Source organism: Rattus norvegicus, chromosome 2, assembly GCF_021556685.1.
Source record: "Rattus norvegicus strain SHRSP/BbbUtx chromosome 2, alternate assembly SHRSP_T2T, whole genome shotgun sequence".
Taxonomy (NCBI): domain Eukaryota; kingdom Metazoa; phylum Chordata; class Mammalia; order Rodentia; family Muridae; genus Rattus; species Rattus norvegicus.
In genome coordinates this window covers 93,876,250-93,948,338 of record NC_141535.1, presented here as the reverse complement: position 1 = coordinate 93,948,338, position 72,089 = coordinate 93,876,250, and the positions used below count along the sequence as shown (strand labels likewise).

General features: G+C 46.1%; 1 protein-coding gene and 1 pseudogene across 7 annotated transcripts in view; one reads left to right on the top strand and one right to left on the bottom strand.

The window, feature by feature from the left end:
- Tpd52 (tumor protein D52) overlaps window positions 1-4,680 on the bottom strand; it is a gene marked incomplete at its 5' end in the record, with an annotated part of 81,286 nt that extends 76,606 nt beyond the window's left edge. For 6 of the 7 annotated variants that reach the window (NM_001429762.1, NM_001401807.2, NM_001429764.1 and 3 more), the window contains 1 exon segment: window positions 4,542-4,680. In NM_001429762.1, the coding sequence (NP_001416691.1) occupies window positions 4,542-4,560 (19 nt within the window). 7 annotated transcript variants of the gene reach the window in all.
- A 35,249-nt stretch (window positions 4,681-39,929) lies between these two features.
- On the top strand, window positions 39,930-60,891 carry LOC134485727 (high mobility group protein B1-like; annotated as a pseudogene).
- Window positions 60,892-72,089: the final 11,198 nt, after the last annotated feature.

Below are 72,089 nucleotides of genomic sequence, written 5' to 3'. Positions count from 1 at the left end.
AACCTGTTTCCTGTTGTGGTGTGATTCAGCCTTAGCACATACCTTAATACACATATATAATATATAATATAACATATATATGTATATATACGTATATATATGTGTATATATATGTATATATGTGTGTGTGTATATATATATATATATATATATATATATATATATATACTGTCACTCTCTTCAGACACACCAGAAGAGGGCATCAGATCCCATTACAGATGGTTGTGAGCCACCATGTGGTTGCTGGGCATTGAACTCAGGACCTTTGGAAGAGCAGTGAGTGCTCTTAACCACTGAGCTATCTCCCCGGCCCAGTACACATCTTTAATCCCAAAAATGAAGGTAAAGTTAGTTTGTAGAAGAAAGCACCCAGGTTTGAAAGTGATGTCTAATTGAATGGCAGACAAAGTAACAAATCGGAAAAAGATTTGACAGAATAGGATCTGCCCAAATCTCAGGAGAAGGAGAGAAAAGAGAGGCTGCTTAAGAGAGCACAGCAGAGAGGGACGAGGAGAGAGGGCAGTTTTACCAGGACAGTGGTATAGAGACAGATTGCGGGGGGGGGGGGGGGGGGGGGGAGAACAAGCTAGACACAGGTGAAGAAAGAACGAGAGAGAATGAAAAGGGCCAGAAGATCAGATCAGATTGCCAGAGTCAGTATGAGGCCAGGCAGAGTTATTTAATCAGAGGCCAAAAGGGAAGACAGATTAAATCAGCCATCGTGGAGAGGAGTTTGAGTCAGAACAGCTGAGTTGAATCAGACGTCAGAGTTCAGAAAGAATTAGGAAGGGTGAGTTTATTCAGCAGTAATTTTCAAAGGCTTGAAAGCATTCTAGGCCTAGATAAGATTGTATGGAGACCAGAAGCTTCCAGGACTAGGCCTAGGTTATCGACTGAGGTAGTGAGCCTCCGAGACAATTGCACAGGCGAGTAAAAGATACTTTACAGACGCTCAACGCTCCAGCTTTATGACTTGCCCATTTAAAAGGGTAGACACACAATCACACTATGAATTGTCAGAATGGTGTTAAAAGTGGTTTTATTTCCTTTCTCTTCATCCACATTTCCAATTCTTCTAAAATAAACAACTATTTTAGTACCAGAAAGTACTTTTAGATTGGAATATTCTTTTTCTCCCCGATTATCACTAACATCTTAAGTACCCCCAATTCAACAGGCATGGTGACCTACACCTATGACCCCAGAACACAGACTGCAAGTTCTAGGCCAGCCTGGGCTACAGAGCAAAACCCTGTCTAAATCAATCAAACAATCAATAAATCCTTTGATTTCTTTGTTTAATTAAAAAAACGTAAAAACTATGGTCTCTGCACAACTGGTACCCAGCCAATTTAAATAATGTTTGAGAGAGTCTCAAAAGAGATTTTTATAAGAGTCAACAATTAAAACAGTAAATTAACCTCAAGAGGGTAGAAAATGAGGTTAGCCTGCTAGGAAGGGCTCCATGGCACATCCCCATGGACTGGGCCTTCTCTGTTCTGCTCTGAACTGGGGGTGTCTAATGTGTTTTTATTACACACATAGATTATTCCATTTTAAGAGCCTGCTAAGAGAACACAGCTACTTTTACTGCTGGCTTTTCCCCCTGAGGACCAGGCAGGTTGCCACCAAAAACAAAAGCAGGAAGTGGAGGATAACTAAGATATCCATACCATGATGAAACGGGCAGTACTGAACAGATGAACAGAGAGGTTCCTAACGTGGGCAGGCCACTCCCAGGGTCTGGGGAGCACACCTTTTAGGATGTCCATCTTTCTCTGCTTTACACCTGCTTCCCTTTTAAATAAAGGGCATCCCAGATCTGTCCTAACTCTAAGGCTAAAGGGTCAAATATTAACAACACATCACTCTATTGTTCTTTGCCTACCCACTCGTTCTCTCCCAGGTTTGTGGCCCTGGCAGCCTTTCCTCTTTCCCCTTAAAACATTACTCTGTTTAAGCTAACAACATGCTGAGCGTGTGGGCAACTGCTGCTGACATACTACAATTCTTAATGGCATAAGGGAGTCCTTGCTTATAAATATGTATTCAGCCCTTAAAAGGAGGCAGGAGGGCTTTGTCTTCACACAGGCACGCTCCAGCTAGCAAGTGGCAGCATAGGAAACATTACACACATCGAGTTTCCTGTGCCCTCCCTGAAAAATGCCTTTCGGAGCTTTGCAGTTGAAGGTTGAGAGCCAGTACAACAGAAGGGCTGGATGGGACCCAGCGTCTAAACACAAAGTAGAAAAATAAAACAGTAAAATCTGGGCACAGATTACAAAGTATCAAAGAACCCAACACTGTTTTTAAGCTTAGAGGTCTGCTAAGAAAATCAGTAGCAAAAGGTAGATTAGCGGCACCAACAAACAAGAAAATTTAAGACCTTTTCAATGGAGTTCATGTAAGACAAGAAGGAGGACATTTATCGGCACAGCTAAACTTCTGTGATGTTATAAGGGACAAGGGTTAAGAAAACTCCAAGCATACAAAATATAAATCCAGACAGTTTCTGATATAGATTGAAATATTTCTGCAGATAGACAGACAGACAGACAGACAGACAGGACAACAACAAGCCCTCACAATTAAGGACACAACCAGTTTGCTGCACTCTATCCCAGCCAACACAGTATACCAGGTTTAAAATTGCACGTGTCACTGCCACCCAACAGGAAGCCTGGAGTCCCTCCCAGATGCACTTCATGCTGAAGCCCTTGCTCTACCAATCCAAAGGCCCATTACAGGTAAACTCACCTGTCCTGCCAGCACAGTCTGATCCCAGAAAAAAAGCAGAGGTCAGCAGCTGGCAGAAGCTCCACAAGCACTTTCAGCTTAGGCACTAACAAGCTTTGTGGGGTCCCTCCCTGTTCCCTGGGGGACTGGCTGACTAGAGACAGGTAGGCCACCTGTCACAAAGGTACTAGGAAATCTAGCAAGAATAAGGCAGTAGGCTTCCCTGAGGACCCAGCCTCCCAACCCTTCCGTGCTCTTCAAGGAGGCGACAGGGTGCACAGCTGACAGCTACAGTAGCAGCCTGCAAAGACTCACTTTACAAGTCCTAGAATAAGGAACTTAAAAAAAAAACAAGTCCCATAAAACCACACAGAGCACATCAGCCTGCTGGAATGCTACAGAGGCACCAAGGGCTGAGACAGCTGCTGGGCTAAAACATACAGTTCATTAAAACAATCACACAGACACGGAAACCAAACAGCCCTTCAGCACACTTGAAAGTAGCAGACTTTACTAAAACCATCAGTATATTAAACATGGCAAAAAAAAAAAAAAACAACAACAAAAAACAAAAAACAAAACAAAAAAAACAAAACAACAAAAAAAAAAAAACAGATTCATAGGCAAGCACACATAGAGCGCACTAACATATGCACCCTGACACAGTCTGCAGGCAAGGTCAAATGGAATATACAGGCGTCCCAGGTTTCCCAACTTTCCCAGTACAAACTTTCTAACTCACTGACATACAAAGAACAAGTTACCTAGTTAACTCAGGCTCAAAGAGGCAACACGGGTTGCAACCCCAAAAACCAAAAGTCTAGACAGCGTGTGTGCATTTGTATAGGTACATGAGTAGCAGGAAACTCATGGAGTGATCGTGAAATTATCGCGGGGTGGGGGGGGGGAAGAGAAAGGAGGGATTACTACGTTAAAAAAAAAACCTACCTTACAAATTAATCATAGGTAAAAGACACACAATACTTGTGAAATACAGTTTTATTTACATTTTCAAAGACTCATCCTTGATACTCATACCAGGGGCAAACACCAGGAATGATTCCTAAAACCACTTCCAAAACACTTGGCGTTTTCTTTAGCACTCCTATACCCTTTTCAGGAGTGCCCAACCAGGCCAGTTTCACAGCAGAGCTCTCCAATGTAGGCAATATTTCCATTAAAAATCATAATCTGCTTCTGGCCACATCTCCGTTGATTCTATTCCGGGCAATTTCACTTGACTAGCTATCTTAGGAAGTAAAAGGAACACCTTGGTGCGGGAAACCAAAGGTTCCCTACTGTGCGATTCACCTGGCTGGTAACTAAGACTCAGGTCGTGAAAGCTCCCTTCCCCCAACCAAACCCACAGACTGCACTCTACAGTTTGGGGACTCCTCTTATGGCAAATATCTACATCCAAACACTGTGGCTCACGGGCTCAAAGGCCACCAACAATCCCAACTGGCGAGCAGGAAGTCTTCACAAGTCTTGGTCCCATCAAAACGCCATCACTTCCAGGATCTGCTGGTGACACCAAAGCCAGCGCGGTGGCCCTCCCTGCGCGCATCCTAGCACCTCCGTGGCCTCTCGCCACCCTTCTCCTCCCCGCACACTCGCACGCGACCGCGCACAGTCGCTCGGGCACGCCGGAGCACACTCACTCTCCCGCTCCCGCGGCGCGGGCCCTCCTCCCGCTCCGCGCTGGTAAGAGACTCCCCGGCTCCGCCACGAAGCGGACCGGGTTGGGGTCTCCCAGGCGCGGCTCCGGGGCTCCGCTCGGCAGCCAGGAGCCAGCAGCCGCCTACCTTGCTCGCCACGGTCCATGTCTGAGCCACCTCGCTCCCGGCGCTCCGCCCGCCGCGCTCCTCCGCGCCGCTCCGCGCTCCGCCCGCGGCCGCCCGCGCAGTCCCCACCCCGGGCGTCGGCGCCGCCCTCCCGGGAGCCGGTCCCGGGCGTCACCGACCACCTGACCGCGACCTGTGCGCTCCGCCACGTCGGCTCGGGCGGCGGCGCTGGGCAGGGGTGCGGAAGGTCGGCAAAGACCAGGGGAGGAGCTGGCAGGGAAGGGGACCCCGAGGCTGCGCAGGCAGCCGCGAGCCCGTGGCGTTTGCTCTTCCACCTTAAGTTTGCAACCGGGAAAGTTTCCTCCCAGGATTCTGATTTAGCGACTGCCCCTTTCTCCACCCACTGTGCACCTGCTTGAACGGAAAACGCTGTTTGCAAGGAGGAACAAGTCATTGGGGTGGCTTAAATCAGTGTTTTTGAGCCACAGGCAATCATATTTGGCTCAAAATAAACTCTTACTCTTCTTGAAGTGTTGTTTATGTGTAGATGTCGTAAAACTATATATCTAGAGTACTCTCTCTCTCTCTCTCTCTCTCTCTCTCTCTCTCTGTGTGTGTGTGTGTGTGTGTGTGTTCAATATGATGGTAAATTTGGCTTAGAAGGAAACTCTGTTATACAAAAAAGAACTTGAACTCCATGTGTCTGGGAGTGCAGCTAAGTAGTAAATGTGTAGGCCTAGCCTGTGCAAAGATGCTACTTTTGAGACCAGCATGGACTACATAACCAGATGCAAGACCCTGTCTCAAATAAAGAAAAAATTAAATTTAAATATTAAAGAAACACCCCTTATCCCTTATCTCTTGAAGAGTTTACATACTCGTTCACATGTGTAAATTTTCTCATCTTCCTTCCTGTTCAGGAACTCCGTGTTGTACAACTGAAACACTGCCCCAGCAAATCCCCATAGCTCCCCAGGCATGAGCAAAATTTGCTAGCTGGGCCTCAAAGAAACTATTTAGGGAAGAAGGAGAAGGAGGGTGGGGGGAGCACAAGTTCGGGGATAGCCTGGGCTACATGGTGCTACCAGTAGGGGAAGGGAGGGAGGGAGGGAGGGAGGGAGGGAGGGAGAGAGAGAGGGAGGTGGGGGAGAGAGACCACTCGTTTCTCCTTTGCCTTTATACGTACAGGAGCAATGGAAATAGTGCAAATATGAGGAGGAAAGCCAAGAATGGCTGACACAGACAAAAAAGCAGAATCTGGTCACACAGACCTGCCTTTTACTGGAGAAGAATTATGCCAGCTTTTTAAAGCAGCTATAATTTGAACTCCTGTCACGTGGCTCATATGCAGCCCCGATACAGGGATATTTTGTGTTGGTGCACAGCTACAGTCTCAGTGCTTGGGAGGCGGCTGTCACATTTGGATACAAAGTTAGAAGCGGGACACTGCTGTGTTCCCGCCTTGATGATAATGGACTGAACCTCTGAACCTGTAAGCCAGCCCCAATTAAATGTTGTCCTTATAAGAGTTCTCAGTCACATTGTCTCCTCACAGCAAGGAAAACCTCAGGACACTAGGCTGGCCTCATAATCTTCTGTTAGCAGCCTCACAAGTAGCTGGGACTACAGACATGAACCACAGCATCCAGTTAGGTAGGTACTTCTACAAGCTAAACCATTAGTTAATTTACAAGAAGCGGTAGATTATTTTCCCAAAACACTGACTAAAACAAGCACAAGTGTTGAAGAGAAGAGGAAAGAAGGTATAGATAGATGTCTGGCTCACTTGTATAGGGTAACTTTAGCCTGCAGAAGACACTAGGCTTATTTTCTGGACCCTGTCACTAAACAAATAAAAGAAGGAAGGAAGGAAGGAAGGAAGGAAGGAAGGAAGGGGAAAGAAAGAAAGAAAGGAAGGAAGAAAGAAAGAAAGAAAGAAAGAAAGAAAGAAAGAAAGAAAGAAAGGGGAAATGTGGTACTCTGCCCATACCCTCCAAGCTGAAAACCAGCAAAAATCACACAAAATAGAAAAGGCTCTGGAAGCTTTCTGAAGCAGGAGCCCTGAAGTTTGGGGCACAAATGGGTACCAACACAGGCACTGGCTTTCTCTGGTTCTCTCCTTAGGCCTGCATTACACCATCAGCTACTCCTTGACCACGCTTCCAACCAAGCCATTGAAAAGTTTATCTTGGGGAGGAGGCCAAAAGCCCTGACAATGTTTGTAGGCCTGGCAAGGCAGGGAATTTCAAAGAGGCATGCCTATAGAGGGGTCACGGTCTATAGAAAGGGTACAGTATGAGCAGAGGCATTTGTTTGGTAGCGAGGCCTCCTTCCCCCCACAAAACTAGTATTCTCTAAAGCCAGGAGCCAGGACTGTAGCCTTTCAGTAGCCTAGACCTAGAGTTACCAGGTAAAATAGGACACCCACCTCAATTTAAATTTCAAATAAATAACAAGTACATTTGTTTGTTTTACTATTAGTTTATGCCCCCATAATATTTGCAATATATTTTACTGAAATTTTTTGTTCATTATCCATCCAAAATTCTTAGGCATCCTATCTTTTCATTTGCTTAGGGTGACGACCCCAGGGCAGTTCCAGCTTGCTGACGACTCAAGAGGCACCTCGGAGCACAGTTTGGAAGTCATCAGAATCCAGAAGAAAGACCAGCTTTCCCTGCATGGATCGTGAAAATTCAAGGGGCTAAAAGGCTAAGAGGCCCAAGAAATCAAGGATCGACTTTGGAAAGAAATCTGTTTGATGTCATGTATTAACACTGAATTGCTTAAGGCAATAAGCTATGATATAAGCTATCTCTTATAGCCTCACAGGGGTGTAAAAGACTTCGAAGATGAAATGAAGAAGTTAGAAATGCACAGAAACAGATATGGGGGATATGGCCGGAAAGAGTACAGAACACTAATGGAGGCTTGACGTGCAATCCCTAAGGAAAAACAGGAGATGCTTTCTTTCGAGGCATTGATCTGGGCTATGTTGATAAAAGCTACAGACCACTTAACTCCTCTTGTATGTTCTTAAGCTGCTCTGGATTCTGGGTATTCATCAAGCTACATTATGAGGGCTAGGAAGGAAAAAGCACAGGAGAAACACAGCCCCTCTTCTCCTGAGCATTCCCCGTTGCTGCTGTCAAGGGCTCTCATTTTTCCCGTCTATGCCAAAGACGACCCAGGGTATGACTATCATCGCTATTTTAGAATCATTGATAATATAATTGATATTTTTCTTCTTTTTGTTCAATGCTTGGGAATTAATCCAGGATGCTGCTGCTCATGCTAAATGAGGGGTATAGCATGCATTCTCTGCATGCCCAGAGCTGGATTTGAGTCAGTTTCTTTTTTTTTTTTTTTTTCTTTTTCTTTTTTTCGGAGCTGTTGAGTCAGTTTCTTAAAGAATGTTTCACTGTTTCGGAGATAAAGCTTAGCTTAAGTATCAGTGTTCCTAAGTGTCAGTACCAGTACCTGCAAGTAGGATAGGCTAGGACCACAAGAACAGTACTGAACAGTCCTGCCTATGCCTCTGCTCAAAGGCAGTGCTACAGTGCTGTTGCCGTGCACTGAATCAGCACTAAATGCCGCCTCTTAAACCATCACTGTCCTGGGACTCTCACTGAAATGTCTCTGGTTCAATCTCCTCATCTCTAAAATCTGCGCTCATGCTTTCTGATAAAGCCACCACATGCCAAAAGTATTTAAAATGTATTCTACTGACATAAAGTTTATATTCCATAAAATCCATTCTTTGGAGAGTTCAGTGGTTTTAAGTTATCTTCCCAACATATATCCATGCTTACTCCTCCCCAAGACTAGGAAAATTACAGTCAGGGGACAAACCCACAAGGACAAAGAGAGAACACAGAGCTCAGTGATGGCAATCGATCTCCCAGGGCTGAGCAAGGAGATGCTAAACCCGCAGAGGAGGGTGCCAGCCACATCCACACAGAACTTCACAAAAGACTCCAGCTTACCATCAGGAGTTTGTGTGCACAAAAGAGAGTTCCAAAGAGAAGGACAAACCCGGGCCTGCGGTGCACACCTGGGATCCCAGCACTCCTGGGATAGGAGCAGGAGAATTCAAGTTCAAGATTATCCTTGGCTATACAGTAAGTTCCAGGCCAGCCTAGGCTACATGAGGCTCTGTCTCAAGAACAGGGACGGGGGGCGGGGGAGGTAGAAGGATAAGTTAAAGGGCTAATTAGGAAGTAGGCAGTCTCTTCTTCCCCAAAATGAATTTAAGGAAGAGAGATGTGGAAGACACAGAGAAAAGTCACAATTTAAAAAAAAAAATAGGCTGGGGATTTAGCTCAGTGGTAGAGCGCTTACCTAGGAAGCGCAAGGCCCTGGGTTCGGTCCCCAGCTCCAAAAAAAAAAAAAAAAAAAAAAAAAAGCGTTAAAAAAAAATAGTTCACAGGGAAAAAACTATACAAATTGAAGAAATAAGTGGACTTTTAAATCAAGATAAAAACATCCCTTGGTTGGTTTGTGGCTCAGTGTGTGTGTGTCTGCCTGCATGTGTGTGTGTGTGTGTGTGTGTGTGTGTGCGCGCGCGCGCACGCCTGCGTGTGTGTGTCTGTCTGTGTGTGTGTGTGTGCCCATGCACAGCAAGGATGCACAAAAATGTATAACTCCTGTCAGGCAGTAGTAGTGAACACCTTAATCCTATCACTCAGGAGGCAGAAGCGAGGGGAATTCCTGAGTTCAAGGCCAGCCTTGTCTACAGAGTGAGTTCCAGGACAGCCAGAGCTACATAGAGTGACCCTGACTCAAAATACATACATTCATGTTTTCATATATATTGCATATATGTGTTCCATATAAATATGTTGCATTTCGAGTGAGTGTCTGTGTGCCTAGGCTTGCCTGGACGTGCCCAGGTCTCGGAAACAGAGATTTAGGCCTAATCTCCTGAATTGCCAATTTGAAACCTGTCATGGAGTCAGCTTGTCTTACTCCTGTGTGGAAGAGAGAGAGTCAGGGTGAGTGGGAGCATCATCGTGGGGAGCCGTTACATCAACAGCGAGTTGTCCTCACTCGCAGTGAGCCCGTGGGCAACTCCTGCGATGCTGGAGGGGGACCAGCAAGGCAGGCTTCTTGCCAGAAGCTGTACAAGGACATCAGAATAGAAGGAAAGAAGTGGACCGTGGGAAAGGGAGAGAGAGAAGGAAAGGACGTGACTGGCAATGAGTATGAGGGAGATTCATTACAGGGGTGGGTGAAAAGGTCACAATGTAGCCAGCACTCAGGAGGCAGAGGCAGGAAGAGCTCTGAGAGTTCAAGACCAGCCTGGCCTACATAGCAAATTCCAGGGCAGCCAGGGCTACACAGAGACACCCATGTCAGACAAACAAAACAGGAGATTTTTGCTTTAGTTAAGTTTAAAAAAACCTAAAGAAACAATGAGTGACATGCTCAGACTGGCTCACTTGATTACGCCGGGGTATTAGAACCATTCTCAGAAATACTAATTCCCCATCAATAGCATTGTGGCACCTCTCTATGTTCTTTGTCTTCATTTTTAGGGGTCATTCTTTTGAACACAGGTAAATCCTAGAGCCATCTGGGTTTCTGTCCACTCTCCTTGTCCACAACTCATTGTTTTGTATATCAAGAGTTATCCAAACTTGAACCATGAGCTAGAGAAGATATCCTGTCTAAAAATAAATAAACCAAGTATCTTTTTATATATGTATAAATTAAATATCTATTTATTATACATATTAAACATAAAAGTTTTATGTGTGAATTTTCTTTTTTTTATTTCTTTTCCATTTTTTATTAAATTGGTATTTCTTATTTACATTTCAAATGTTATTCCCTTTCCCAGTTTCTAGTCCATCAGCCCCCAAACTTCTCCCCCTCCCCTTCCCCCCCATTACTGCTCCCCCAACAATGCCATACACTGGGGGTCCAGCTTTGTCAGGACCAAGGGCTTCCCCTTCCACTGGTCCCACAACAAGGCTGTTCACTGCTACATAAACAGTTGCAGTCATATGTCAGTCCATGTATAGTCTTTGGGTAGTAGTTTAGTCCCTGGAAGCTCGGGTTTGTTGGCATTGTTGTTCATATGGGGTCTCAAGCCCCGTCAGCTCTTTCAGTCCTTTCTCTAATTCTTCCAACAGGGATCCCATTCTCAGTTCAGTGGTTTGCTGCTGGCATTCGCCTCTTTATTTGACGTGTTATGGCTGTGTCTCTCAGGAGAGATCTATATCCGGTTCCTGTCAGCCTGCACTTTTTAGCTTCATCCATCTTATCTAGTTTGGTGGCTGTATATGTATGGGCTACATGTGGGGCAGGCTCTGAATGGGTGTTCCTTCAGTCTCTGTTCTAAACTTTGCCTCCCTATCCCCTCCTATGGGTATTTTTGCTCCCCTTTTAAAGAAGGAGTGAAACATCCACATTTTGGTCATCCTTCTTGAGTTTCATGTGTTCTGTGCATCTTGGGTAATTCAAGCATTTGGGCTAATATCCACTTATCAATGAGTGCATACCATGTGTGTTTTTCTGTGATTGGGTTACCTCACTCAGGATGATATTTTCTAGTTCATTCCATTTGCCTATGAATTTCATAGTCATTGTTTTTGATAGCCGAGTAGTACTCCATTGTGTAGATATACCACACTTTCTGTATCCATTCTTCTATTGAAGGGCATCTGGGTTCTTTTCAGCTTCTGGCTATTATAAATAAGGTTGCTATGAACATAGTGGAGCATGTGTCTTTGTTGTATGTTGGAGCATCTTTTGGGTATATGCCCAAGAGAGGTATAGCTGGATCCTCAGGTAGTACAATGTCCAATTTTCTGAGGAACCTCCAGACTGATTTCCAGAATGGTTGTACCAGTCTGCAATCCCACCAACAATGGAGGAGTGTTCCTCTTTCTCCACATCCTCACCAGCATCTGCTGTCCCCTGAGTTTTTGATCTTAGCCATTCTGACTGGTGTGAGGTGAAATCTCAGGGTTGTTTTGATTTGCATTTCCCCGATGACTAAGGATGTGGAACATTTCTTTAGGTGTTTCTCAGCCATTCAATATTCCTCAGCTGTGAATTCTTTGTTTAGCTCTGTACCCCATTTTTAATAGGGTTATTTGTCTCCCTGCAGTCTAACTTCATGAGTTCTTTGTATATTTTGGATATTAGCCCTCTATCAGTTGTAGGATTGGTAAAGATCTTTTCCCAATCTGTTGGTTACTGTTTTGTCCTAATGACAGTGTCTTTTGCCTTTCAGAAGCTTTACAGTTCTATGAGGTCCCATTTGTCTATTCTTGATCTTAGAGCATAAACCATTGGTGTTCTGTTCAGGAAATTTTCTCCAGTGCCCATGTGTTTGACATTCTTCCCCACCTTTTCTTCTGTTAGTTTGAGTGTATCTGGTTTGATGTGGAAGTCCTTGATGCACTTGGGCTTAAGCTTTGTACAGGATGATAAGAATGGATCGATCTACATTCTTTACATGCTGACCTCCAGTTGAACCAGCACCATTTGCTGAAAATGCTATATTTTTTCCATTGGATGGTTTTGGTTCCTTTGTCAAAAATCAAGTGACCATAGGTGTGTGGATTAATTTCTGGGTCTTCAATTCTATTCCACTGGTCTATCTGTCTGTCTCTGTACCAATACCATGCAGTTTTTATCACTATTGCTCTGTAATACTGCTTGAGTTAAGGGATGGTGATTCCCCTGGAAGTCCTTTTATTGTTGAGAATAGTTTTAGCTATCCTGGGTTTTTTTGTTATTCCACATGAATTTGAAAATTGTTCTGTCTAACTCTATGAAGAATTGGATTGGAATTTTAGTGTGGGGTTGCATTGAATCTGTAGATCACTTTTGGTAAAATGGCCATCTTTGCTATGTTAATCCTGCCAATCCATGAGCATGGGAGATCTTTCCATCTTCTGAGATCTTCTTCAATTTCTTTTTTCAGAGACTTGAAGTTCTTATCATACAGATCTTTCACTTGCTTGGTTAAGGTCACACTGAGGTATTTTATATTATTTGGGAATATTATGAAGGGTGTCGTTTCCCTAATTTCTTTCTCGGTCTGTTTATCTTTTGTGTAGAGGAAGGCTACTGATTTGTTTGAGTTCTTTTTATACCCAGCCACTTTGGTGAAGTTGTTTATCAGGCTTAGTAGTTCTCTGGTGGAACTTTTGGGGTTACTTAAGTATACTATCATATCATCAGAAATAGTGATGTTTTTACTTCTTCCTTTCCAATTTGTATCCCTTTGCCCTCCTCTTGCTGTCTGATTGCTCTGGCTAGGACTTTGAGAACTATATTGAATAAGTAGGGAGAGAGTGGGCAGCCTTGTCTAATCCCTGATTTTAGTAGGATTGCTTCAAGTTTCTCTCCATTTATTTTGATGTTAGCAACTGGTTTGCTGTATATGGCTTTTACTATGTTTAGGTATGGGCCTTGAATTCCTGTTCTTTCCGGGACTTTTATCATGAAGGGGTATTGAATTTTGTCAAATGCTTTCTCAGCATCTAATGAAATGATCATGTGGTTTTTAATCTTTTTGATAAACTGAGTATCTTACATGTGTGCTACCATGATAAAGTGTTGTCTGATACTTGCCTTTGTTCCCTTTAGCTCACCATTATAACTCGTCCATGACTATTTCAAAGGGAGAGGAAAAAGGTTGGAAACCATTAGAGAGTTGTTAAATACTGTAGTCTCAGAGTAGTCCATGTTGTCTATAGGCAGCTTTTTGGCGTGAGTGTGGGGACTGCAAGGTGTGTGTGTGTGTGTGTGTGTGTGTGTGTGTGTGTGTATGTGTGTATGTCTATGTGGTGTGTGTGGTGTGTGTGTGTGTGTGGTATGTGTAGTGTGTGTGTGTTTATGTGGTGTGTGTGTGTGTGTGTATGTCTATGTGGTGTGTGTGGTATGTGTAGTGTGTGTGTGTTTATGTGGTGTGTGTGTGTGGTGTGTGTGTGTGTGTGTGGTGTGTGTGTGTGGTGTGTGTGTGTGTGTGTGTGTGTGTGTGTGTGTGTGTGTGTTGCGGCTGTTGTGGTGGTGGTAGCGGCTATTGTTTTCCATAAGAAAAAGAATGTGAGAACATATAAGAACTTTGACTTAGCAGGTGTGACGACAAAGCTACCATAATCGATTCCTGCATCAAAAATGTTTGGCCTCTGAAATGAGCAGTTTACCTAGGAATCACTTGTAAACTGCACATTTGTGTGTAGATGACTGGTGTGTGATAGAGGCCTAGCCTGGGAAGAGAAGCCAGAAGCCTCAGAAGGAAGAAAGCCTGTGATAGACTCAGGAGAGGCCTCATGCCTTCCCACCAGGAGCTGGGGAGCCAGGATGGTCTTCTGAGTTATTCCACACAGAAGCAAGAGTCCAGACTCACACCCGAAGGCTGACTCATCCTAGGGAGTAGGGTCCCCTCAGGAAGCGATCTTGGATAAGGTGGCTCTTTGTGGTTGAGAATAGATCTCAAAGCAGAACTTTGCTGAGAGCCATCAGCTGGTAGCCTTCTCAGGCCTGGAGGAGGAAGGCGGATCCTGTGACATGACTCTGCACACTCTGAGATCATAACATTCCATTTCTACCTAAGCCGTAAATTATTAATGTAAACCTGTAAGGACTAAGAAGTGCTGAGGGGAGGAATGGAACCTAAACCTATCTTACGAGGAAACTAGAGTTGAGAACATGAAAAAAGGCTAGAGGTATGGCTAAAGGTACACACAGCCTGTTCCTGGCCTGCATGCAATGAGGCCTTCTTTAGGAACGGGGAGGAGGGGAGGGGAGGAAAGGTAGGCTGCTCCCATAAGCAGATATTACAAAGTGGTCCCAGAACCTACTCAGAGGACATCTGATGACTTGGAAATAACATACTATACTATTGCTAAGACTTTTTCAGAGAAGCTTCGTGTGTGTGTGTGTGTGTGTGTGTGTGTGTGTGTGTGTGTGTGTGTGTGTGTGTTGAGACAGGGTCTCTCTATTTAGTCCTGGCTGTCCTGGAACTTGCTATGTAGACCAGGCTGCCTTCAACCTCACAGAAATCCACTTGCCTCTGCCTCCTTCTACATGCCGGGAATGATCAATTCTCATGCACCACTATGCCCGATACTCACATGCCCGACACTCACATTTTCAGTCCAGCTTTCCTTCTCAAGAAAAAAAGATAGCTAAGCCACTCCGTGGACTTTGTTCTAAAGCAGCAAATACACTCCACTCATGCATCAAACAAAGTAAGAGCGAAGGCTCTTTAAGGAGCATCTCTTCCTCTCACTTAGGTTTCCTCTTGCTTCCTCCCCGGGGAAACACCACCCCCATAAAAGCTTTCAAAGAAGTGAGCTGGCAGGAGCTACTCCAGAGGCAAGAAAAAATGTCTCAGGTTTCCCCCTTGCCAAGGAACTCAAGGTGTCCTATGTACTACCCTATAGACAGACATTCTGAAAATATTTCCTATGGTTTTCAGTGCTCTTACAATTCTGCGCCAAATAAACTGTGAATACACACATCATACTCACTATCAGAATGTTAACACTGTCAAAATCAATGTGAACATACACACTAACAACCGACACTCCCACAGCTCTGGGAGCCAGCCTGCTACCTTACAAAGGAGGGCACGGAAGCACTGATGCTTTGGTTTTTCCATTTGGCTTTCACATGTATGAGGCTTTGCCTGCAGGTATGTCTTTGTACCACAGATGCGCCTGAGGAGGTCAGAAGATGGCATGGGATCCCCTGGAACTGGAGTAAGGGACGGTTGTGAGCCGTTGTGCCAGTTGTTGTTCTGTTTTATAATTTACTTATGTGACTGGTTTCAAACATCTTCAGTAATGTGGTTAAAGGAGAAGTGCGTAAACACAGTGTGGTGCTTGGTGAGTCTCACCTATGGGCCGCTTCTCCTGTTGGAGCCTCTACCTGCTATCTTTGCTGACGTCACAGCCTCGGGCTCTGAACACTTCCTTGGCTGGGTCTTTATGATGAGCTAGCAGGTCCATGGCTTCCTGGGAATGCATGAACTCTGAGAGTTGGTTGACTCATCAGTGCTTGCAACCAGGGATCCCTTAGAGAAGCCACCGCTATCACTGTCTTGTGAAATCCTCTTGTGATCTGTTAGTATCCCCACCCAACCCTGAGGAGACTCGGGCCAACTGGACTGTAGAGAGCATGGCTCTGGTCAGCCTTGACCTTCTCCCTCTGCCTTACTAAAAACCATGAGATTCCTAAAGCTAGCCACCAAAGTCTACTCGGTTATCTGACCACTTCCTTCTCCTGAGTCAGACTACCAAGGTCCCACTATCAAAGTATTGAAGTCTAGCAACCAAACGGTCACCTAATTAACATGTCCAGTTAAAATTAAATACCTCATCTTAACACGGAGTTTCCCCTTTTACCTTTATAAGCCACCACTTTCCCATGGGCCATGTCTGTTTCCTCTCTATCCAGAGATAGTTCTCTGCCCTCCAGGACAAATACCACCCCTCTCCCCAGTTCCCTCCCCTTCACCTTTGACCTCTATCTCTTCCTTTCTCTCTTATGCCCTGCCCTCTGTCCTACCAGGGCAAATAAATGTTCCTTGTGCTGAGAACTTGGTCTTGTGTGTCCTGAGCCATACCAATCTCATACACCCCACCTCTCTGGTCAGTTTCACTGACTTGTGAGTTAGTGGTTCTCAGCAAACTCAGCCAGTTACCAATAAACCTGGCAAAGTTCTTTGATCTTCTCTGTCTTTTTTTCTTGGTTTTGTACTGGGATGTTGGATAGCTACTGCCTGGAGGAATTGAAACACTTCCTCCAAGGTGGCAGTGAAAGGCTCTTAAGACCCAGGACCCTGGCATGATGGTGTATGCCTTTAGTCTCAGCACTCAAAGGGCAGAGACAGGCAGATCACTGAGCTCAGGGATAGCCTGCTCTTACAGGTGAGTCCCAGGACAGCCAGTGCTACAAAAACAGATCGCCATGTCCCAAAACAACAACAAAAAGACTCAGGAACCCAGTTACCTGGTCCCCACTGCACCCCATGAAGAGTTACTCAAAGATAAATAGTCACAGGGACAGAGGCAGTCTTTAGTGGAGCTGATGACAAGCTGCAGTGATACCCAGGGATGCAGCTTCCGTAAGTCATCACCTACCCTGGAATGGGCTTCTTGGTGTAGTAGTTGACTGTGAAATACCAAAGAGTAACTCCAATAACCTCACTGGTGCACTGAACAAGACTCGAGTAGAACTGTTGATTTGGTCCGCACTGGTACCCTGTCTGATGTGAATAGATAGATATCTCTTTGAATTTCCTCCCATAAAGTCAAACAAATGGAAGGGTGGCTTTGATCCAGAGAGAATGTCCTCTCTTTCTTTAGTCTGTGGTCCAGGAATGTCAGTTAGTATGATGAGTCCTGGAAGACAGTGTCCGAGCGTCATTATGAACTTGTGTTGCCGACCCTCACTGGCTCGTCTAAGTGTAAATCCTCTCTCCACTGTTATTAGAGGAGAAACTCGTATGACCCCTTTCTGAATGCATTGTCACCAAAGATGACTTGGACCAGCAGTGGCTACCCTGGGGAAACACAGACCTTAAGCAGAAGTCACTGAGTGAGTTCCTAGAAAAGAAAACGTTGAACACTGGTCATTGCTTGGCTCCTAGGAAAATCAGTGCAGAAGCTTCCTGGTCAGGCCCAGGGAGCAGAACTAATTTTTATTCGTAGGCAGAGACTTACAAACAAAATTTAATTCAGTAATCACGTCACTGAAAAACTGCTTAGTCCAAGCAAATGTCCCACTTTACAAGCTTCAACAATAACAAACTAGCTTGCTTTCTCAGTCAGCCTCCTGTGTGTGGCTGCCAGCTGCTGTCTTTTCCTTATCCTTCTGGTATCTCTCTTCCTCTCATACAAAAACTCCCTTTTGTCTCACTGAGAGCCTTCTTTTCCCAGCAACTCTCCTAATGCACGAAGAAATTAATTACCTCGACTAACCCTGCCCTTGCCTCATCTCGGCCTGATTACAGAGTTTCTTCCCATGTACCCTAGAGCAGCAATAGGAGCCACTTCAAAGCTTGCCAGCGCTTCTGCTAAAGTAGGCCTAGAGCCCGTCGTTGGTCTCACAGACCTGTGGCGCGGCATCATTACGGACTAGGAACTTACAACACTTCCGCCCTGACGGTCAGCTTCCGAAGAGACTGTGTCCCACTCGCGTTGCGGTCCACCGTTGCAACACCCTGAACCCGGTCCAGAAGAAAAGAAGAGGAACTTCATGATTGCCTTATCTCGGGGAACGTCCCTCACCTCAGGAAAAGCATTAGAAACTCCCACAGAGACCCTTCACCCAAGCGTGGTGGTTATGAATTATCTCAAAGCTGGAGCTGGTAGTGGAAGAAAATGCTCTAAAGCCTTCACACGAAGTCTACTGTGAACCATTGCTCATGCCACTGCCTGGTGCTTCTAGAGGTCACAGAGCAAGGAGCACAACTTCCAGCCTTTGACAGACCAACTGAATCAAACTGTGGCTCCCTTCCGGCCTTATCTGGTACACTTTACCACACTGACTTTTTCTTTTTTTAAATCAAAAATCATTTTTATTCAGGAAGAATCTGTGGTAAGATATGGTTAACTACCTGCACACAAATGTCTTGACATTTTGGGACAGATCCAAATAGACCCTGGTTTCTCCACCCTGGGTAGACTCTGCTTCTCCAGCGTCATCTGCATCATAAATCCTCCCAGGACCAGTCATTCACCATCCTGGGCTTCCAGGACTCCTGGTGACATTGAATTTCATGTTAGTAACAACCAACTAGGAGTGAAGGATATTAACACTGCAGACTGTATTTCAGTTCAGCTTGGAATTTGTACAAATCCCATTTATTTTTCTATCTAGTGGAAAAGAGACTGAAACTAGGTAAGACACCAAGACACGGGCCTTGTACCAGATCTACTACAGAAATTCTGCCAACTTATGGCTGACTGCCTGGCCCCGAATTTCTGCACTACTCCCTCTTCTGGGGCACCTGGATCCTGACATACTGGATGGCCGGACCTGGAGACATATTTTTTGTTAGAATGTGGCTGATCAACCCCCTCACTGACTCCATGAACACCAATCCTTTTGGCTTCCTAGACTACTTGTAGCTGTACAATGCTGCTCTTTACAACAAAGGCCATTCTACAGGAAGCCAGCAGGAGTTAATGAATCTCCCCCACTTATCTCCTACCCACAGCCACCTAGAATTCTTAAACACAGAAACGGCCTCTTTCTTTTTTCTGGATCAGAAACCTCAGTAATGTTTGGCCAATAAATGTGGCTATATCTCAAAAGAGATCATCTTCTCTCAGCATTTTTCAATAATTATTATGACTAATTGGGCAGGGAATTACTTAGATCTATGAGGAAGACTCAGGGTTCTTCAGTACCGTCCTGGGCAGGATGCTTCTATTTTGTCCTAAGTGAGGACCTGTACTGGTTTGTTGTTGTTTTTAACCAAACTCTAAAAGACAGATTCAACTAAAGGAAATCTAGAGTACTTACAGTAAAGTGTGATTTGGCACCTGGGTTCTCTTATTGTATTAAAAATCGTCCCAGACAGCAAGGGAAGTGACTCCTAGTTTGAATATACATCTTACATTTTCCTTTATAAGAACAGGCCAAAATACAGGACATAATTGGTCTCTTTTGTAAAGATCAGGTTGTCTCTTTTGTACTTGCTCCCGTGTGTACAGGTAGATGACTGGAAACAAGGTAAACTCAGAGCTAGCAGAATGGGACACCCTGACTTTCTGGCAAGAGAATGTGCTTCTCTTGTAGAATCACATCTGACCTCTCCTCATAAAAGCTCTCTTGGACAACTGCAAGTGCCTTCAGTTTGAATATTGAGCCTAACATCCTCTGTGAGACATCTCTGCTCCTGGTTCACCTTGGGCCCACCACATGTCTATTGGAACTACCAAGGAATGGCTTCTGGGTCCATGACTCCCAGCCAACACCTCTGGATGACTTTTCTACTTCTAAGGCTATAGGATCAGATAAAGCGGTCATGGTGGAACACACTTGCAACCCCAGCACACAGGAGGCTGAGGCAGGAGAATCATGAATTTGAGACCATCCTGTACTACATAGACCTCCTAAAAACAAATGAATACCTGATTGGTTGGAAGGACAAACAAGGCATGTCAGGTTTACTACCTAATGCAGTCCTTTGGAAACTAAGATATGGTCTTAGCCAAACGGAACTGGGGACCCTAAGGCCCACCAACTCATTGAGAGACCACAGTGGATTGATTTTCAACCTGTGCTCCTTGGTTGATAGTGATTCCACTTGGGGACATCAAATATCATAAACTGCACAGTATTTCCTGTGTGGAAGTATATCCTATATGGTTGTAGACATGTCGGCCTATTCCTTCAGAGGACATCGTGTCATCCAAGAATGTTCATAATACAATCATCCCAGAAAAGACAGTCTAGAGCAGAGATGACCTGGAATGACCCTAACTTGCCTCCCTCACCTAGACTTGTGTATGGGGGTGGCTGCCATAAGAGACCTCCAAGTATTTAAGGTGGGAGTCTTGCAGCCTTCAGCAAGATCAAACTTTCTCCAAAACAAGATTTTAGGGCGTCACTCAGAGGATTTATTCATGTATTATCAAAATGTGCCTCAAAGAGAGTTCTCCTTATGATGCAATTTACAATGTAATTCAAAGGGTTGTGGGGGAGGGTGGATTGGTTGACAAAGCACTCTTTGCACAAGCATGAGGACCTGAGTCTGAGTGCCTGGCACCCGCATGAAAAGCTGGGTCCAGCAACATGAACGTGTAAGTCCAGCACTCGGGAGGCAGAGGCAGGAGGATCTCTGCATTCATACAGAAGAGGTTCCAGGTCTGCCAGGACTGCTCAGAGAAACCCTGTCTTGGGGGTAAAAACATTTAAGAGAAAATCACAACCATTTTATCTGTCTTTACTTTTAAAAACCAATCATTTATCCAATCTTGCCTTATATCCTGAGTGTTGATGAATACGTCTGTGTTAATTAGCTTCTGTCACCGTGACAAAAAGCCCAAGAAAGTCAGCTTGAAGGAGGAAAGGTTTTATTTACTTTAGCTCACAGCTATGGAGTTTTCGGGAGCAGGGTTGGTTTTTCTGTGTGTGTCCCAGGTGTGGCAGACTATCACAACAGGAGGATGGTGCAGCAAAGCTAGTCACCTCATGGTGGACGCAGCAAGGAAACAGAGGAAGGAGGGCTGGAAGCTTTCCTTCCAACAGATCTCGCTTCCCAGAGCACCCCAGGCAGGAGATCAAGCGTTCCGAGGACGTTAGACCCACAGCACTTGGGCATCATGCACGCACGCAGCCGGGCATCTCGATTGTGTGCCTGTCGTGATAGCATCTGGGAGGCTTACCAAGAGGCTTGCGAGACTTGTAGAACAGCATGGGCTTCACAGCAAGACCCGGGCTCTAACGCCAACAGCAAAAACAGCGAAACCATAATAATATCTGATTTTTAAAAATTGTGGCCCAGACCCCGTGAGAGAGAGACCCAACCGCCTGGTCAGGTGGGCACTCCTGAGGCTGCAGAGCGGAAGAGACCAGCAACACTGCTCACCCCTGCCCACATCCCTGGCCCAAGAGGAAACTGTATAAGGCCTCTGGGCTCCCGTGGGGGAGGGCCCAGGAGCGGCAGGACCCCTGCCTGAGACACCGCCGGAACCTGAAGGAAACAGACCGGATAAACAGTTCTCTGCACCCAAATCCCGTGGGAGGGAGAGCTAAACCTTCAGAGAGGCAGACAAGCCTGGGAAACCAGAAGAGACTGCTCTCTGCACACACATCTTGGACGCCAGAGGAAAAAGCCAAAGACCATCTGGAACCCTGGTGCACTGAAGCTCCCGGAAGGGGTGGCACAGGTCTTCCTGGTTGCTGCCACTGCAGAGAGCCTGTGGGCAGCACCCCACGAGCGAACTTGAGCCTCAGGACCACAGGTAAGACCAAATTTTCTGCTGCAAAAAAGCTGCCTGGTGAACTCAAGACACAGGCCCACAGGAACAGCTGAAGACCTGTAGAGAGGAAAAACTACACGCCCGAAAGCAGAACACTCTGTCCCCATAACTGACTGAAAGAGAGGAAAACAGGTCTACAGCACTCCTGACACACAGGCTTATAGGACAGTCTAGCCACTGTCAGAAATAGCAGAACAAAGTAACACTAGAGATAATCTGATGGCGAGAGGCAAGCGCAGGAACCCAAGCAACAGAAACCAAGACTACATGGCACCATCGGAGCCCAATTCTCCCATCAAAACAAACATGGAATATCCAAACACACCAGAAAAGCAAGATCTAGTTTCAAAATCATTTTTGATCATGATGCTGGAGGACTTCAAGAAAGACGTGAAGAACTCCCTTAGAGAACAAGTAGAAGCCTACAGAGAGGAATCGCAAAAATCCCTGAAAGAATTCCAGGAAAACATAAATAAACAAGTAGAAGCCCATAGAGAGGAGACTCAAAAATCCCTGAAAGAATTCTTGGAAAACATAAATAAACAAGTAGAAGCCCATAGAGAGGAGACACAAAAATCCCTGAAAGAATTCCAGGAAAACACAATCAAACAGTTGAAGGAATTAAAAATGGAAATAGAAGCAATCAAGAAAGAACACATGGAAACAACCCTGAACATAGAAAATCAAAAGAAAAGACAAGGAGCTGTAGATACAAGCTTCACCAACAGAATACAAGAGATGGAAGAGAGAATCTCAGGAGCAGAAGATTCCATAGAAATCATTGACTCAACTGTCAAAGATAATGTAAAGCAGAAAAAGCTACTGGTCCAAAACATACAGGAAATCCAGGACTCAATGAGAAGATCAAACCTAAGGATAATAGGTATAGAAGAGAGTGAAGACTCCCAGCTCAAAGGACCAGTAAATATCTTCAACAAGATCATAGAAGAAAACTTCCCTAACCTAAAAAAAGAGATACCCATAGACATACAAGAAGCCTACAGAACTCCAAATAGATTGGACCAGAAAAGAAACACCTCCCGTCACATAATTGTCAAAACACCAAACGCACAAAATAAAGAAAGAATATTAAAAGCAGTAAGGGAAAAAGGTCAAGTAACATATAAAGGCAGACCTATCAGAATCACACCAGACTTCTCGCCAGAAACTATGAAGGCCAGAAGATCCTGGACTGATGTCATACAGACCCTAAGAGAACACAAATGCCAGCCCAGGTTACTGTATCCAGCAAAACTCTCAATTAACATAGATGGAGAAACCAAGATATTCCATGACAAAACCAAATTTACACAATATCTTTCTACAAATCCAGCACTACAAAGGATAATAAATGGTAAAGCCCAACATAAGGAGGCAAGCTATACCCTAGAAGAAGCAAGAAACTAATCGTCTTGGCAAAAAAACAAAGAGAATGAAAGCACACAAACATAACCTCACATCCAAATATGAATATAACAGGAAGCAATAATCACTATTCCTTAATATCTCTCAATATCAATGGCCTCAACTCCCCAATAAAAAGACATAGATTAACAAACTGGATACGCAACGAGGACCCTGCATTCTGCTGCCTACAGGAAACACACCTCAGAGACAAAGACAGACACTACCTCAGAGTGAAAGGCTGGAAAACAACTTTCCAAGCAAATGGTCAGAAGAAGCAAGCTGGAGTAGCCATTCTAATATCAAATAAAATCAATTTCCAACTAAAAGTCATCAAAAAAGATAAGGAAGGACACTTCATATTCATCAAAGGAAAAATCCACCAAGATGAACTCTCAATCCTAAATATCTATGCCCCAAATACAAGGGCACCTACATACGTAAAAGAAACCTTACTAAAGCTCAAAACACACATTGCACCTCACACAATAATAGTGGGAGATTTCAACACCCCACTCTCATCAATGGACAGATCATGGAAACAGAAATTAAACAGTGATGTCGACAGACTAAGAGAAGTCATGAGCCAAATGGACTTAACGGATATTTATAGAACATTCTATCCTAAAGCAAAAGGATATACCTTCTTCTCAGCTCCTCATGGTACTTTCTCCAAAATTGACCATATAATTGGTCAAAAAACAGGCCTCAACAGGTACAGAAAGATAGAAATAATCCCATGTGTGCTATCGGACCACCACGGCCTAAAACTGGTCTTCAATAACAATAAGGGAAGAATGCCCACATATACGTGGAAATTGAACAATGCTCTACTCAATGATAACCTGGTCAAGGAAGAAATAAAGAAAGAAATTAAAAACTTTTTAGAATTTAATGAAAATGAAGGTACAACATACCCAAACTTATGGGACACAATGAAAGCTGTGCTAAGAGGAAAACTCATAGCGCTGAGTGCCTGCAGAAAGAAACAGGAAAGAGCATATGTCAGCAGCTTGACAGCACACCTAAAAGCTCTAGAACAAAAAGAAGCACACCCAGGAGGAGTAGAAGGCAGGAAATAATCAAACTCAGAGCTGAAATCAACCAAGTAGAAACAAAAAGGACCATAGAAAAAATCAACAGAACCAAAAGTTGGTTCTTTGAGAAAATCAACAAGATAGATAAACCCTTAGCCAGACTAACGAGAGGACACAGAGAGTGCGTCCAAATTAACAAAATCAGAAATGAAAAGGGAGACATAACTACAGATTCAGAGGAAATTCAAAAAATCATCAGATCTTACTATAAAAACCTATATTCAACAAAACTTGAAAATCTTCAGGAAATGGACAATTTCCTAGACAGATACCAGGTATCGAAGTTAAATCAGGAACAGATAAACCAGTTAAACAACCCCATAACTCCTAAGGAAACAGAAGCAGTCATTAAAGGTCTCCCAACCAAAAAGAGCCCAGGTCCAGACGGGTTTAGTGCAGAATTCTATCAAACCTTCATAGAAGACCTCATACCAATATTATCCAAACTATTCCACAAAATTGAAACAGATGGAGCACTACCGAATTCCTTCTACGAAGCCACAATTACTCTTATACCTAAACCACACAAAGACACAACAAAGAAAGAGAACTTCAGACCAATTTCCCTTATGAATATCGACGCAAAAATACTCAATAAAATTCTGGCAAACCGAATTCAAGAGCACATCAAAACAATCATCCACCATGATCAAGTAGGCTTCATCCCAGGCATGCAGGGATGGTTTAATATACGGAAAACCATCAACGTGATCCATTAAATAAACAAACTGAAAGAACAGAACCACATGATCATTTCATTAGTTGCTGAGAAAGCATTTGACAAAATTCAACACCCCTTCATGATAAAAGTCCTGGAAAGAATAGGAATTCAAGGCCCATACCTAAACATAGTAAAAGCCATATACAGCAAACCAGTTGCTAACATTAAACTAAATGGAGAGAAACTTGAAGCAATCCGACTAAAATCAGGGACTAGACAAGGCTTCCCACTCTCTCCCTACTTATTCAATATAGTTCTTGAAGTTCTAGCCAGAGCAATCAGACAACAAAAGGAGATCAAGGGGATACAGATCGGAAAAGAAGAGGTCAAAATATCACTATTTGCAGATGACATGATAGTATATTTAAGTGATCCCAAAAGTTCCACCAGAGAACTACTAAAGCTGATAAACAACTTCAGCAAAGTGGCTGGGTATAAAATTAACTCAAATAAATCAGTTGCCTTCCTCTATACAAAAGAGAAACAAGCCGAGAAAGAAATTAGGGAAACGACACCCTTCATAATAGACCTAAATAATATAAAGTACCTCGGTGTGACTTTAACTAAACAAGTAAAAGATCTGTACAATAAGAACTTCAAGACACTGAGGAAAGAAATTGAAGAAGACCTCAGAAGATGGAAAGATCTCCCATGCTCATGGATTGGCAGGATTAATATAGTAAAAATGGCCATTTTACCAAAAGCGATCTACAGATTCAATGCAATCCCCATCAAAATACCAATCCAATTCTTCAAAGAGTCAGACAGAACAATTTGCAAATTCATCTGGAATAACAAAAAACCCAGGATAGCTAAAACTATCCTCAACAATAAAAGGACTTCAGGGGAATCACTATCCCTGAACTCAAGCAGTATTACAGAGCAATAGTGATAAAAACTGCATGGTATTGGTACAGAGACAGACAGATAGACCAATGGAATAGAATTGAAGACCCAGAAATGAACCCACACACCTATGGTCACTTGATTTTTGACAAAGGAGCCAAAACCATCCAATGGAAAAAAGATAGCATTTTCAGCAAATGGTGCTGGTTCAACTGGAGGGCAACATGTAGAAGAATGCAGATCGATCCATCCTTATCACCCTGTACAAAGCTTAAGTCCAAGTGGATCAAGGACCTCCACATCAAACCAGACACACTCAAACTAATAGAAGAAAAACTAGGGAAGCATCTGGAACACATGGGCACTGGAAAAAATTTCCTGAACAAAACACCAATGGCTTATGCTCTAAGATCAAGAATCGACAAATGGGATCTCATAAAACTGCAAAGCTTCTGTAAGGCAAAGGACACTGTGGTTAGGACAAAATGGCAACCAACAGATTGGGAAAAGATCTTTACCAATCCTACAACAGATAGAGGCCTTATATCCAAAATATACAAAGAACTCAAGAAGTTAGACCGCAGGGAAACAAATAACCCTATTAAAAAATGGGGTTCAGAGCTAAACAAAGAATTCACAGCTGAGGAATGCCGAATGGCTGAGAAACACCTAAAGAAATGTTCAACATCTTTAGTCATAAGGGAAATGCAAATCAAAACAACCCTGAGATTTCACCTCACACCAGTGAGAATGGCTAAGATAAAAAACTCAGGTGACAGCAGATGCTGGCGAGGATGTGGAGAAAGAGGAACACTCCTCCATTGTTGGTGGGATTGCAGACTGGTAAAACCATTCTGGAAATCAGTCTGGAGGTTCCTCAGAAAATTGGACATTGAACTGCCTGAGGATCCAGCTATACCTCTCTTGGGCATATACCCAAAAGATTCCTCAACATACAAAAGAGACACGTGCTCCACTATGTTCATCACAGCCTTATTTATAATAGCCAGAAACTGGAAAGAACCCAGATGCCCTTCAACAGAGGAATGGATACAGAAAATGTGGTACATCTACACAATGGAATATTACTCAGCTATCAAAAACAACGACTTTATGAAATTCGTAGGCAAATGGTTGGAACTGGAAAATATCATCCTGAGTGAGCTAACCCAATCACAGAAAGACATACGTGGTATGCACTCATTGATAAGTGGCTATTAGCCCAAATGCTTGAATTACCCTAGATCCCTAGAACAAACGAAACTCAAGACGGATGATCAAAATGTGAAAGCTTCACTCTTTCTTTAAATGAGGAAAAAGAATACCCTTGGCAGGGAAGGGAGAGGCAAAGATTAAAACAGAGACTGAAGGAACACCCATTCAGAGCCTGCCCCACATGTGGCCCATACATATACAGCCACCCAATTAGACAAGATGGATGAAGCAAAGAAGTGCAGACCGACAGGAGCCGGATGTAGATCGCTCCTGAGAGACACAGCCAGAATACAGCAAATACAGAGGCGAATGCCAGCAGCAAACCACTGAACTGAGAATAGGTCCCCCGTTGAAGGAATCAGAGAAAGAACTGGAAGAGCTTGAAGGGGCTCGAGACCCCAAAAGTACAACAATGTCAAGCAACCAGAGCTTCCAGGGACTAAGCCACTACCTAAAGACTATACATGGACTGACCCTGGACTCTGACCCCATAGGTAGCAATGAATATCCTAGTAAGAGCACCAGTGGAAGGGGAAGCCCTGGGTCCTGCTAAGACTGAACCCCCAGTGAACTAGACTATGGGGGGAGGGCGGCAATGGGGGGAGGGTTGGGAGGGGAACACCCATAAGGAAGGGGAGGGGGGAGGGGGATGTTTGCCCGGAAACCGGGAAAGGGAATAACACTTGAAATGTATATAAGAAATACTCAAGTTAATAAAAAAAAATAAAAAAAAATTGTGTATTGTTTTAATTTGTTCATTTGCCTCCAACTCTTTGTGTAGCTCAGGCTGCCTCATATTCTCAATCCTTCTGCTTCACAATGTATTGAGTACATTATTGTACTAATATACAATTTGAGACACGTGCTTTAAGTATATACATATGAACCCACACTCACACACGCGCGCTCGCACACACACACACACAACACACACACACACACACACACACACACACACACACACACACATCTCCTTGAAATTGAGACATATCCTAAAAGCAGTGTGATTTTAAAAAGCATACTTTAACAGCCTTCCTGGCAGGATGCGGCAGACTAAAGCAGCATATTAACTTTGGAAGCATAGTAAGATTGGACTAGCTACAATGTATACCAAGACTGCTGTGTGTATTTAAAGGTTCTCTCCTTTAATCCTGTAAGGATAGCCAGCCACGACTGCTATTCAGAGAACAGAAGAGATTAAGGAATTGGCCTGTGACTGATCAGTGTTGCCAGTCTCCGTGACATGCTGGTAGCACACAGCTCTGGGACAAAGCTTGACTCACACCATTTGCTGGTTTCCTTAGTGCCAACTTGTCACCAACACCATGGACTCACTGAAGGTAGGGTTATTAACCTTTTCTCCAGGTGAAGCTGACTTGGGCCCCATCTTGTAAACTCGGTCCACGCACCAAACGTTTCACAGCTCTCTGGCTGCAGCTCCACTCAGGGGGGTCCTATTTGTTTCTGCGGTTCCATGGAGACGAGAATCCCTTGACATGCTTCCGGGCATTTTTGTTTGAGAATCATTATTGAGGTGAAGAAAAGGAAACCTGGAATTTTAATAATATATTGCTTAAGAACTGTAATATAATAATTTATTATATATATGAAATATAATAAGCAAACAGTAATAATAGAATGCTTAAACTCTGATGGGCCAGCAAAATGCCTCAGCAGGTAAAAGCCATGCAGACTTGATGGTCTGAGTTCAAGCTTTGGAACCCATGGTAGAAGGATATCCACAGACCTTCACATGTGCCGTGGTACATGCCCATCCATACTACACACACACACACACACACACACACACACACACACACACATGCACATATACATTCATACAATCACACACTCACACATATACACACACACATACACTACACACACATACACTACACACACATACACACTCACACACACATACACACTCACATACACATACACACTCACACACATACACACACACATACACACTCACACATACACACTCACACACACATACACACGCACACAATCACACACTCACATACACACATATACACATCACACAATCACACACTCACACAAATACACACTCACACAATCACACACTCCACACACCACTGTAATAATGATGGTGGTGATGACGAAAACAGAGTGAAAGAAGAGAACTGTGACGGTCATGTGACTCCATCTTACTTAAGCTCATACACTGGCCTGCTGTGGGGCCACTGCTTATTGTCACGGCTGTTTCAGATCAGAGAGCATGGACTTAATTTAGCTGAAGTGTAGGTATAGCGCTGGTATATTTGGTTTTGTCTTTTGTCAAACAGCAGATTGAGTCCAGTGTCTACGAAGTGGTGTAAAATGGACCTGTATTCAGTGAGGGGCATTGTAGGGGAAGAAACCTGACATCCTATGGCCCCAGTCCTTTGTCCCACCCAGGAAATCTGCCTGTCTTTTGCCTTGTGGGAAAGCATTGTCTTGTAAAGCTTAGCAAAGCTGTCCTTTTCCTGGTAGAAAGACATTAGCCCTGTCTTCTGAGAGCATTCATAAATCATCCTTGAAAAGATATCCTGGAGCTGAGGAGAATCAGAGACCCCAGGAGAATTCCCCGTGAGTGTGTCAACACGGTTGCCATTCTGATTAACCTGACTTACAGCTCCTGGGAAGAAATCCATTTGTCTCTCATAGAATCAATTAAGGTGTTATTACCAGGACTGCAAGTGCAGCCGATGAGGCTGACCCCCGGTACTCGGCAGTCATGTGCCAGAGGTCTGGAAGCCATTGGACTGAGCAAATCTAAACTATCAGGGTCTGGATGGATGCCCCTGCTGGTTTTTCCAGTGGTCTGAGTAACCCAGGTGTGGAAGGAAGACTTCTGGGGTATTTCAGTTGCCCATGACAACCCCAGCTAGTCAGCAAAGTTGGCCCAAATGGTACCCAAAACCCAAGGTGATGTTGCTAGTCACTGCAGCTTAAAAAGGAAATTTTAAGTTACTTTGTGTGTACATTCAAATGTGTGTGTGTGCGCTTAGGTGCACATGCATGTGAAGCCAGAGGTCCATCTTGCCAGGTGCCTTCTTTAGCCTTCTCCACCTCACTGCTAAATGAGACAAGTTCTCTCATGGAACCCAAAACAGTTCAATCCATCTAGAATGGCTAGCCAACAAACCCCAGGGCTTCTCATGCCTGGCTAGCTGTGAATTTCTTAAATAAAAATTATAAACATATAAGAAATCTCTGTGGGATTATAACAATAACCATTTAAGTCATAAACAACTGAATGAATAAATAGACTTTCTCTAAAATAATCCATATTTTAGAAAAAAATACGTGTGAAGTTACATAGAAAGTGAGGGAGTATGAGATGTGTGTATTTCACTATCCCCCACCCCACCCAACCCCTCCCAAGGGAAATGTGCATATAATGACAGCTAGGGAACTGGCTAAAGTCAAACTGCCTTGAAGAAGTGGGAATGAATTGTGTAAAGGAGAATTCCTGGAAACAAACAAATTCAGGTTCCCAAACGTGGAGAAGCCATTGTTTGTAAAACAGACCTTCAAAGAACAATTTCAAAACACAGCAAAAAAGTGATTTTGTGAAGTTTACAGCTGGTTCAGAGAATACACAAGGAACTTCAGAAAAACTTAACCCTGAGGTCCTCAGAAACAGCTTCCAAAATAAATAAATGTTTAAAAACAAAAAAAGGAGAGAAACAAGCCCAAGTTACTTTTACTTATTAAAAAAAGATCTGGGTTTTGAAAGACCAGTTATGCTGATGCATCCCTATAATTCTGTACTTGGGTAACTGCGGCAGGAGGATTGCTGTGAGTATGAGGCCATCTCACAGGCCTACAGTATGAACCCATCACACACACACACACACACACACACACACACACACACACACACACACATCCACGACTTTGCTAGATTCATTTCTCTAAATGCACATGTGCCAATTAACCGCAGCTGGGACACTCTGCTGGAAACAGTTCCCCACTCACCCTCCAGATCATTAGAGGAAGGACACTCCCAAAGACTGCGTAACTGATGTAGCTTGAAATTTTGTCTCCGGGACAGGAGCTATGTTTCCAGCATGTCACAGGACATGAGCCTTGGGATAGAGCAGTGTGTGAACCTGGGGTTCTTACCAACAGAGGGGAACAGTGAGACCCACCGTTCAGGCTTCACGAACTCCTAAAACTCTGAGTATGTCTTACAGAGTAATAATGAATTATGATGTGAATTATCACTCACCATAAATTATAAGTGACTTGTTGTCACCCTACTGCCACTTTTGCTCTTCACTGCTCTGGAAAAGTCAGAGTAGTATCCTTTGATACCAATTCTCTGTATGGTTGACCCCCAACCATACATTCATTTCGTTACTATTTCATAACTGTAATTTCGCTACTGTTATGAATCATAATGTAAATATCTGATATGCAATCCCTGAGAAAGAGCCACTCAACCCCCCTGCAAATTGAGAACCATTGTTCTAGAGGTTCTAGGGAAGGATTCATTTTCTAGTTCTCTGATACTTTGTAGCTGTTCCTTGCCTTTTCTTAGGGAGAGTTGGAGAAGACTGAGAGAATCACGGCACTGGCTGACATCACCCTGCCCTTACACATCTCCCCTCCTGCTGTTCGCCATGACACTCTCCAGAGAAATGGTGCTCTTTCCTACTATTTGAAATCATGAGGCATAACTCAGAAGTGATAGGAATAAAATTATGTTTTATGTTACACTACTGGGGCGAAACTCTGTATCAAATGATAATGGGATGCACTCTCCTCTTCTAATGTGTCAGAAGCCATTTTAAATCAACATGCTGTTTTCATTCAATGTTTATATTGTCCTGTAATGTTCATACAATCTTCATACAATCCTGTAAATGGGTTAACATGTTGTTTTAGTTTCCTATTGTTGTTCTAGCAGATAAGTGCAATTCAGGAAGTAACACAAATATAGTTTCTTAAAGTTCTGGAGATCGTAGTAAGTTTACAGTCTGTATTCTTACTACAGCAGTGTTTTTCAACCTTCTTAATGCTTTGACCCTTTAATATGGTATCTCATGCTGTGACTGCCGACCATAAAATCATTTCATTACTACTTTGTCACTATAGTTCAAAGTCACTTAGTCGCATAGTTCACTACCTTTATAAATTGTAAATAGGCAGGATGTCTAATATGTGACCCCTGAGAGAGAACGGGGTCGTGACCCACTTAGAACCAGTGGTCTACGGGTTCTAGGGAAGAATTCATCCCCTTGGCTTTTATATCTTCTAGAGAATGCTCACCTTTGGCTGCAGTCCCTGGCACAACCCTGCCTCTACAGTGGCACCCTCTCTCAGTGGCACCAGTCTGCCTTTGTCCTGCTTAAGAATACTTGTGGCCTGTTGAACCCTCTCAGATGAGGTAGGATGTATTTAACTATTCTCTTCTCCTTTGTCCTTAACCATAATGGCTAAGTCCTTAATTTACACCAACAGGTATCTTGCCATGTAAGATTTATCTACATGTGTGTGAGGGAACTAAGTCAGACATTTGCTCCGCCTCCTCTCTGAATGGTCATCCTCATATCCTAACTCTTCAAACACTGATTTGAGGCTGGTGAAGCAATTCTGGGAGGCTTTGGAAACTTTAGCTGATAGAACATAGTTTTGTCTAGAAGGCCTTCAAAGATGTTCTATAACAAAACTTTTCCTGGGGAGATGCTGAAGGGGGACTCCCCTCATAGTTTGGGCTCCTTCTGTAAGAAACAGATTCGGCACAAACCACACCCAAACACCTATTTTCACAGAAAGCCTTTATTGAGTGGTGGTGGGGGGAGGGTGAATAAAAGTGGCTGCTCTCTGACTCAGGCAGAAAAACAGCAGAACATGACCTTAACTGGAATTTTCAAGGGGAAAAACGGGAGGTCCGTGTTAGAGAGGTCTGTGATGGGATGTTTTCACTGGGCACGTATATTAGGTGAACCAAAGGGGGCCTTTGATTGCTGGACCTTGGTAGTCTCAGAAGTGAGTCTGGCATGAGAAAATGTCCAAAAAGGGAATAGACCTTGACAGCTTAGGGGTGCAATCTATGATCAGGAGGAGAAGGGAAGGGGGAAGGACAAGCATTCCTAGAAAGATCAGCATTGGTTCAGGACCCCAAGAAAGACCAAGTTCTCTGGACAAAGGAGGTTCATTTGCCCCGAGGGACAGAGGACAGGGATAAGAGACAGAGACAGGAGATAGAAGGCTGGGAGGAGAAGGGAACAAAGGGGAGGGAGAAAAGGCTCAAGGGGGTGGATATTTGTCCCTGGACAAAGGAGTGTCTCTGGATAGAGGGGAGACAGATGAGGCCCATAGGCAAATGGCGGTTTATAAAGATAAAATGGGAAATACCATGTTGGGATGAAGTGCTTAATTTTAATTGGACAGATTAATTAGGCGACCCAAAGGGGCCTTTTGATTGCTGGATTTCAATACTTTGATAGCTGGACCTTTGTCGTCAGCCTCAGAAGGAGGAAGTGGCCAAATAAAGGAACAGACCTTGGTGACTCGCTTCAGGAGTGTCCTCTAATAGTTTTTAGCAAGGCAGAGGGAATGGGGAGAAGGGCCAGGCCTGCTAGAGCTATCTGCTCCTGTGGGCTGGTGTTCCTTCACTGCCAGTGTCATGATCACCAAACCCAGGCCTGCTAGAGCCCTTCAGACACAATAGACACGTCTGCTCACCCTTACTAGGGAACTCTCAACAGAGCAAAGAACAATGCCACCGAATTCCTACTTGGTAAACCCATGAGTTTATTGGAGTAACTTCCAGGGATGTGAGTAAGAGTCATGTCTGCCATACTCAGGCTTTCCAGAGTCCCTCCAGTCAGGTCTTGGGGAGGTAACCAGCTCAGGAGTCAATCTTAGTGGCAGGATTGGTGCACTTACAAGAAGAGGTGGCTTTGTGGTGGCTCAATACCCAGGGAGAAAGGGTGGGGAATGGAGGGGGCAGGGCCTTTCTCTCTAGCATGCTTGACATGATGACTGACATCCACGCAATTGTCAGAGTATGATCTGGGTAGGCACTGTCCATTCTGAGGCAGAGTTGGAGACCTGTGCTTTAAAGAGAATATAGGGGTTGGGGATTTAGCTCAGTGGTAGAGCACTTGCCTAGCAAGCGCAAGGCCCTGGGTTCGGTCCCCAGCTCCGAAAAAAAAAAGAAAAGAAAAGAAAAGAAAAGAAAAGAAAAGAAAAGAGAATATAACTGGCAGTAAGTCTATCGCTATAGTCTAGGGTCTGAGCACATGGGTGGTGATGACCCCGAGTTCATGCCTGATGTCTCCCATTGCAAGCTGAACCCACTCCTTTGCCTCTCGGAGGCCTATCCTTTCCTAGCCCCAGGAAGTGAGAACAGTAGTGATACTTCACGGAGCTGTTGTGATGACTGGACATGAGATTTTCTTCCTCCATCTTCCCCTCTTCCCCTCTTCTCCGCTCTGACTTCCGTTCCCATAGTAACACATCCAGGGACAAGAGAAAAGGAACATGAACAGATCTGGTGTGATTTGAGATGGCACACACCACATGCCCACTGGATAAGAAGGATTACTTCTTGTCCCCACTCACGGGAATCCTGTAACTTGAACAATCATGACCTTACTGGACTCGGTGGTACCCATCTCAGCACTTGGCGGGCTGAGGCAAGAGAATCTTGAGTTTGAGACAGCCTGGGCTATGCAGTGAGACACTACACATGCATGCATGCACGTGCGCACACGGTCAGACTGATCAGGACACATTTCAATTAAAAGTAAATGTGAAGGCCTCAAGGTGATACTTAGTTGTAAAGTACTTACTTGCCCAGCATCACAAGACCCTAGCTTCAAGGCAAAGTACCACACACACAAAAGTAAATTACAAAGAACTCTTTTGCAGAGGCGATCTAATAACATATGTGAGGAGTTTCTGTTGTACTAGTCTGATTAATGCACCAAACGTGTGTTGTTCAAGACGGCAACTCCCTAACAGCCTGCCTGCAGGCTCGGTGAGTGGAACTCACGACAGAACGGCTCTGGAGGATTCTTTCAGAATGGCCGGTCATTCTTGAATCCCCTGGGAGGACTAGGTCAATATTTAGATTTAAAAGCTCTCTTTCCCGACCATATGGCAAGAAACAGAACAGCGAGCAAGGTTTTGTTCTCTCCTGTAGGCTTTCAGCTGTTGGTGGACATTCTATTGTTTATCATTTATGTCAGTTTAAAAATGTGTGAAATAGCTAACGAATATCTCACTTCAGCCGTGAAGCGAGTCCGAGAAATGACGTCATCTGCCCATCCTTCCCTGTGCCGCTGGTCTATAAAGTGCTTTACAAGCTGGTAAGTGCGCTCTCCGGCTGCTGGTACAGAGTCAGATGAACATAAATCTTCTCAAGGGAAGTCAGGTAAAGGCAATGGGCCATTAGCTGATATTTCTGGAACACTATTCTTGCCTTCTATAAAGAGGGCTGAAAGATGGCCTGCTGGGGCTGGCAGGAGGCACGGGTGATTATCTGACGTAAAGCATCCGTGGCATCCCTTCCCTGTCTTTCTGGGGAATATACAGCATCGATTGAGTCATTGGAAGAACTAAACAAAAGGCATTCCAGATTATACGCACCTTAATTGAGTTAGGAATACGACTGGCAGTGGGAGATGTCTATAAATAGGAAATCACGCTGCAGTTAAAAGCAAGACTGCAATTATTTTTCAAGCCATAAACAGGAGAGGCTAAGCAGGGAAGCCAGGCAGAGCTAAGAGGAGGAAAGCTGCAAATACAACCAGACAAGACAATAATGGCTTCATTATATAAGCTGCCCGACAGATGGACCTCTTTCTAACACGTGGCCATCTCCCCTTTTCTCTCTGCACAGGCGATTATCCAGAACCACACCCTTCTAAAGTGGGACTAACAGCGACAGCACTGGCAGCCAGCACCAGCACTGTGGGGGCGGCACACCCCGGGCTTTAGAGTATGGTTTCTCTTCCTAGCCGGAGTTTCAGCTTCTGGTTTCTGTGCTGTCCTCACAATTTCCTAGCACTGGGCCAAAGGGCACTTTGCAGTCCACGTCTGCATATACCTTTCAGACTTGTCATCTGAAACTTCCAGAACAAAGTGCCTTTGAGGTGTTCTTCAGAGGTCAAAGACCAATCAGCCAGCTCAGCACCAGACTGTGGAAGTCCAGCCCCCAGGGAGAGCTCTGGCTTTAAGAAGTTTCTTGTCTACTTCTGTTTGTCCTCCCATCTTCTTTTATTCTGTCAGTCCTCTTCATGTGCTTAGTCTGTTGACAAGTGCACACATGCATGCAATGCACTGACAAGTACACCCATGCATACAATACATTGACAATTGCATACATGCATAAATGTATCTTGATGATCCGTGCCCCACTCTGGACGCACTCCCCCCAGCCTCTTCATCTCCCAGATAGTTCTTGTGTGGGGGTGGGGGTGGGGGAGGGGGTGAGAAAGGGAAGGTTCAGTTTAGTTAGGTTTGTTTGTATGAGCATGGATGAGGGGTTGTTTGTTTGTTTTTAATTTATTTATTTTATGTGCATTGGTGTTTTGCCTGCTTGCATGCCTGTGTGAGGGTGTCGGATCCCCTGCAACTGGACTTACAGGCAGTTGTGAGCTATCATATGGGTGCTGGGAATTCAACCCAGGTCCTCTGGAAGAGCTGCCAGTGCCCTCACCCACTGAGCCATTTTCCAGGCCCCTCCCCCTACACGCCCGTTCTTCTTTTTAACTGGAGCATGGGCTCCTTCATTTTAGGTGATTCTCAGCTAACTCTAGGAGACAGAGACCAGCAGGAGAGAAGTCAGTGTGAAACATCTCATGTTTGAGACAGGAGAGATGACACACGCAAGGAGCTTAGTTTACCTCACACTGTGTCGGGCGGTCAAAGCAGCCTGTACTTCAGCCACAGCTGGAGTGTCCGGTGGTGCCAGGGCATTGGTCTCTTTTCTCTCCTGGCCTTGCCTGCCTCTGTTTCCTTTTCCTGTGGCCCCACAGTTGCTATATATATGGAATTTCCATACCCTGTGCTTTCATCTCCCCTCAGCCCCGCCCCTCTCTAGACGTAACTAGCACATTTAGCCAGAAAGAAATCTAACAACCATACTGTATGAGAAAAGAATCTATTTTCAATAGAAGGGGGGAAAAAAAAAAGAAAGAAAACTCCCTGGTACCTGAACATGCCAGAAGGAGCAAGTAGGAGGTCTTGACATGCACGTACCCACAGGTCACGTCTTCACTAGTGTCCTTTCCTTTAGCAGCCCAGTACGTGTAAGAACAATCTGAAGCAGCTTCAGTCAATGCTGAAGTAATACACAGCATGTAATAACAAGAATCAACCCCACTTCGAAAAGTCCTTGGGTTGTCAATCACAGCCCGGACAACAATCCCGCTGGGCTTCATTCTCGGATACTTACGTTTTTATATTTTTATAGTCATGAAAACTCCCCCAGGGATAATTAATTGGGTCTTCCTTTTCTTTTCTGTAGACTGGTATGATGCTAACTAGGTACTAAAGTTTTCTTGAATGTGATTAGCTACACAGTAGATGATAAATCTGGCTCCTGGAGCTTGAAACAGTGTAGGAGCTAAATCCATAGCTGAGCCTTATTTATCAAATGTTGTCAGCATAATCGATGCACTAACCGTATCCCAGAGAAGCACACCTGCGCAAAGTGCAAATGGTGCCGTCTGCTTCTGCAGAGAGAGTACACTGCTGGTGTCTCAGCAAAGAATAGAGGCTTCCTCCTCAGTCAAAATTCAACTGAGTTCTGATTTGCTACACTCACATTCTTCGTGTTAATGACATTTTTTCTGTTTGTTCGTTTGTTTTGTTTTTAAAGACAGGATTTCTTTGTGTAGTCCTGACTATCCTGGAATTCAATCTGTAGACTGGGTTGACCTCGAACTCCGAGATCTTCCTGCCTCTGCCTTCTGGGTGCTAGGATTAAAGGTGTGCGCCACCACCAACAGGCAGCTGCTAATTATGACTCTGGTTGTTTTTGCTTTTGTTTTTGTTTTGTGCGAACATTTTCTCAATTGACATTTCCATCTTTCAGATAATTCTAGCTTGTGTCAAGATGACATAAGACTAGCCGGCACACTTAGTTACTGTTTCATTCCTGTGAAGAGACATCATGACCAAGGCAACTCTTATTTTTAAAAAAACATTTAATTGGGGGAGTCTTAGAGGGTTAGTCCATGATCATCATGGTGGTAAGCAGCTAGGCATAGTAATGGAGGAGTAGCTAAGTGCTTTACATCCACACGTAGGAAGAGAGAGAGAGAGAGAGAGAGAGAGAGAGAGAGAGAGAGAGAGAGAGAGAACACAGACAGAGACAGATGCAGATGCAGACGCAGACGCAGACACAGACACACTAGGCCTGGCCTCAACTTTTGAAATCTCAACACCTACCCACCTACCCATAGGGCCACATCTACTCCAAAAGGCCACACCTCCTAATCCTTTTCAAACAATCCTACTAACTGGTGACAGAAACAATCAAAAGGAAGAAAGGTTTATCTTGAGTGCTGTTTCAGTGACAGCTCAGCTCAGGGTAGTAGGAATGTGTGGCAGCTGCCATTCACATCATGGCCAAAGAGTGGGATAGGAACCTACAGCTTGGCGGAACCTTCTGTTTGTGTAACAGTTTCCTCTAAGATTGACACACTTTGTCCTGTAGACAATCGGTTTAAACAGGAATGTAAACAACTCAAAATAGCTTCAGGACAACACTGAAAGTGACAAGATTCACAAGGTCCAACGTTGCCAAAGCAGGTACTAAAAGCTGAGAGTCCCCTTTAGCGGAAGAGAACATGAGCTACAAAGAAGATTCTCGGACTAGTCAGGTGCAAAGGATTATGGGACCAGACCAGCTGCTCAGAAGCAGCAGAAGCCAGCTGAGCTGCCTGGAAGAAGTTTAGACCAGAATCATCCAGAAAGGACAGTCACCAACCTGTTGAGCTGTCTGCAGGCTCTGCAGTGTGCTCCAGATTCCCAGCTTTTGTGAGCTATCACCATGCTGGTATGAGCTTTGATGACAAAGCTGTCTCTGAGTCATTCATGCTCCTGTACAAGTAGCGCCTCACCCTTACTGAAGAGGGACTGACCAAGAAGTGCCTCTGGCAGGCCTTGCCCTTCTCCCTGATTCCTTCTGCCATGCTAAAAACCGTTAGATTACATCCCTGAAGCTAGCAAAGGTCTATCCCCCTATTTAGCCACTCCCTCGTCCTAAAGCTGACTACCAAGGTCCAGCTATCAAAAGTCCCCTTTGGCCCACCTAATTAGCATACCCAATGAAAATTACACACCTCACCCTAACATGGGTTTTCCCCCTTTCCCTTATAAACTGTCTATCCTGAGGCAGTCACTCTGGGACAAATATCCTTGCCCCCTCTTCCTTGTTCCCTCCCCCTTCTCCCTTGTCCTCTCTTTGTCTTTTAGTCCCTGTCTCTGTCCTCTCTGGGACAAATGAATCTCCTTTGTGCCAAGAAGTTGGTCTTAAGGGTCCTGAGCAGATACCAATCATTTCATATCGATATCACTCAGATCTCAGCCTATAGGATTCTCCCCTTAGCCCAGTTCTCGCCCATTCAAACCTTCAGGTGCCAGCCTTCATAACAGTGGCTAATTGGCGAGTTTTCCTCTGAACTCCCTGGATTTCTACACCCAATAAACACATTCTAAACACATTCCGTTCAGTTCTGTATGGTTGGCAAGCTTTTTTTGCTTCTGGTGGCTGTACTGCTAGAATCCAGTATCTGCTCTTAACTCTGAAAACCCTGTTGACAGGTCTCAGATTCTTTCACAGATCCCCTTGGAGTCTCGATTTGTGTGGGAGTCTAGGTGATGACACTTTCTGTCCCAGAGATCGCTCTTCTGGGCCTCTCTAGAGACATGGAAATGCCCTGTCTCTCAACTTTTGGCTCACTGACCTCCACTAGGGATGGAAACGCTCTCCCCTCCACCTGGAAAACGCATATATTAATGGTGCACTCTGCTTTCTCTTCTGCCTTCTTAGAACCCTCAGTATGACTCACTCTGAACTTTTTCAAACCCCGTTGTAAACCTTTGCGCTGTTTCTTGTCCTATTTAACCTGCGAGCTGCAGGAATACTGACTGCCAGCTAGCTACTTTGTCACCAGTTGCCGAGATGCCGGTGCAGCCAGTTCTGACCCCTGCTTGCTGTGCAGCGGTGCTGCAGAGCTCGCCAGAGCTTCAGCTTCGGCCTCAGCCCTGTAGCCACAAGACACGCCCCTCAGGCGCTAGCTGCTGCTGCCAGGCTCCAGTCCCCACTGCCTGCGCTGCTGCAGTCCTGCGGTCCCTTCTCCCCTAGGAATTAGAGCTTCCTTAGGCCCACATCTGGGCCACAGGTACTGTTTTCCCTTAGGTCCTTCTAGGCTTCTGGACCTTCCTCCGGCCGGAGCTTCCTCCTGGAGATCCTGCAGCTTCCTTAGGTCTGTGTCTCGGTTACTGAGACCCCACCCTGACCTCTGCCGCTTCTTCCATGGCCATTTATGCCTGTTCTTTCTGGCCAAATTATTAATAATACCGCCTTTTACTTTCCATGTTTATTTGATAAACCATATAGTAGGCCTTCATATATCATGAGTTCAAAATCATCCTTGAACTTCTGAGACCCTGTTTCAAAAACAAAACATTTGGGCATTTGGGAGGCTTGAATGCCTGGATTTCAAGTTAGGTAGAAAGATATTGCCTGGAAGGGGGGAGGGGAGAGCGCAAGCCTGAGAGAGATCCTGGCTTAAATATAAATCTCATTCATTCTGGGCAAAGTTTTCCACAGGAAAACAAACTTTGCTTATAACAGCAGAAAACAAAGGCTTCCCTGAGGTGTTCTCCTCTGGTAGTTTCCATGCCTGGAGGCTGAACACCAAGCAGGAGAGGCTTCCTTTCAAGCCTCTCAGTCTCAAGCTTCTGGGCCTCAGAAATCAATCAACACTGAACATCTGAGGCCGAACACGCGTGCGTGCCACCTAAGAGTGTGGCATTCAAAGGACAGTCTTCAGGATTTGGCTCTCTCCTTCCATCAAGTGGTGGAGTCACAACATGTTCTTCCTTTTTGTTTATACGTGTGTACGTACCGTGTGTTTGTGCACGTGTTCACGCAGGTTGACATTCAGAAGTCTTGCTCCATCATTCTCTACTTCAGTCATTGGAGCAGGGTCTCCCAGTTGAACCCAGAGATTGCTGGCAGGCTATTCTTGCTCATTGCTGGGGGAGACTCCCTGTCTCCACCTGCCAGCCACTGGAATTACGGACACACACTATACCACACCCACTCACGTCTATCTGCACACTGGGCATCCAGATCTACTCTTCTCACTTGGGCAGCAAGCACTCTACCCTCTGAGCCATCTCCCCCAGCACTTGCGGGCAACACACATGTATACAAATACGTTACAAGTTAAATAATGTCAATAATAGAACATTTTAAATGAATTTTCCTGACAGTACAAAGCAATCACTTTCGCCTGCTTCTAAGGAAGTTACAGCAACTGCGCGTCATCAGTGACACAAACCCCCTAGTCCCAGCAATCCAGAGGCAGAGGCAGGTGGATATCTGTGAGTTCAAGGCTGTCCTGGGCTACATAGTGAGACTCTTTCTCAAAAAAACATAATAAAAACTGAATAACTTCTGGTATTTCAGGAGACAAACATTGCTTCTGAACTGTGCCTTTGAAATCACATGGTTGCTAAGTGTTTCTTGGACCCCCTTGACCAAAAAATAACAGGAAGCTCTGGTTGTCTATCAATATGATCAGAGTTGTAAGATGTAAGCTCAACCCAAACTGCCTGGGAACAACGGAGCAGATGTTGTCAGGCAGGGCAGCCTTCCACAGGACGTACAGGCTCTGTGGTGCCTTAGGAGCTACTCAGGAGACGCTGCAGCAGCACACTCTTCCTAGGGCTGCACATCGTCATCCAGCATTCATGGTTCCACACTGGTACATCCTGCTAGAGCTTAGCCTACTAAGGGACGTTAGTGGATGACCAGCAAAGCTCAAGGCTCTAAGCCTCTCAGCAAGCAAGCATGGTGGCCACACCTGGAGCATTGGGAGACCAAGGCAGGAGAACCTCTAGTTTGAGTTGCATAGAAAGTTTCAGGCCAACCTGAGCATATAGTGAGAGCTCGTCTCAAACAAACTAATGTCATCCTTGATTACATAGCATGTTTGAAGGCAGCCTGTACAATGTGAAAGCCTATCTCTAAACAAAACAAACCATGAATAGCTTGCTTTAAAACCAGAGAACCATGAAGATCACCCGAAGGCTATGTAACAACATCCTGCAGCCTTCAGAACGCTGAGACATTAAGCGTCTTCCATGAGAATCCCAGTGAGCCCATTCTTTAGGCCTTGCCTTTGATTGCCTTTGCACTGTCATGGCAGAGTACAGTTGCTTCCACAGAGACTTTGTAGCTCTCAAAACAGAACTATTTACTGACCAATCTGGCAACTTCATGGAAAAAGCCTGCGAAGGCTTGCCTGGAGGAAGAAGTTTTTATGCTGGGTTTCTAACTTCACCAGACAGCTGCTTTTTCCAGAGCATAGTGCACCATGTCTCCTGGGAAGCATGGGGTGGAGTCCTGCTTACCTGGAGGGTGGTGCTCAAGGCTGCCAATGGGAAACACAGAGCACACTCTCGGGCATTTGAGAAATGTTTAGCTACTGTCTATTAGATGCAAGTTTAAGAGGTTTGCCGACAGCTGGCACTTAAACCTAACTAGGTCTTAGAGGGGAACACAAACCAAAAATAGGGAGAGGAGGAACCAAGAAGAGTTAGTAGCCCTGAGAAAATAGAGACTTCCAGCTAAGAGACACGGCCAGGGTAATGAGAGCTGGGCAGGAAGGCAGCCATGTGTCCTCCTGTGTTCTCTTCCTGCTGTGACCTATGCCAAGACAAACAAAGATAAACGACTTGGGAACTGACTGTTGTGCTCCACACTAATACTAGCTTTGAGGCATAGTTCAGGGTAGAGAAGGCTAGAAACTGGGCAGGACAGGCTAACAGAAGCCATCTGGATGATCAAAATGAAGACGGGTAGCAGTGAAGCAGATGCCCATTATGGTTCCACTCCAGCAGTCTCCATATAATCTGACATGAGGTTACAGGGAACATCCCACACATCCTGAACGTGGTCTCTAAATATCTTCATCAAATGCTCCCTGGAGGAGTGGCTGCCTCTAGACAGGGACAAGGCAAAAATAAGATGAGCACAAAGAATGAGGGGGTCATGCCAAGGTCAGCCTCACAGGCACTCCAGTGGCAGGTCTGAGACCATGTGGAGAGCCGGTTACCTTCATTAATAGTCATCACAGAATGAACCTCTGGGTAAACTCGGAGGGCAGCAACAAATATAAAGTAAACAAACGGGGTAGTTTCTACCTTGTAGTAAGCCCCAAAGTCTCTTGCTCACAAACACCCATTGTTTATTAGTCAGTGAATACAAATACCCATTAACTAATTTATTAAATAAACCAGCAAACACTAACCATGTGATGAATGACCACGTCCACAGTGGCACCTGCCACCCTGATGTGACACAAAAAGAAAATGCAGCCTCACCTCCTCAGTATCCCTTACAAAGAACAAGCTTAGGTCTCAAAAAGACGTCAGACCAATTCAAATCAGACGGCAACTATGTGGTTAACAACCTGTGCTCTTTAAAATAACGAGTTAATACAAGGTAAGGACTATGGGAGGTATTCTGAAACCAAAATCGTGGGGATGATAGTGCCCATTTGAAGGAGGTCTGTGGAGTAGGTGGGTTTAGCACCAGGATAGAGCCTGGAGAGTATGGCTGTGCACAGGAAAGTGTGCGGATTGCTGTCACAAAGAAGTGAACACCAAGACCTCCTGTTCATTGCTACACAATTGCTACAAGAGAAGAAGAAAGATGTGTGTGTACAAAGTAGCCATTAACTAATCCCACTGTAAATAAATTCAGGGAACACTAACCATATGATGAACGACTGCATCACGTATGTGTGTGTGTGTGTGTGTGTGTGTGTGTGAGAGAGAGAGAGAGAGAGAGAGAGAGACAGAGAGAGACAGAGAGAGACAGAGAGAGAGAGAGAGAGGTGGGGGAAGGGCGAGCAAATAAAGCAAATGGGGAGTTGGAGAATCCAGGTGAAAGGTAGACATGAACGTTCTATTATCCTTTTAATCTAGCTCTCCTATAAGAAGTAATGGGAACAGCATTGGCGTGGCATGTTACAGGCCCTGCAGGGTCCAATCCTCAGCACCACAAAGAAGAAATACACTCAGAACATACTTTAGAATGTTGAATGCCTAATAGGGCAAGTTTGATCTGATTCTCCACCCAGCGAGAGCTCTAGAAACTCTGCAGATGACTCACAGACAGTTCAACTTCCTGTAGAACTAGAGTAAGGGCCATCAGGAGAGTGGTGCCATTTATTCTAAAAGCAACAGAAAATCTAAACCGATTGGTCTGGGTTGCTGCAGTTGTTTTTGCTGTTTTTTTTTTTTGTACTTGTGTGTACATGTGTATACTTGTGTGTGTGTGTGTGTGTGTGTGTGTGTGTTGTGTCTATTCTCACGCCTCAGCAGCTGGAGTGCTAGAATTATAGGCTCGTGTCTCCTTTCGCTTTGTTCTGCTTTTATGTTTTTGGTTTTTTGAAAGTGTGCTGGTTAGTTTTGTCAACTTAATGAAAACCTAGATACATCTGGGAAAAGGGGATCTCAGCTGAGAGAATGCCTCTGTAAGATTACCCCAAAGTCATGTTTGTGAGGTATTTTTCTTGATTAATGGTTAAAGTGGGAGGGGCCAGCTTACGGGAGGTAGTGCCACCCTGGGGCATGTGTCCTGGATGGTATAAGAAAGCAGCTGTAGGGTTGGGGATTTAGCTCAGTGGTAGAGCGCTTGCCTAGCAAACACAAGGCCCTGGGTTCGATCCCCAGCTCTGAAAAAAAAAAGAGAAAAAAAGAAGAGGAAAAAAAAAGAAAGAAAGAAAGAAAGAAAGAAAGAAAGAAAGAAAGAGAGAAAGAAAGCAAGCAGCTGTACCCCACTGGGGGGACCAGCCAGTAAGTAGCACTTCTTCATGGTATCGGCTCTAGTTTCTGTCTCCAGGTCACTGCGTGAGTTCCTTTCCTGACTTCCCTTGGTCTGAGAATCGTAAGGTGAAATAAACCTTTCTTCCCGTGTTGCTTATGGTGAAGGTGTCTGTCCCAGCACTAGAAAACAAACGAAGGGCCTCACTGAGACTAGGTTGGTCTTGAACTCCTAACTCTGCCTCCACCTCCCAAGTCCTGAGATGCCAGGCATGCATAATCGCATGCATCTTACCTGAGGTTATGAGTAGCAATGGGCAATCATCGTCTTTATGATTTTATAAAATAACTCAGGCTGCTAACTAGATATCAGAGTATCGGGGGAGCTGGGTGCAGATGGGAGTCCATGAAAGAAGCTTGGATGCTAGGGCTCCGAGAGTCCAGGGAAGGACAGTGAGACTCGGGAGGCTCGCTGGATATAGGACTCATGGACGGACGAATGGGTGGGATTGGGGAACAGAAGGAAAGAAGCGACAGCCGAAAGCTAACAGCAGTCAGAGGCTTCTGGAAGGAACCATCCTGAGTGTTGGGCGACCGATGATGAGATCAGATCATTTGGAGTAAGCTGGGGGTTTGTGGAGAAAAGAAATGCTCATTGGGGGGGCTGGGGATTTAGCTCAGTGGTAGAGCACTTACCTAGGAAGCGCAAGGCCCTGGGTTCGGTCCCCAGCTCCGAAAAAAAGAACCAAAAAAAAAAAAAAAGAAATGCTCATTGGGTGGGGTAGGGGTTGGTTGGGCATGTGACCTACAAGGCCTCAAAGTAGAAATGGTAAGTAGGTGCTGGGCTCTCCTGGAGTGATAAAAGGCTTAACAGATTTGGAGAGAAAGATCCAGAAGTCATCAAGTGTAAATATCATTGAAAGCCAAGCGTGAGAGGAAAAAACATAGACATGGAGGAGCTGAGCCTCTGACAGACCTGTGTGGACCTCACCACTCAGAAGGGAAGGGCGTGGTAAAATGACGAATGAAGGCGCATTGTTTGTTTGTTTGTTTGTTTTTCAGAAATAGCTAGAACTCATCTCACATTGGCCTATCTGTCAACAGGGTACTATCTGTCAGCTTTTAACAGGGAAACGAAACGAAAATGGAGGAGAACTAAGCATGGCTTTTGAATTTGCCAAAGCGGGGGCCAATTATGGTCTTGACAAGGGAAGTTCTGGAGAGCAGTCCGGCTCAGGGACAAACTAGAATTGTGGCTCAACAGACAAGGAAGGAGAGCGCTGCGCCTGGGAGAGATGGATAATTTAGAGACAGAACAGCTGGGGGCATGCTAAGTCAGCAAAACGCTTTGTTCGCCTTTAAATAGGACGACACCCACTGTACTTCATACCAATGGAACTGTCCGGTAGAGAGGAAGCGCTGGCCAATGAGAAGGCGAGACGGCGGCTAGAACAAAGTCCTTGAGAATGTGAGAAGCAACTGGGCTCAGAGCTGAGCAGACACACTTGCCTGCTGTTCGTCACCTATTTGCAGAAGGATTTGGTAGTATTTGGTTTTCCGTCTTCAAATACCACAGAGCTCTGGACATCCTTACACATTCTTGGGTCAACTTAGTGTCTTACTGGAGTTTAAATTCTAAGAAATCGCTTTCTTGGTCAAAAGAAGACCCAGGCAAGATGCCTATGCTTGTAATCCTAGCTCACAAGAGGTTGCAACAGAAAGGACCTTGAGTTTGAAGCCAGATGCGCCTTACAGCAAGACTCTTTAAAAATTGAGAGCAAAGCTAGTATATTTTAAACAGATTAAGTGATGACACCACCTTTAACCCCAGCACTCGAAAGCAGAGGCAGGAGTTTCAGGAAGGCCAGAGCTACACAGAGAAACCCTGCCTTGAAAAACAAACAAGTTGTCTTTCAATGTTTTACTTGTAATACATTTTTAATGTTTTACTTTAATACGTTTGCCTTATGTACTTAATTTTAGCAGAGGGTATTTGGCCCAGTCCTCATGCATGCTAAGGTGGTACCTGTGTCTGTCTGAACTGTCCCTCAGAACAGATGCCTCCACTGCTAAGAGTTGCCACATAGACAAATAATAATGCTGGGAACTATTAGTGTCATCTACCTCCCACCCCCCATGTATCATCTTTCAGTCTCCAGTCGGGGTTGGCTGTTTAATGTCTTTCTTTGCACCTTTGTTTTTGGTTTTTTTAATTCATTTTTGTGTGTCTTGTTTTGAGACTGGTCTCCCTACACAGCCCTGCTGTCCTGGAGTTCACTATGTAGACTAGGCTAGCCTGAAACCTTTATTCATTTTGACGCTTCACTTTTATGGGGCTAGGATCTGGGTCTGGAGGTGTGTGAACTACGGAGGCCTTACTGTATAATAAGAGACCCCACCAGGGTTTCTACAGAGCAGGCAGATCAGCCTGGTCTACACAGTGAGCTCCAGGCCACTCAAAAGTTACAAGACCCCATCTAAAAATAAAAAAGGTAAGAAAGGAAAGCAACCTCCAGCTGCTCCTTTATGTACCTGTTCCCTCATAATTAACAAGACTCAAAAGAATTTCCTCTAGGGCCTGGGGCCATAGCTCGGTGAGGAGGCACCCTAAAAGACATTCTTCCCAAAGGGTCAAAGGTTGAGCCATTTCAGGATTGAACCTGCCCACATCCCAATCCCCACTGAGTAGGTAACACACTTACTGAAGAGCATTCCTTACTAAGGTCTTAAGCTGTTTTTATAATTTTTAAATTCCTTCCTATGAATCCCATAGATGCCAGTGGATTTCAAGGGAGGAGGCACTCTTGGGTCACAAGACAAAAGATAGCACATCACGAGAGGGCTTGCTCAGACCAAGGCCTGGTTTGGCCTGCTCAGGAAGTTCAGGAAGCTCAGGAAACTCAGGAAGCTCAGGAAGCTCAGGAAGCCCACGGCTATGCAGAGATTTGGCAGCAGAAGATCTTTTGTGAGTGATTCACAGGATTCTTAGATCAGAAGTAAGTCGTCTGTCGTTTCAGGTCTGAGTAAGCACAGAGAGACTGGCAGGTCTGCTGTTTGGTGGCCGGTGAGCCTGGATCTGGCTGTTTGGCTTGGCTGTTTGGTGAAACAGGAAGGGTGCAGGAAAGAGATGCGAGTTCCCTCAGCCTCTGGCTACAGTGGTTCAGTTCTAGGAAGGTCTTGATGTGTAGGACATGGGTGGCAAGGACTGGGATCTAGATAGTTTTCCCTCTTGAGGGGCTTTGCTTTGCTCTTGTGGTGTCAGTGGAGTGTGTGTGTGTGTGTGTGTGTGTGTGTGTGTGTGAGAGAGAGAGAGAGAGAGAGAGAGAGAGAGAGAGAGAGAGAGAGGGAGAGAGAGAGAGAGAGAGAGAGACTGGGAACGGACATAGGGCCTCTCACATGTTGAATACTTAGTTTGCAGAGATAAATCTACCATCTTCTGTGTGTGCTTCAGACGGGGTCTCACTAACTCACCATGCAGGCCTCGAACCTGCCAGCCTCCTGCCTCGGTTCCCAGGAATAGCTGGGATTACAAGCCTGAGCCACCATTACAGTCCGGGATCTCTTCTCTGAAAACAGTATGATTACCGCCAGGGTAAGCGGGGTTTTTTGTTTATTTGCTATTTTTGTCTAGTTGGCCTTGGGCTCCTGAGCCTCTTGCCCCAGTCTCCAGAGTACTGGGATTACAAGTCTGCACTCTGTGTCTGATATGAAGAGATGCTCTAAAGAAAGATTCAAACACACTTTAGGATCCAGGCTTTACTGAAAGTGTCCTTGAGTTTTAAAAATTGTTCCACCATATATAACTTCCCAACTCTGTACCTGACATGCTCTGGATGGGTTAACCTCACTTCAATCTTGAATCCCTCAGTCCTCACACTAATTGATCCGTCTTGGATCAATCATACCGTTTCCAACATGGCAGTTTCTGGATATGACTCTTCAGTTTGCTGAAATGTGTTTGTGGGGAGGGGGTGGTATATTTGTTGTTGTTCTAGCCCAGTCTAACCTCAAACTTGCTATATAGCAAACGGTGGCCTTGAACTCCTGATCCCCTGCCTTTAGCACCCGAGTGATGGGATCACAGGTGTGAGCCACCATGCCTGGCTATTAATGTGTAGAAGATGAGAAAGTGTTTGGGAAGTTGCCCCTTTAAGGGCCCTCACCTATACTGTCTTTCAGTGGCGCACACAGAGATAGCCAGCCACTCAGTCTTCTCTGTATCCATATCCCAACTGAAGTGGCTTGCCTTCTCAGTGAAGCTAGATCACATGCAAGCTCGCGCGACGGGGCCACATCGTACCAGCTGTGCCCAGAGCTCACCGCTCTGGGATTACTGTGCTATTGTGGTTGAAGTGTGCCTCTGAGGCCTAGGTAGTTGCTTCTAGAAACCCAAGAGCCTCCAGGGATGTGGCCCGGGCTGGTCTCATTGCTGTTGGTGTCGCTTGCACAGTGACTTTGCAGGCTGCTCTGCACGGTCCGCCCCCACTTTGGCCAGCTTCACTTACAGATTCTGTACACTGAATCCGTTTTCAGACGTCCGTGAACCACGACTGAGTCTTGCCAGTGGGTCATGCTTGTTCCAAGAACCTAAGATCCGTTTCTCCTGCAGACATCAGTTTGCAAGCCTGACATCAATCACTCCTCACCCTGAAGGCCCACAATGCCTGTGTCCTCCTAGACTCAAGCTCTCACTGTTCTTTACAGCTCTCTACCTGCCTGATGCAGACTTGTATTCCAAAGATCAGCCTTTACAGAGTGTGTGTGTGTGTGTGTGTGTGTGTGTGTGTGTGTGTGTCTGTGTCTGTGTCTGTGTCTGTGTCTGGTGTGTGTGTGTGTGTGTGTGTGTGAGTGCATGCGTGCGTAATTGCCTGCCTGTCTGTCTGTCTGTTTGTATCAATCTGTTTTGTGTGTGTCTGGATGTATGGTTTTTTTTTTTTGGTTCTTTTTTTTTTCCGGAGCTGGGGACCGAACCCAGGGCCTTGCGCTTCCTAGGTAAGCGCTCTACCACTGAGCTAAATCCCCAGCCCCTGGATGTATGTTTTTCTGTGCATGTCTGTCTGTGTCCGTCTGTCTGTCTATATGTGTGTGTCCATCTTTCTGTCTATGTCTTTGTGTGTGTCTCTGTGTGTATTTATATCTGTTTTGTGTGTGTGTGTGTGTCTGTCTTCTGTATGTTTTTTGTGAATGTCTGTCTGTCTGTCTGTGTGCATGTGTGTCCATCTTTCTGTTTGTCTATATCTTTGTGTGTGTTGTCTGTGTGTGTCTGTGTCTGTTTTTCTCTGTGTGTCCATCTTTCTGTTTATGTGTTTGTGTGTGTGTGTGTGTGTGTGTCTGTGTCTGTGTTTGTGTGTGAATGATAATAACAACTGAAGAAACAGGTGATTCTTTCAAGAGGTTCACAGGAGGAAGGAAAGGGATGGGATGATGAGATTTTTTTCATTTACAGAGAAAGGAAAGCAAGTGCAGCATAGTATGGCCAGACTCCTAATCACAAAAAGAGCCCAGCGGCTCCCACCCCAGATCCTCAGTTTTACTGTGTCTGATGAATGCTTGTTTGGCTTTCGTCAGGTTATAAATACCAATTTTATGTAGCAGGTTTCTGCAGTTATCTCCCTCAGAGTCTATTTTACAGAGAGTTTATGTTGAAAGAAATGCCAACCCATAGCACTCTTCAACCCAGTGTGTGTGAAAGCTCTACTAAAAGCCATGGCTTTTACATTTATTTCATTTGTTTGCTTTTGAAAACCAGGTATAATTCTGTAGCCTAGGCTAACCTGTATAATTCTGTAGCCTAGGCTAACCTGTATAATTCTGTAGCCTAGGCTAACCTGTATATTTCTGTAGCCTAGGCTAACCTGTAACTCACTATAAAGTCTAGACTTTCAGCAATTCTTTGCCCCAGGCTCCCCAGTATTGGGATCATAGATATTCAGCTAGCTTGCACTCAGATTCTCTCTCTCTCTCTCTCTCTCTCTCTCTCTCTCTCTCTCTCTCTCTCTTTCTCTCTCTCTCTCTCTGTGTGTGTGTGTGTGTGTGTGTGTGTGTGTGTGTGTGTGTGAAGTGGAAACTCTAATGGTTCTTTGGAGAGTCAGTTGTGTTGGATGATGTTTTGCTAGGGCAAACATGAAGGAGTGTTTTCCTGAAATAGACACACTCAGGCAGACTTGTGAAGGAACATTGTGCTGAAGCAGACACAGGAGAGAGGATGTTCTGCTAAAGCAAGCATGTGAAAGGACACGTGATGGAAGATTCTTTGCTGACAAAGGCATGTATCGGTACACCTTACCTTGTGTAGTTGAGCTGCATTTGTTGGGATGCCATAGACAGAAATGCACCAAAAACCTTCTGGAGGCATGCGACAGCTTCTTGTGCTCCCACAGACTCTGGCTGGCTGGCAGAGTGAAGTCAGCTGAGGCACACCGTGGAGGACACGTGATGTTTGGAGGGTCTAAGTAGGACTTGAGGGACAATGACAGGGCTGAGCTTGGCTCGTGGGTCTTGTGTCTTCACTTCCCTGAGAGAGGCACAGCTGAGAACTTCTCCTGGGCTTCCTCTGGGTTCCTTGTGCTGACTCATGTTGAGGCTGAGGCCTGGCTATGTCTGCTACATAATGTCAAAGCTGCTGATTTGCTATCCCAAGTCTACTGAACTGGACTGCTGGAGCATCCATGAAGTGTTTGCAAGCAAGCTGCCACTGCTGACCTGTGAACTGAACTGCCGATTTCCAGACATCACAGATGGGAGTTGTCCCAAAGACCCTTTCTAAACAGGCCCACTTCCCCATATCCTTTCTTTTCCATTACCTCTGGTGGGTGGTGGGCTAAAAGGGAGGTTAAAGTGCTTAAAAACCATCATTAAAAATAGGTATTAAGGGCTGGCAGTTAAGAGCACCGACTGCTCTTCCAGAGGTCCTGAGTTCAAATCCCAGCAACCACATGATGGCTCATTGGTAATGAGATCTGTGGTGGTGCACTCCTTTAACCCCAGCACTTGGGAGACAGTGGCAGGCTGATCTCTGTGAGTTCAAGACCAGCCTGATCTACAGAGCAAGTTCCAGGACAGCCAGATATACACAGAGAAATCTTGTCTTGGAAGGAAGGAAGGAAGGAAGGAAGGAAGGAAGGAAGAGAGAGAAACTAAGATTAAATTGGTGAAGATGGGTTTCTGTGGACCTTAGGCACTTCTATGCAGACAGTAAAGCAGGGTCCTAAAGAGCTAAAAGTGAGCCCCTGGTACGGGATGGGAAGGAAGAAAGAAAAAAAGAGGAAAAAGAAAAAATTACCCTTGGGGAAAAGAGATGGCTCAGTGGTTAGGAGCACTGCTCTTCCAGAGGTCCTGAGTTCAATTCCTGCCACCACATGGTGGCTCACAACCATCTGTAATGGGATGTGATGCCCTCTTCTGGTGTGTCTGAAGACAGCGACAGTGTACTCACATACATAAAATAAATAAATCCTTTTTTAAAAGCCATTTACTCTTGGATGAGTTCCATGATTGGCATGCTGAACTGCTAATTAAGATGGTTACCTTGGTAACTGCTACACCAAATGATAGCATTTGCAGTTCTGACCTAGGAAGAAGTGTCGTAAGGTAACTCAGCAGCAATGAGTAAAAGCCTCTAAAATTTTTATATATCAAATAAAAATTGTCTGTCAAGGGAGTGGGAAAATAGCTTACCAGGTAAAGAGCTTGCCAGGTAGGCGTGAGAACCTGTCTGAATCCTAAGCACACACAGAAGCTAGGAAGCTGTAGCAGCTTCCTGTAACCCCAGTACTCAGGAGACTGAAGCAAGCGGGCTGCTCAGACTAGCTGGAATTAGTGAGTCCAGTTTCACTGAGTGCTTGCTAGGGATTGAACCCGGGTCCTCTGGACCAACAGCCCATGCTCTTAACTCCTGAGCCATCCCTCCAGCCCCATGTTCAGATTTTTAACCTGATCACTTCTGAACAACAGAATAAAGCATGCTGCTGATGTTGCCAAGTACAGTTTAAACTTCTAGAAGTACATTCGCAACAGAAAGAACGTTCTGGAACCAGTGAGGTAGCTCAGTAAATAAGGATGCTGGCTGCCAAGCCTGGTGACCTGAGTTCAACCCCCAGGACCCACGGCGAGGAAGGAGAGAATAAATGTTGTTTTCTGATCTCCATACAAGCACCATGGTATGTATGCCCCCTGCTACCCAAATAAAGAAATGTAGTTTAAAAAGTTAGAGCTACCCTTTTCAATAAGCATTATTTTATCAGTCACGCATCTACATTTTTGATACGTGGAACTGACTGAAACACATCTCAACACCTTGAAGTTCGACATCAGAAAAGAATAGTTTGGGGGCCAGGTATGGTGGCTCAGACCTTTAATCCCAGCACTATGGAGGCAGAGGCAGGCAGATTTCTGAGCTTTAGGCTAGCCTGGTCTACTGAGTGAGTGCCAGGATGTGGAGGGCTATACACGAAAACATTTTGTCTTGAAAAACAAAACTTCCTCACCCCCCACCCCGTGGAGAGATGGCTCAGCAGTTATGAGCACTGGCTGCTCGTGCAGGGGATCAGGGTTTAGTTGCCAGCTCCTTACCTGTAACTCCAATTCGATGCCTGACACCCATTTCTGACCTCTGTGGGCACCAGGCACACACATGGCACACATACCTACATCCATGCAAATACTTGTACATATAACATAAACATAAATAAATTTTTTAACAGAATAATTCACATACACCCTTAATTTTTCCAGGTAAATTTCTACAAGACAGTGACTTTTTAAAGTTTACTGTCATTATTATTTTTCTAATTAAGTATACATGTGAGTGTTTCTATGCGGGGATGTGTATACATGAGAAGGCCAGAAGCCAGAGTCCTAGGGTCTCCTGGAACTGGAATTACAGGCAGTTGTGAGCTGATCTGTGGGTGTTGGGGATAGAACTTGGGACCTCTGGAAGGGCAGCAAGAACTCTTAATCACTGTGCCATCTCTCCAGCTCAAGAGCGAGATTTTAAAAGGATACTTAGTAAATAAAGCCCACAGAACCCTAATCGGAAAAATATTAATAGATAAAAAAGTGAGCAATCATCTAGTAATGATAAGTCATAGCTGCCAGAGTGTGGTATTGTTACTGAGAAAGTAGAGGGGCGGGGTGGTGTGTGTGTGTGTGTGTGTGTGTGTGTGTGTGTGTGTGTGTGCACTCTCGAGCACGTATGTGTCCATGTGTATATATGTACATGTGTGTACTAGTGTGTGCCTGTGTGCATGTGTGTACTACTGTGTGTGTACTAGTGTGTGCATGTATGTATCAGTGTGTGTGTACATGTGTGTGTGCTAGTGTGTGTGCTAGTGTGTGTGCTTGTGTGTGCCTGTGTGTGTACTAGTGTGTGTGTGCATGTGTGTATGTGTGTATATGTGTGAGTGATTTTTTTTCGTAATGGAAACCTCAGAATATTTAGAACTGATATACTAGGATCCGGGTAGAAGGCCATTTGGCAGGAGTCTTTGATGGTAGGTGAATTAGCAAGAGTGTTCTAGGGAAACAAAGCAATGACATTAACTTTACTACAAAGGGGGATTTACTAGAATGGCTTACCTGCTATGGGCTAGGGAGTCCAACAATGGCTGGCTGCACACTTTAGTCTGTTGCTGAAGGTGGGACGATTTGTAGGGAGCTGTTGTTCTGCCCATGTTAAAGCCCAGGAAGCAGGGGTTGATAGAGGAGGCCACTCCAGCAGCAGCAGCAGCAGCAGCAGCAGCAGCAGCAGCAGCAGCAGCAGCAGCAGCAGACGACGACGACGACGACACTGGGAGGCCATGAGAGGCAGGCGGGTGACACAGCTTTACCTCAGGTCTCCAGTGTCTGAATCACCAGTTGGAAGATACCACCCACTGTGAGGGTCGATCTTCCTTTGCAGCTAGTCCTCTCTGGAAACACCTCAAATGCACAGCCAAAGGTCAACTCTACACGCTTCCACTGAGAATCACAGGTAACCATGGCAGTAGGTCTGCTTTAGAGTGAACCATCTTCCTTTCCAGGATGATGGCCTGCAGCAATGGCTCTCAACCTTCCTAATGCTGTGACCTTTTACTACAGTTCCTTGTGTTGTGGTGACCTCAACCATAGGATTATTTCCACTGCTACCTCATAGTTTTGCTACTGCTATGAATCATGATGTAAATATCTGTGCTCTCCAATGGTCTCAGATCACCCCTGTGAAAGGCTCATCTGAACCCAAAGGGGTTGCAACCCACAGATTGGGAACCAATGGCCTAGGGCCTGTCAGAGTCACTGAACGGCTGAACCCCTTGCTTGTCCCTCAACAGTGACACTGAGCAGTGTGTCCCTGAGTAGCACTAAGTGCCAGTACCTATGTGAGCCAGGGGCCAGCTTTGGCCTTTGGTTGACCAGTGGGAAGTCACTCATGGTGAATAAAGGCGGGCTTGGATTCGACTTGGCAACACTGAGCCACAGAATGCTTGTACTTGAAGAATTTTAACTGCATTTATAAACAAACAATGGCTAGCTAACCAGAGTAACGGCAAGGTAGCCATGTTCATACCTGTGTTGTGACTCTGAAAGCAGAGGGGAAGATTGGCAGAAGGAAGGGCTAAACAGTATGAACATCAGTAAGGGCACGGAAATTCCATTCCTGGGTAGTGTAGCTCAGTGGGCAGAGCACTAGCCTAACATGCCCAAAGACCTAGCTTCAATCCTGTGTGCAGGGGAGGAGCGGGGAGGAGGAGGAAGAGAAGGAGGGAGAGGAGGGGGAAGAGGAGGGAGGGGAGGCAGAGGAGGAGGAGGAGGGAGAAGAGGAGGGAGGGGAGGCAGAGGAGGAGGGAGAAGAGGAGGGAAGGGAGGAGGAGGGAGAGGAGGAAGAGGGATATGAGGAGGAGGGAGAGGAGAATTCTTATTGCACATTAGTCAGGGACCTGAATTTTTGTGATTTTCCATTTCCTGCTGTAAAAGGATGATAGTGCTTTTGATCACAGCATTCGGCAAGTGAGGCAGTACAACTAGGAGTTCAAGACTAGCCTTGGGTATGCATGAAGGTTAGCCTAGGCTACATGAAATTCTGTCTCAGAGCAAAGGGAAAAATGATGGTGATCACAGAGAGTCTGGTGTGGGGTGTTGAGTTCCTGTGGGATTAAAAATCTATTGGACACAGTATTAGTGTCTATAATTGGTTTATGTGGCCACATTAGTGTCTGTAAGTAATGTGTCACATATCTGCCAACCTGGTGCTAGAGAGGTGGAGGCAGAAAGTTCAAATGCTCAGCAGCCTAAAGTCAGCCTGGCTGACAGAGTGAGAACCTGCCCTGAACACAAAGACACACACACACACACACACACACACACACACACACACACACGCACACACACACAAGCACACACACATATGCACACACATAAATATACACACACATGCACACACAGAGAGACACACACAAACACATACACATCACACACAGATATATACATGCACACACACAAACATATACAACTGCACACAGGGAGAGAAGAGAAACAGAGAACATATGTGTACACAACCCTTCTCGCTACATTTAGGTTCATGTGGACACTGCTGGTCCTCTGCCCACCTACCCTGTAGGCTGAGGTTCAGTTTACTGATAACAGGCCTTTCAGTCAGAAAAGCCTTTAGTAGCCCCACCTTTCCACTTTTCTTGAGTTTATGCTTTTTTTTCCATTTCCTTTTATTTTTTTTTAAGATTTATTTATTTTATGTATAAGTACACTGTCGCTGTCCTCAGACACACCAGAAGAGGGCATCAGATCCCATTACAGATGGTTGGGAGCCACCATGTGGTTGCTGGGAATTGAACTCAGGACCTCTGGAAGAGCAGTCAGTGCTCCTAACTGCTGAGCCACCTCTCCAGCCCGTATGCCTTTTTTTTTTTTTTAAAGATAGAGTTTCATATAGTCCTGGATGACCTTGACCTGGCTATGTAGTCAGAGGCGACCTTGAACTTCAGATCCTCCTATGCCATCTCCACTTCTCAAGTTTTGAGCTCACCGCACCCCATTTATAAGGTGCTGGGGGATCAAACCCACAGCTTTGGGCCTGTTGGACAGACACTAGTGAGCAACATCCGAGTCTATGTCTCTGTTGTGTTCCTCCTCCTCCTCCTCCCCCTCCCCCTCCCCCTCCCCCACCCCTTTCCCTCCCCCTCCCCCTCCTCCTCCTCCTCCTCCTCCTTATAAACCTACATAGATACACGTCACCTTCTCCGAGGGTTTTGTTCTGAGACAGGGTCTCATGCTATAGCTGCCTTTTCTTTCTCTCTTTAAAAAAGAAAATTACTTTACTGCAGTGAACTTGCAAATAAAAACATCATATCGCTAGAGTACGGTATCCAGCCACTCTGTCCCCAACTCTACGCGCCTCAAGGAACCGCTGTGCAGTTGGAATGGCCATCTGAAGCCATGGAGTGCCACTTACATTTTTACACTTTCACTATCAACCACACAAACAAGACAAGAAAAAACTATGACGGAGTTGAAACTAGAGAAACAACTAACCCTGTGCCCTCTCTCGATGGACTCAGGACCTGCCACTGCATCTTGTGGGAAGGACAGAATGTCTCTAGTCTTGGGCTTGCTGCTTAGCAAACAGGACGTTGAACTTCTGACCCTCCTGCCTCTACCTCCCAAGTGTGCCACCACTGCAGCACAGGTCCCGGGGAATCAAACCAAGTTCTCACGCATGCTCTCAAGCTCTCTACCAGCTGACCTACATCCTGGCCCCCTAGTTCATGTCCGTAAGTCCCGCTGTACCCAGTGCTCATACTGGCTGTATCAATCATCTATCCTTCTAGAAATTGGCAGGGCTGTGCGGGCTGGCTTTTACTCTAATACATTCCAAGAATGTGGCCTTGAGTTCCAAAATCGATTTTGTGTGTGTCTTTGTCTAGGTTGGTGGGTGTGTTTCTTTGTTTTTAGGGCAGGTTCTCCAACACCCAGGCCAATTTTAACCTGCGGAGCCTTTGATCAGAGCATGTTTTTCCAGTCTCCCAGGCCCTCCAGCTTTGGCTCCCATGTGATTCAGCACAAACCTGCGAGCAAGCAGCGCCCCCTGCTGCTCAGGAGGCGTTGAGGCCTCAAGTGGAAGCCACAAGCCTGTTGAGCTGGTGCCACGTAGCTGCCCCATACTTGTCAGTCTCTGGCTGTGGAGTAGGCGTCCTCCCTGCAACAGAGGGCATGAAGCTGATTCCAGGGGAGGGCCAGAAAGCTGAATGCTGTTAACAGACTCTTTTCTTTCCCCAGGAAGCCATCTTCTTAAAACCCGGCAACTCCTTCCCAATCTACTCTTGTCCCTGAAGCCAGAGACAGCCTTGCCAATGTGCCCCTCATGACGCCCACCACACGATGGTTCTTCCTTGTCATTGTGAAAAATCGAGGCTCCACATGACAGCCCTTCACTGCTGTGTTCTCGCTGCGATCCGGTTTCTTCTGGCAGCGCTGAGAATTGAACCCAGGGCCTCACTAAGGCTAGCACTAAGGTACACCCTCTGCCCGCGTTTTAATTTCGATTTGAATTTGTTTGTTTGGAATGCGGTGTGGGCGCACGCACTCTGTGAGCACAGGAGCATTTCCTGTTTCGCATTCTCTGCGGTATTCCTTTGATTCAGAATCTCTCCCTGAATCTCGCTGTGCAGAAGTGGCTGTTCCCACCCTCCACCGTGACAGAGTTCTAGCCAAGCACACCAGGTTTGGTTTCTTGTTTGTTTTCCTTTCCTTTTCTTTCTTTCTTTTCTTACTTTCTCTCTGTGTGTGCATGCATGTATGTAGGTGCATGAGTGTAGCTGGAGAGGGCTGAAGGAATCCACTCCTGCACCTATACGTACGCTACCTGATGCAGTTGGCAAGTAAGATTCACCGTCACAGGCCACTTCTAGTCTCTTATACCCATTGGAATGCTGGGTAAGGGCGTCAAGGAAGCAAAGCAGGTCCAGAAGGCGCTCAGCCCAGGGTCACCATGTTCTCATGCCCTGTCTTTCAATTAAGAGTCTTTTGGACTGAATCTGAGTGTGGCAGAGGGGTCCAGGTTAAATCCACTGAAGGCTGGATCAAAGCACAAGTCAACAGGCCCCTGCAGTAGCCCGCTGTGAAGAGGAGCAGAATGGAGGGGAGGTAAAGAGAGAGGAAGAGGGAGAATCCGCAGGAGACTGAGGTCAGCTGCCCCATGCACATGCATTACAAAGGACGTTTCTGTTACTGATAGAGCAGTACCTGGTGAGGTGTGTGCATGCTTGTGCATGCCCTCGTGTGTGCAGGCATGCATGTGCATATGTGTGTGATTCTTAAAATTATTGTTATTATTATTTATTGTACTTATTCCCTTTATATCCCTCTCACAGACCCCCTCCCAGTCACCCCCTTCCACAATTCTTCCTGTCTCCCTATCCCCTTCTCCTCTGAGCAGGTGGGGGCCTCCCTGGTTATCACCCCCCCCCCAACCCTGGTACATCAAGTCTGTGAGGCTTGGCACGTCCTCTCCCACTGAGGCCTGACAGGGCAGTCCAGGTAGAAGAACATATCCCACAAAGGTACCAGCAATAGCTTTCAGGGTAGCCCCCACTCTAGTTGTTTGGGACTCCCATGAAGAATGAGCTGCACATTTGCTACGTATGTGCAGGGTGTGTGTGATGTTTTAAGTGTTTCTTTTCTAAGATTTATATGATTACTTTTAAGGGTGTGTGTGTGTGTGTGTGTGTGTGCGCACGCGCGTGTGCACGGGCACACGTAAGTACCCAAGATCCCTTGGAGCTGGCCATCACCTTCTGTGTCCAGGTATCTACACCCACATCAGTCTCTGGCTTCAGGGATGCTGGCAGCAGCAGCTGGAACTGAGTGCTGGGCACACATTTCTCAGCTTAGGCGAAGGGAAGGCAGAGAATCCATCCTCAGACCTTTGATACACATGGACATCTCTGGTTCTGAGGTTCACAGTGAGAGAGAGGCCCCAGGGGGAGGAGTCGAACCATAAGGATGAGTCACCGTGTTCAAGAGCATCCTTCATTACTTGCAGGAAGTATGCATGGCAGATACGTTAGCCTAAAGTGTGACATTTTCAGCAAAACACATAACGTAAATAATGCAATGTATGTGTAAGACAGGGCGCTACCTCTGGCGGGCAACTGGCATGATAAACAGGGACTCGGGGCTGCAGGCTGCCACTGCAGGAACCGATTCCCAGGACCCACAGGCACTCTCTGTCTTCTTTGATGCTTCCTTAAAGGCACAGCACTAGGCGTCTGGCTCCTGCTCTCACAGCCATTGCAGTGCATTGAGCTCCCTAGAGACAGTGTTGGGCAAGCGAGAGCCGGATGGGCACTGGGCGACTCTGTGTCTCGTGGAGGAAAATCAACTAAACACGGGCAAAGGAGATCCTAAGAAGCCGAGAGGCAAAATGTCCTCACATGCATTCTTTGTGCAAACTTACCAGAGGGAGCACAAGAAGAAGCACCTGGATGCTTCTGTCAACTTCTCAGAGTTCTTTAAGAAGTGCTCAGAGAGGTGGAAGACCATGTCTGCTAAAGGAAAGGGGAAATTTGAAGATATGGCAAAGGCTGACAAAGGCTCGTCATGAAAGAGAAATGAAAGCCTGCATTCCCCCCAAAGGGAGGACCAAAAAGTTCAAGGACCTCACTGTACCCAAGAGGCCTCCTTCGGCCTTCTTCTTGTTCTGTTCTGAGTACCACCCAAAAATCAAAGGCCAGCATCCTGGCTTACCCAATGGTGGTGTTGCTAAGAAACTAGAAGAAATGTGGAAGAACACTGCCATGGATAGCAAGCAGCCCTGTGAGAAGAAGGCCGCCAAGCTGAAGGAGAAGTATGAGAAGGATATTGCTGCCTACAGAGCTAAAGAAAAACCTGATGCAGCGGAAAAGGGTGTGGTTAAGACTGAGAAGAGCAAGAAAAAGAAGGAAGAGGAAGACAATGAGGAGGAGGAAGAGGAGGAAGAAGATGGTGATGAATAAGTTGGTTCTAGCGCAGTTTTTTCTTGTCTATAAAGCATTTAACCCCTCCCCACACCTGTACACAATCCACTCCTTTTAAAGAAAAAAATTGAAATGTAAGGCTGTGTAAGATTTGTTTTTAAACTGTACAGTGTCTTTTTTTGTATAGTTAACACACTCCCGAATGTGTCTTTAGATAGCCCTGTCCTGGTGGTATTTTTCATAGCCACTAACCTTGCCTGGTACAGTCTGGGGGTTGTCAATTGGCATGGAAATTTAAAGCAGGTTCTTGTTGGTGCACAGCACAAATTAGTTATATATGGGGACAATTTAGTTTTTTGGGTTTTTTCCCCCCTTGGGTTTTATTTTTGTTTGTTTTTGTTTTTTTTTTTTTTAAATCTCCAGTTGTCTCTGATGCAGCTTATATGAAGACAATTGTTCTGTTAACTGCATACCACTCTGTAATTGCAAACAAAATGTGGCTGTTTCATTGACACTCTGAATGCTTCTAAGTAGATACGATTTTTTTTTTATTAAGGGGGGGGGATGCAGTACTAAATATCACTGCAAAATGCAATTTGGAAATGAAAACTCTTTCTCTGTATTGCTTCCAGAAATGTTCTGGAAGGCTCTAGAAGGGCTTCTGTGGTGAGCTGGGGTATCACTTATGGGCCAGCTTCATCTGTAATAGTCACCAGCACATGCAAATGGTATCTCTGAATTCCCAGGCTGTGCCATCCTGGGAGGAGAACGGGAGCCCGAAGGAGAGTGTGGTCCACGTCTCAGGCAGGCGGCTACCAGTCTAAAGCACCCAGCACCAAGCCCGCCAGTGTCGGATGGAGACAGCTACTATTGGTGGTTAGGGAAACAAACAAAATAACGGGTTCACCATGGTGTGGTCCCTCGTACACACCATCGTCTGCTTTTATTTTCCCCTCTCTCCTCCTTCGGTTCCTTCCTTCCTCCAGCCAGCCCAAGCTTCTGTTTTCTTCTTACATGTGTCTGTTACCCTCCCTCCCATCTCTCAAGCTCTTTCCCTTACGACCTCAGCCTCTCCTCTCCCATTCCCCTTTCTAGTTTCATGACTTGCAAACAAACAGAGATGAAAGCATTTACATATATGCACACACACACAATTTCAAGTCCCTGTTCTCTGAGAAAACACCCATTCTTTCTGAGTCTGACTTATTCTTGCTTAACATAAGGATTTCTGGTTATATTGATTTTTCTGTATCATGTTTTCATTTTTCTTAAAAAATGAGGCTATTAACTGTGTCTTAACCTTGTGGAGTCTAACCAGTCCTGCCCCCTGCAGGTAGCCCGCCACTCCTTCCAATATATATTTATTTTTTAGAGCTTTATTTATTATATATGAGTGCACGGAAGCTGTCCTCAGACATACCAGAAGAGGGCATCAGATCTCATTACAGATGGTTGTGAGCCACCATGTGGTTGCTGGGAATTGAACTCAGGACCTCTGGAAGAGCAGTCAGTGCTCCTAACTGCTGAGCCACCTCTCCAGCCCGTATGCCTTTTTTTTTTTTTTAAAGATAGAGTTTCATATAGTCCTGGATGACCTTGACCTGGCTATGTAGTCAGAGGCGACCTTGAACTTCAGATCCTCCTATGCCATCTCCACTTCTCAAGTTTTGAGCTCACCGCACCCCATTTATAAGGTGCTGGGGGATCAAACCCACAGCTTTGGGCCTGTTGGACAGACACTAGTGAGCAACATCCGAGTCTATGTCTCTGTTGTGTTCCTCCTCCTCCTCCTCCCCCTCCCCCTCCCCCTCCCCCACCCCTTTCCCTCCCCCTCCCCCTCCTCCTCCTCCTCCTCCTCCTTATAAACCTACATAGATACACGTCACCTTCTCCGAGGGTTTTGTTCTGAGACAGGGTCTCATGCTATAGCTGCCTTTTCTTTCTCTCTTTAAAAAAGAAAATTACTTTACTGCAGTGAACTTGCAAATAAAAACATCATATCGCTAGAGTACGGTATCCAGCCACTCTGTCCCCAACTCTACGCGCCTCAAGGAACCGCTGTGCAGTTGGAATGGCCATCTGAAGCCATGGAGTGCCACTTACATTTTTACACTTTCAGCCATCTCTCTAGCCCCCTCCAGTATTTAAAGCGGTGCAAATTCTTATGCGATGTTTGCCTTCCAGACATTACCTGGAAACTGGTGGCACCGCAGCGCCCCCTGCCGGCAAAGTCTCAGAAGCCTCCTTCTAGGTTGCCTGGCTCTTTACCAGGAGCAGGCGCCACGTTTGACAGACAGGCCTCTTCTGTGTTCTGTCGCTGGCCCCATGATTCAGAGTCAGGAAGCATGGAGTCTTAAGTTAAACGTCTTGGTTGAGGCAGAAATACCATCACTAAGGAGATTTAGGCAGGAGGATCGTGAGTTCAAGGCAAATCTGGGCCACATCATCAGGCCCCACCACAAACAAAAACACTATCCACTGTCGTTGTGTTTTGGAGAGACTCCAAAGAGATGTCTGTTTCCTTCTGGAACTTGTCCCTGTTTCTTTCCATCAGGGTTTCACTGTGAGAGAGAATGTTAGTAACATTGATACAGATGTTCAGAAGAGGCCTCAAACAGGCCTAAGATGTTGTCACTTGCTGTAGGGGAGGCAGCAGGCATACTGGGAAGATAAACTGGGAGGCAATTTCACTTTGCAGGGCGTGTACGTGATTGATTGATCTGTGTGCTGGAAACTAAGTATAGAGGCCAGCATGTGCAAACACTGGCTTTCCCCCTGGATTGCCACGCTTCCAGCCCTGGGTTTATTTTATTTTATTTTTTAATTTCTTTATTTCTAATGGGGGGGAGGGAAGGGGAGAGAGAGAGAGAGAGAGAGAGAGAGAGAGAGAGAGAGAGAGAGAGAGAGAGAGAGAGAGATCTTTCGTTGGCTGGAGTGTACCAGTTCGGCTAGGCATGCAGGGCCATTCTACCTCCACGTGCCCAGCACTGGTTCCATAAGATCAGCATGCTTACCATTTTTACATGGGTTCTGGGGGGTTGAACTTCGGTTCTTGCCCTTGTGCCGCAGCTGAGCCATCTGCCCCGGCCTTGAGAACTGTCCTTCAATCTCAATATGCGATTTTTACCTTTTCTTCCCTTCCAATCCGTCCCATCTCTGTTTTGTTCCCTTATTTGATTTTTGCTATCCTGAGTTAGCATTTCAAATTGTCAGACCGGCCTTGGGCTTCCTGTGTAACTGACAGTGACCTTGAACCTCCTGCCTCTAATTCCAAGCTTACGGCTATTGCTGTGACCCAGCACGCCTGGTCGGCCATTTTCTTAACTACAGTTGTTTGGTTGATAGGTTCTTACCATCTATGCTCCTGTGCCTACTTGACATTTCCTATTTCCTTCTTTAAAAGTATCCTTTTCTAAGCTGGGCGGGCTGGTGTACTCCTGTAATCACTTGGGATTTGGAGGAAGTGAAAGACCCCAGCTTAGCAGCAGTAACGCCATTTTGCAAGGCTGTACTTAAGATGACTGGTTCAGAGAAAGGTTAGAACACTGAGTACACAGCGGCTGCCAAACAAGATGTGTTTGGTTGAAGGCCTGGCAACAGGAGGACTGCCGTTGAGCACCTGACAATAAGAAAAGCCCCGGGAGAGGTCCCACACCCTGGTGGGGGGCCGAGTCAGCCGTTATGTTCCAAGAAGGTAGCTAAGAAACTTGCCCCCGGGCTAAACTCTTGGGGGGCCGAGTCAGCCGTTATGTTTCACGAAGGTAGCTAAGAAACTTGCCCCCGGGCTGAACCCTTGGGGGGCCGAGTCAGTCCTTATGTTTCAGGAAGGTAGCTAGGAAACTTGCCCCCGGGCTAAACCCTTGCCATATTAGAATCCACCAATTATATCCCTGTAACCATGCATCTGCTTCTGTATGCTTGCTTCTGCTCCCCAAAATCCTATAAAAGCCCATCCTTGGTTCTGTGGGGCGCGCCAGTCCCCCGAGTGACTGAAGCGCCCGCAGGTGCCTGTGCCTGTGTATCCCGACAATAAACCAAATCCTCTTGCTGATTGCATCCTGTGGTGTCTCGGTCTGGTCTTTGGAGTTGGAGGGTCTCCATCCCGAGGGAAAGTTCTCCCTGAGAGCTTTTCATTTGGTGCGTTGGCCGGGAAAGGAGATCCTCCACCCAGGGACCACCGACCACCCACTGGGAGGTAAGCCGGCCGGCGTCTGTCTGTCTGTCTGTCTGATTTTGTCTCGTTCTGCCTTATTCTGTCTGTTCTGTGAGCGCTCAGCCAGGTCTGTTCTGTGAGCGCTCAGCCAGGTCTGTTCTGTGAGCGCTCAGCCAGGTTCTGTGAGCGCTCAGCCAGGTCTGTTCTGTGAGCGCTCAGCCAGGTTGTTTGGAATTTGGGTGGGACGAAGAAGGAGCTGACGAGCTCGGACTTCTCGCCCCGCAGCCCTGGAAGACGTTCCAAGGGTGTTGGGGCCCGACTTTTCGGGGCCCAATCTGGGAGAGGAGAAAGATCCGGACTAACGGCACTCTGTCTGTATTTTTGGCTTTCAGAGGGCCCCGGACCTTTACCACCTCCATCTGACTTTTTGCTTTCAGTTTGGTACCAAAGCCGTGCAGCACGCCTGTCTGTTGTTTGTTTGACTGTTGGTGTTGTTTGTTTTCTCTGTGTTCTAATCTTCCTTAGAACTAACATGGGACAGTCCCTAACAACGCCCCTAAGTCTCACTCTTGATCATTAGAAAGACGTCCACGACCGGGCACACAACCAGTCCGTCGAGGTTAAAAAAAAAGGAAAATGACAGACTCTCTACACATCCGAGAGGCCCACTTTCGGAGCAGGATGGCCAGTGAATGACACATTTAATAAGATCATTATTTTACAGGTTAAAGATCGGGTCGTCCACGGACATCCTGACCAGGTTCCTTATATTATCACTTGAGAGAGTCTCGCCTTAAAACTCCCCCCCTGGGCGGAACCCTTCGTGGACCCGAATTGGCCTCCCCTCAACCCCCAGCCTGTCCCCTCGGCCCCGCCCGGTCCGCCGGCCACGTCTTTCTCTCTCTACCTTTGTGAACTAAGAAACCTGTCCTCCTGGCAGACCCAAACTCCCCTCTCATAAATCTTCTCTCTGACAGGCCCGGCTAAAACGGAGGAGGCAGAGCCGCCGGCCAGATCAGTTGCCGGGCCACAGTCTGATAAGGGTTTCTCCCCTGTCGCAGGGAGATTGCGCAATAAGCGCGAGGTGATGCCAGATTCAACCTCCCAGGCTTTCCCACTTAGACAGGGAACCGGTGGCCAGACCCAATACTGGCCGTTTTCAGCAGCTGACATTTACAATTGGAAACAACACAACCCTTCTTTCTCCAAAGATCCGGTGGCACTCACCGACCTAATAGAATCTGTTTTACTTACCCACCAGCCTACTTGGGATGACTGCCAACAGCTCTTACAGGCTCTCTTAACCTCAGAAAAAAAAAAAAAACAAAGAGTGTTCCTAGAGGTCAGAAAGCATGTTCTGGGAGATGATGGGCATCCCACCCAGCTGCCTGAGGACCAAACTGGGATTTTAATACAGCTGAAGGTAAGGGACACCTACGCCTTTATTGCCAGTTGCTTCTAGCGGGTCTCCAAGGGGCTATACGACGCCCTACTGATTTGGCTCAGGTAAAACAGGTATTACAGGAAGCAGGGGAAACTCCCTCCGCCTTTCTAGAGAGACTTAAGGAGGCCTACCGTATGTACACTCCCTATGACCCAGATGACCCAGGACAAATGACGAGTGTCTCTATGTCCTTCATCTGGCAGGCTGCTCCAGATATCAGGACTAAGTTACAGAGGTTAGAAAATTTGCAGGGCTATACATTACAGGATTTACTTAAAGAAGCTGAAAAGATTTTTAATAAGAGAGAGAATTGAGTCGAATCTTGGCCGCCGTAGTTCAGGGCCAAGAAAGGAAGGGAGATAGGGGGGAGGTCGAAAGGGGCTGAAGCTGGATAAAGATCAATGTGCCTATTACAAAGAGAAAGGGCACTGGGCCAGAGAGTGCCCCAAGAAGCCTGGCGGACCCCGAAAGCCTCGACCACGAACCTCCCTCTTGGCTCTAGATAAAGATTAGGGAGGTCAGGGCCAGGAGCCCCCCCCCGAGCCCAGGGTAACGCTTAAAGTTGGGGGACAGCCGGTTACTTTCCTGGTAGACACAGGAGCCCAGCATTCAGTCCTCACCCGAGCTTCAGGACAACTCAGCGACCGGACGGCCTGGGTACAAAGAGCTACTGGTGAGAAACAATACCGATGGACTACGGACCGCCGGGTTCAGCTGGCTACTGGTAAGGTGACCCATTCCTTCTTACATGTTCCAGACTGCCCGTACCCTCTGCTGGGCCATGACCTGCTCACCAAACTAAAAGCACAAATTCATTTTGAGGAAGGAGGGGCCCGAATAACTGGCCCCCACGGAACTCCCCTTCAAGTTCTAACCCTATAAACCGGGACAGGACACTGGCTTGGGCAGAGACTGGTGGGATGGGGTTGGCGCTCCAACAGCCCCCCTTAATTACAACTCCAGTCTCCATAAAACAATACCCCCTGTCATATGAAGCTTATCAAGGTATAAGGCCTCACATTACGAGGCTTCTAGATCAAGACATCCTAATCCCCTGCCGGTCACCTTGAAATACGCCTCTTCTGCCTGTTAAGAAACCCGGCACTGGAGATTATAGGCCAGTACAAGACTTGAGAAAGGTCAACAAGAGGATAGAAGATATTCATCCGACTGTTCCAAACCCTTACAATTTGCTCAGTAACTGTTCATCGATGAGAAACAGGGGTATGCTAAAGGGGTCCTAACACAAAGGTTGGGACTCTGAAAACGCCCTGTGGCCTACCTGTCTAAGAAATTGGACCCTGTGGCCTCCGGCTGGCCACCGTGCCTAAAGATGGTGGCTGCTATTGCTGTCCTGATCAAGGACGCTAGAAAATTGACTTTGGGACAGCCACTCACCATCCTAGCACCCCACGCAGTGGAGGCCTTGGTAAAGCAGCCCCCAGACCGCTGGCTCTCTAATTCTCACACCAAGCCTTGTTACTGGATGCAGAACGGGTTCAGTTTGGGCCCGTAGTCGCCCTCAATCCTGCCACCTTGCTTCCTCTACCAGAGGAGGCAAAACAGCATGACTGCCTACAAATCCTCGCAGAAGTACATGGAACCAGGCCGGACCTATTGGACCAGCCTCTTCAGAATGCTGACCACACATGGTACACGGATGACAACAGCTTCTTGGCAGAGGGAGAGCGAAAGGCTGGAGCTGCGGTCACTACGGAGGACAAAGTGATTTGGGCGAAAGCCCTGCCTGCTGGTACCTCCGCACAACGGGCTGAACTCATCGCCTTGACTCAGGCGTTCAAGATGACAAAAGGTAATAGGCTAAATATATATACAGACAGCCGTTATGCCTTTGCCACGGCACACATCCACGGGGAGATCTACCGGAGGCGGGGGCTGCTCACATCTGAAGATAAAGATATTAAAAATAAGGCTAAAATTCTGGCCCTCTTAGAAGCCCTATTCTTGCCCAAAAGACTGAGTATTATACATTGTCCAGGACACCAGAAAGGGCACAACCCAGAGGCACGAAGAAACCGGCTGGCCGATGCCACGGCGCGAGAAGCGGCCATGAACAAACAAATCTTGCCCTTAAATAGCCCAGACCAACCCACGCCCCCACCAGTGGGACAAACCAGTTGGGTTTACGCCCATGAGGACATAGAGCTCCTAAAAAAATGGGGGCCATCTACCACCCTCAACTAAAACAGTGGGTCTACAAAGGACTTTTGAATTGATCTCCTTTTTACATAAAAAGATAAAAACCTTACTAGATCGAGAAGAGATAAATCTGTGTTTTTTTTTTGAATTGGGACAAAGCGATACAAAAGGTGACTGAGAGTTACAAAGCGTGCGCTCAGGTTAACCCGGAAAGGACCATGATTGGACAAGGAGTTCGTCCTAGGGGACACCGTCCCGACATCCATTGGGAAATTGATTTTACTGAAATTAAACCAGGTATATATGGATACAAGTATCTCCTAGTGTTTGTAGACACCTTCTCAGGATGGGTCAAAGCCTTCCCCACGAAGCACGAGACTACAAAAATGGTCACCAAGAAGCTCCTCGAGGAAATCTTTCCCAGGTATGACATGCCTCAAGCGTTGAGGTTGGACAACGGGCCCGCTTTCGTCTCCCAAGTAAGTCAGTTGGTGGCCAAATTGCTGGGGATTGATTGAAAATTACATTGTGCCTATAGACCCCAGAGTTCAGGTCAGGTAGAACGCATGAATAGAACAATTAAGGAGACTTTATCCAAACTTACGCTTACAACTGGCTCAAAGGATTGGGTGGCCCTCCTTCCCCTAGTTCTATATCGGGCCCGGAATACCCCGGGCCCCCATGGTCTAACTCCTTTTGAAATAATGTATGGAACACCACCCCCATTTGTCCATTTCTTTGATTCAAACATTGCTGATTTTGCTGACAGCCCTTCTCTGAGGGCCCATTTACAGGCCCTACAGATTGTACAGAGAGACGTCTGGAGACCTTTGGCCGCTGCTTACCAGGACAAGCTTGAACATCCGGTGGTGCCACACCCGTTCCAGATTGGAGACACCGTGTGGGTGCGCAGACACCAGACCAAAAATCTTGAGCCACGGTGGAAAGGACCCTACACCGTCCTCCTGACTACCCCGACCGCCCTAAAGATAGACGGAGTCTCGGCTTAGATCCACGCACCACACGTCAAGGCAGTCCGGTCTGAGGAATTGACTAATCACAACACTACACCCCAGACATGGAGAGTTCAGCGCACTCCAAACCCCTTAAAGTTAAAACTCCTACGTGGCTCCTCCTAGCCCTTTTGTGGCCTAGAGTCAGTGGGAGAATAAGCCCCCACCAGACAGAAATTTCTTGACCAAGTCGAGTGAAAGATTTCACTCAAAGTTAACAAAAAAAAAATGGGGGAATGAAAGACCCCAGCTTAGCAGCAGTAACGCCATTTTGCAAGGCTGTACTTAAGATGACTGGTTCAGAGAAAGGTTAGAACACTGAGTACACAGCGGCTGCCAAACAAGATGTGTTTGGTTGAAGGCCTGGCAACAGGAGGACTGCCGTTGAGCACCTGACAATAAGAAAAGCCCCGGGAGAGGTCCCACACCCTGGTGGGGGGCCGAGTCAGCCGTTATGTTCCAAGAAGGTAGCTAAGAAACTTGCCCCCGGGCTAAACTCTTGGGGGGCCGAGTCAGTCCTTATGTTTCAGGAAGGTAGCTAAGAAACTTGCCCCCGGGCTAAACTCTTGGGGGGCCGAGTCAGTCCTTATGTTTCACGAAGGTAGCTAAGAAACTTGCCCCCGGGCTGAACCCTTGGGGGGCCGAGTCAGTCCTTATGTTTCAGGAAGGTAGCTAGGAAACTTGCCCCCGGGCTAAACCCTTGCCATATTAGAATCCACCAATTATATCCCTGTAACCATGCATCTGCTTCTGTATGCTTGCTTCTGCTCCCCAAAATCCTATAAAAGCCCATCCTTGGTTCTGTGGGGCGCGCCAGTCCCCCGAGTGACTGAAGCGCCCGCAGGTGCCTGTGCCTGTGTATCCCGACAATAAACCAAATCCTCTTGCTGATTGCATCCTGTGGTGTCTCGGTCTGGTCTTTGGAGTTGGAGGGTCTCCATCCCGAGGGAAAGTTCTCCCTGAGAGCTTTTCATTTGGTGCGTTGGCCGGGAAAGGAGATCCTCCACCCAGGGACCACCGACCACCCACTGGGAGGTAAGCCGGCCGGCGTCTGTCTGTCTGTCTGTCTGATTTTGTCTCGTTCTGCCTTATTCTGTCTGTTCTGTGAGCGCTCAGCCAGGTCTGTTCTGTGAGCGCTCAGCCAGGTCTGTTCTGTGAGCGCTCAGCCAGGTTCTGTGAGCGCTCAGCCAGGTCTGTTCTGTGAGCGCTCAGCCAGGTTGTTTGGAATTTGGGTGGGACGAAGAAGGAGCTGACGAGCTCGGACTTCTCGCCCCGCAGCCCTGGAAGACGTTCCAAGGGTGTTGGGGCCCGACTTTTCGGGGCCCAATCTGGGAGAGGAGAAAGATCCGGACTAACGGCACTCTGTCTGTATTTTTGGCTTTCAGAGGGCCCCGGACCTTTACCACCTCCATCTGACTTTTTGCTTTCAGTTTGGTACCAAAGCCGTGCAGCACGCCTGTCTGTTGTTTGTTTGACTGTTGGTGTTGTTTGTTTTCTCTGTGTTCTAATCTTCCTTAGAACTAACATGGGACAGTCCCTAACAACGCCCCTAAGTCTCACTCTTGATCATTAGAAAGACGTCCACGACCGGGCACACAACCAGTCCGTCGAGGTTAAAAAAAAAGGAAAATGACAGACTCTCTACACATCCGAGAGGCCCACTTTCGGAGCAGGATGGCCAGTGAATGACACATTTAATAAGATCATTATTTTACAGGTTAAAGATCGGGTCGTCCACGGACATCCTGACCAGGTTCCTTATATTATCACTTGAGAGAGTCTCGCCTTAAAACTCCCCCCCTGGGCGGAACCCTTCGTGGACCCGAATTGGCCTCCCCTCAACCCCCAGCCTGTCCCCTCGGCCCCGCCCGGTCCGCCGGCCACGTCTTTCTCTCTCTACCTTTGTGAACTAAGAAACCTGTCCTCCTGGCAGACCCAAACTCCCCTCTCATAAATCTTCTCTCTGACAGGCCCGGCTAAAACGGAGGAGGCAGAGCCGCCGGCCAGATCAGTTGCCGGGCCACAGTCTGATAAGGGTTTCTCCCCTGTCGCAGGGAGATTGCGCAATAAGCGCGAGGTGATGCCAGATTCAACCTCCCAGGCTTTCCCACTTAGACAGGGAACCGGTGGCCAGACCCAATACTGGCCGTTTTCAGCAGCTGACATTTACAATTGGAAACAACACAACCCTTCTTTCTCCAAAGATCCGGTGGCACTCACCGACCTAATAGAATCTGTTTTACTTACCCACCAGCCTACTTGGGATGACTGCCAACAGCTCTTACAGGCTCTCTTAACCTCAGAAAAAAAAAAAAAACAAAGAGTGTTCCTAGAGGTCAGAAAGCATGTTCTGGGAGATGATGGGCATCCCACCCAGCTGCCTGAGGACCAAACTGGGATTTTAATACAGCTGAAGGTAAGGGACACCTACGCCTTTATTGCCAGTTGCTTCTAGCGGGTCTCCAAGGGGCTATACGACGCCCTACTGATTTGGCTCAGGTAAAACAGGTATTACAGGAAGCAGGGGAAACTCCCTCCGCCTTTCTAGAGAGACTTAAGGAGGCCT